The 69,278-nt window shown below is 41.2% G+C and overlaps 7 protein-coding genes and 1 long non-coding RNA gene across 14 annotated transcripts in view; 2 read left to right on the plus strand and 6 right to left on the minus strand.

The window, feature by feature from the left end:
* Positions 1–939: 939 nt before the first annotated feature.
* Positions 940–8,247, minus strand: LOC122341690 (E3 ubiquitin-protein ligase TRIM35-like). The gene is made up of 7 exons (XM_043235231.1): positions 8,128–8,247; positions 3,360–5,200; positions 3,177–3,272; positions 2,725–2,955; positions 2,616–2,638; positions 2,414–2,535; positions 940–1,433 (listed from the first exon to the last, which is right to left on the minus strand). The coding sequence occupies exons 2-7, from the start codon at positions 3,753–3,755 to the stop codon at positions 940–942; spliced, it is 1,362 nt and encodes a 453-aa protein (XP_043091166.1). The 5' UTR covers positions 3,756–5,200; positions 8,128–8,247.
* A 5,043-nt stretch (positions 8,248–13,290) lies between these two features.
* On the plus strand, positions 13,291–22,894 carry si:ch211-106h11.3 (CCN family member 1). The gene is made up of 5 exons (XM_043235918.1): positions 13,291–13,476; positions 15,269–15,482; positions 17,731–18,135; positions 20,627–20,805; positions 21,429–22,894. Exons 1-5 carry the CDS (start codon positions 13,417–13,419, stop codon positions 21,732–21,734), a joined length of 1,164 nt encoding a protein of 387 aa, XP_043091853.1. The 5' UTR covers positions 13,291–13,416; the 3' UTR covers positions 21,735–22,894.
* On the minus strand, positions 18,142–22,432 carry LOC122342126. The gene is made up of 3 exons (XR_006250527.1): positions 22,295–22,432; positions 20,602–20,797; positions 18,142–18,968 (listed from the first exon to the last, which is right to left on the minus strand). It is a non-coding gene; the product is annotated as an uncharacterized LOC122342126 (long non-coding RNA).
* A 1,412-nt stretch (positions 22,895–24,306) lies between the features above and the next one.
* Positions 24,307–30,218, minus strand: ddx39ab (DEAD (Asp-Glu-Ala-Asp) box polypeptide 39Ab). The gene is made up of 10 exons (XM_043235429.1): positions 30,072–30,218; positions 28,965–29,173; positions 28,746–28,873; positions 27,643–27,919; positions 27,443–27,561; positions 26,076–26,207; positions 25,759–25,868; positions 25,056–25,200; positions 24,831–24,978; positions 24,307–24,525 (listed from the first exon to the last, which is right to left on the minus strand). Exons 2-10 carry the CDS (start codon positions 29,170–29,172, stop codon positions 24,509–24,511), a joined length of 1,284 nt encoding a protein of 427 aa, XP_043091364.1. The 5' UTR covers position 29,173; positions 30,072–30,218; the 3' UTR covers positions 24,307–24,508.
* Positions 30,219–30,368: 150 nt separating this feature from the next.
* si:ch211-106h11.1 (volume-regulated anion channel subunit LRRC8D) lies at positions 30,369–37,101 on the minus strand. Of its 3 annotated transcripts, none has more exons than XM_043235428.1 (7): positions 36,631–37,101; positions 36,368–36,521; positions 34,570–35,436; positions 33,973–34,223; positions 32,713–33,090; positions 31,585–32,569; positions 30,369–31,493 (listed from the first exon to the last, which is right to left on the minus strand). In XM_043235428.1, exons 3-7 carry the CDS (start codon positions 35,434–35,436, stop codon positions 31,434–31,436), a joined length of 2,541 nt encoding a protein of 846 aa, XP_043091363.1. In that variant the 5' UTR covers positions 36,368–36,521; positions 36,631–37,101; the 3' UTR covers positions 30,369–31,433. The 3 variants fall into 3 exon arrangements, with proteins under 3 accessions (XP_043091363.1, XP_043091362.1, XP_043091361.1); XM_043235427.1 differs by having other exon boundaries at positions 30,369–31,496; XM_043235426.1 differs by having other exon boundaries at positions 30,369–32,569; positions 36,631–37,100.
* A 5,317-nt stretch (positions 37,102–42,418) lies between these two features.
* On the plus strand, positions 42,419–47,766 carry LOC122333054 (zinc finger protein Gfi-1b-like). Its single transcript, XM_043230556.1, has 7 exons — positions 42,419–42,454; positions 42,544–43,108; positions 44,568–44,829; positions 45,827–45,981; positions 46,305–46,436; positions 46,557–46,722; positions 47,579–47,766. The coding sequence occupies exons 3-7, from the start codon at positions 44,616–44,618 to the stop codon at positions 47,764–47,766; spliced, it is 855 nt and encodes a 284-aa protein (XP_043086491.1). The 5' UTR covers positions 42,419–42,454; positions 42,544–43,108; positions 44,568–44,615.
* Positions 47,767–47,799: 33 nt separating this feature from the next.
* On the minus strand, positions 47,800–59,026 carry engl (endoglin, like). Its single transcript, XM_043230546.1, has 17 exons — positions 58,917–59,026; positions 58,250–58,372; positions 57,095–57,255; positions 56,885–57,022; positions 55,625–55,799; positions 55,371–55,539; positions 54,818–54,962; positions 54,551–54,737; positions 54,272–54,405; positions 53,262–53,411; positions 52,838–52,927; positions 51,710–51,919; positions 50,243–50,773; positions 49,578–49,647; positions 49,426–49,479; positions 48,455–48,550; positions 47,800–48,375 (listed from the first exon to the last, which is right to left on the minus strand). The coding sequence occupies exons 2-17, from the start codon at positions 58,308–58,310 to the stop codon at positions 48,260–48,262; spliced, it is 2,487 nt and encodes an 828-aa protein (XP_043086481.1). The 5' UTR covers positions 58,311–58,372; positions 58,917–59,026; the 3' UTR covers positions 47,800–48,259.
* Positions 59,027–64,598: 5,572 nt separating this feature from the next.
* The window catches only part of pkn1b (protein kinase N1b), a 27,708-nt gene continuing 23,028 nt past the window's right edge, over positions 64,599–69,278 (minus strand). For 4 of the 5 annotated variants that reach the window (XM_043234984.1, XM_043234985.1, XM_043234983.1 and 1 more), the window contains exons 17-22: positions 68,277–68,339; positions 68,067–68,143; positions 66,875–67,017; positions 66,685–66,792; positions 66,518–66,598; positions 64,599–66,149 (exon numbers count right to left, since the gene is read on the minus strand). In XM_043234984.1, coding sequence (XP_043090919.1) covers positions 65,946–66,149; positions 66,518–66,598; positions 66,685–66,792; positions 66,875–67,017; positions 68,067–68,143; positions 68,277–68,339 — 676 coding nt within the window. In that variant the 3' untranslated portion in view covers positions 64,599–65,945. Of the gene's footprint in view, positions 66,150–66,517; positions 66,599–66,684; positions 66,793–66,874; positions 67,018–68,066; positions 68,144–68,276; positions 68,340–69,278 lie in introns of those variants that run through there. The other variant, XR_006250468.1, reaches the window with a different exon arrangement.

Below are 69,278 nucleotides of genomic sequence, written 5' to 3' on the forward strand. Positions count from 1 at the left end.
AGAGACCGACGCCCACATTTCCTGCCGCCCATCACTCAAAGCGACCGCTTGCTTAAAGTCCCTCAGCTGCTTCCAGATAACTCCCCTCCTCCTTCACCCTGCTGTCCACCAGACATCCTGTTCTTCCCTCTCTCTGTTCCTCACATCAGACAGACGAGAGCACTTCAACCCCACTGACTTATATTCAAGTTTCTGCTTTGTCTGTCGAACTTAGTCTGTGATTCGTTCGGAAGCAGCATAAACGTTGCGCAAATATTTAAAGGGACAGTTCGCACCAAAACGAGTGCGTGACTTTTATCTCCTGTTAAACATTAAAGAAGATATTCTGAAGAGTCTGCGATTAAAAAAAGATAAGGCAATGAAAGCCAGATCATAAACACGCGTCCTTTAATCCTGAAAAGACTGAAATCGTACGTTTCTTAAAACGACAACAAAGAAAAACAGCTAAAGAGGTCAGTGTTTTGTGATAGGCGTTAAATACTGAAACGTGATCAAAGCAGGAAGATCCAGACCTAAAGCGGTAACGATTATTGACTATTAGAGTTTTAATCACGTGATATAAAATGCGCGCCCGTCCGGTCTTAAAGTGACAGAGGCATAAATAAACCTGCTGCCACCATCTGTAGAAAATGTTAATAACAAAAGAAAACGAGAAAAATCGCTCACTGCTCTCGACCGAATCACTTTTCTAACAATAATAAAAACCATTTAATGCATGCCGTGTGCAATGTTTTTGTTTTTGCTTTTATTACTTAATTAAATGCAGTACGCCATTCCCGTAGTAAACTTTACTAGGCCTATCTAAAATCAAATATTTTGCTCGTAATTGCTGATAACACGGTTTACGCCTTCGGTACATTTGGGAACGCTTTACTGGGGAAAAAACATCTTTGCGGTAATATTTTTAATGGGCCCGAGACGTGAGTCTTGCCTGACTGGTTAAAGACTCAGCGGTAGGATTCTGACCGAGTTAGACCAACACAAGAAGTACGGAAAGACGGTGTCGGTGAAGGTGGTTGTGAATGTGTGTAGATGTGTGTTAGTTACAGGATCAGAGAACGACAGTGTTCCTCCGTCGTAGTCCAGACACACTCTCACACGATCTAGCTCCTGTTTAACAGGAAAGCAAGTGGAGATGCTCGAGAGTACTGGGACATATGGAGCCTCACAATACTGCACACTCCAGATATCAGTGTCATAGAGGTTTGATGCTCTGGTTACTCCTACACTCCAGTACTGACTGCCTTTAACCTCCACGTCCCAGCTGTGTGTCCCGGAGTTAAAACCCTCTGAGCCCAGGACACACGGATACTCGTCGAATCTCTCTGGATTATCAGGAAGAGGTTCTCTGAATCCCCTCCTTTTCACGCTGGTCAGATCTTCAGACAGGACGAGACGAGGATGAGCCGTGTTTGGATCCAGAGTCACAGGAGCTGAGGAGACACAATCAGCAGATGCTTTCACACGATGATCAAAAGCGATGAACCCAACACAGACTATCTCTCAAATTTTCCTCTGCGTTATTAAAATGGTTACTGTCTGTTGTGTTTGACTTAATTCACAGTGATCCATCATCGTGACGTGTTAAAACATATAAACATTAAGCATTTAATGTTGACACCTTTGCAAAATGGCAGGATTCATAAAAATCTAAGACATTTTCGAAAATCCTAAAGGAATAGTTGACCCAAAAATTTCCTCCAGTAATCTAACTTTCTTCTTTGAGACGAACACAAACATTTTTAATCTTTTCCAAGCTGGCCATTATTTTGAAGCTCCAGATATTGCATATTATATCCATCGAATATATCCTTCTGAAGCAGATCCTCAAATCACTGACTTCCAACAAGAGCTAAAAGTTCTTCCCTGTCTAGCAACTTACAATGAAAGACGTCTTGAAGATGAAATGCTCTCCTGCTGTGCTGATGGTCATGATTAAATAAGCAGTGTCCCTGTTGTAAAAACCAGCATATGCTGGGTTACGTATGTTTTGAAGCTTGGGTGCTGGTTTAAACCGGTCCTTTGCTGGTCTTAAACTGGTCCAGTTTAGGACCAGCTAAAGAGAAGAGAAGAGAAGATAAGATTGATCCCGAAGGAAATTCTTTTAGCAGAGACTGCTTACAGTTATAAAAATGAGTGACATATAAAGAAAAACTATAAACTATATATTAAAGAGACCATCTTAAACCAGCATCCCAGCCTTAAAACATGTATAATCTACTAGGCTTTCTTGTAAGCATTATATATAGTTATCTGGTATAGACCGAAATAACACATCTTAGGAAAATGCATTGTAGGTTGGTGTCTCCTAGTGTGCAGGAGGGAAACGTTCCTCACTCTGACAAATCTGTTTTGGACTCAAGCAGGTGAATAAAAATTATTTCTGTGTGTGTAAGATCTTCTCTAGACTCACTGTTCTGGATGATGTCCTGCATCTTCTTCCAGACTCTGAAGGACAGGTTGCCCAAGTATCGTGGCACATGAATCAAAGCTCCAGAAGGTATCTGTGGATCCAGCTGTGATGAGATCTGGACTCTGGAAGAAGATTCAGGATCAGGACTGAAGTGGATTTGATTCAGAAGCAGAGAGACCAGAAACACCAGCAGATCACTCACCTTTCCATCGAGACCGGAAACTTCTGCAGAACAAACACACCATTTATCATCAACAACTCAATCAATCAATCAATCAATCAATGATCTGAAATCATACAGCAGCAGCAACCTTCAGAAAGCAGACGTCATTGTCTTTCATCATCTCCTCTGTGTCTTTGATTGTGTCTGAAAGAGTTGAGATGTGTCTGTCGATCTCCTCCAGCTTCTCCTTCATCATCTTCTTCTTCTGCTCCTCTTCCTCCCTCAGTGCAGTGATCGTAGCTTCTTCTTCATCTCTGAGAAACTGATGAAGCTTCTCAAACTGCTGTTTAATCTGACTCTCTGTGTGATCAGCTTGAGACTGAAATCAAACCACATTCACTTCAGTCGTCTCAAAGATGCAACTTATTCTAGAGCAGCATAAATGGCTCCTAAATCCTAATAAGCAGAATTTATCACTTTACATCATGCGTGTGATGTCATTAACAATGGCTAACAATGTTTTGTTGAACCAACGTTGTTCCAAATGAATTCATTTTCTCTATCTCACTTGGAAAAAGTGGAAAAAGAATCAAGCCTGACCTTGATGTGTTTAACTGTTTTCTCAAATTCTTCCTTCATTTTTTTATTTTGTTTACGTTTCACTTCTAAGGACTTCAGCGCTGCGTTGAGCTCCTCCTAGAATTTAACGTGAAAAGTCACCTGGCATTTCTGCAGGATATTCATGTATGTAATCGTATGAGAGAGATAGTTGAACACACTCACCTTGTATGATTGAACAACTTCATTAATGGGTCTGAAAGTGTGATTGACGTGTTTCTGTGAGTTAATACACACAACACACACCGGCTGTTTGTCCTCCAGACAGAAGAGCTTGAGTTTCTCACCGTGTAAACTACAGATCTCCTCAGACCCTAAGGAACGCCTCTCATTTTTATCCTTCAGGAACAACTCACACAAGTTTTTTAACGCAAGATTAAGAGGAGGGTGTTGATTTGAGGATCTTCTCCTGCAGACGGGACACTCCGGAGTCTCCTTAGTCCTCCAGAACCGTTGAAGACACTCTTTACACACGCTGTGACTACATGATAAAATGACTGGATCTTGGTAGACTTCATGACACACCGGACAAGAAAAATCATCTTCGGATAGTGAAGCCATTTTCACTCTTTAAGCTTCAGCAGTCTAAACTTTACATTCACTTTCAGAACTATGGTTTCAAAAAACGAAGAGCCCCAAGAATTGCAAAGAACTCCTCAAAGATTCTCTTCAAAAAAAGATTTTTCTTCCTTTTTCATTGATTCTTATTTGCTTTTGTCGATATAGAAGTGAAACAGTAAGTCAGTCTCTTCCTGGTAAGTGTTGTAAGAGGGTGGAGTTTATGATCACCTTTGGGTGTTAAAACAGGTCAAACAACAACATTTCTTCAGGTGCATTCAAATATTCTAGACACGCCCACACACAATTTTGATCAGCAAAGACACTTTATTTGCGGTATGTTTCTGTATTTGGTTGAACTGTGAGTATTTGCAACATGTTTTGTCAAAGTGAACAGAGTTTTACATACTCTCTGTGGCTGAACAGCAACTGCCACATTTTAATTGAAAAAGCAAAGTCCGTTTGTAACTGCATTTTCCATGTTTTATGAGTTGTAATAGCGATAATAATTACCACATTTGCTGTTGCACGCTCTCTGCAATTCTTTTGCATTTAAAGATCCAAAATAATAATACTTCAAGTCTTTACTACATGGAGATTGCTGATCCTTCACTGTTGTAACAATCACAATAGGGCTTCAGTGTCACATGCTTGAGAAAAAAGAAGCACCACCAAATGCTAAATCTTAGCCAATCTGGTCGCTGGGGTTCCTGGGGAGCACACCAAATCCTATCCTTCATCTGTTGCATCTGGCCACACTTTTGTTCCCTGCATTGTTTCGTGTATCCATCTAAATACCATCCTTCCCCACATGGTATGACCAGAGCAGCCGTACCCAGTCTTAAATCCGATTGATCAAACGTCTAACACAGCTTATTATTAGTCTACAGATTGACCCAAAAAAATATTATGCAAAAGGCAATTATTCTTTAGCTCTGCTGGAAATTATTGCATAGAATTTGTCATATAAACACAACTCACAAGTAAAACTAACTGAAAATCGTTGATTATTTTCATCATGAGCAAAATGGATTTCGGCTTTGTCCATTATTTGCATGCCATAAGAAGACTAAACTGTCATAAGGGAAAAGACCTAATCTGCGCTATGATTTGTTGACTCAGTAAAGTTGATCAGAAGGTATTTTTATTATATAATATCTGTAATAATTTAATAATATCTTCATGTCTACTAAGATATCAGATCCTAAGAACCCCCCCTTGCTGTGGTTTGATGCCGTAGTTACTCCAAGATGGACACTCTTTAACCTCCACGTCCCAGCTGTGTGTCCCTGAGTTAAAACCCTCTGAATCCAGAACACAGTGATAGCCACAAACTCTCTCTGGATTATCAGGAACCCGTTGAGACTTCTTACAGCATCTCACGCTGGTCAGATCATCAGACACGAGGAGAAATATATTCGCAGTGTTTGGATCCAGTATCACAGGAGCTGATGAGACACAATCAACAGCTGCTTTTATTCTGATGCTCATATAATGATTGAGTGAAAAGACACAGATTATCCTGAATTATGATTACATTGATCACACATCAGACCTTTTCCTCACTGTGTATAATTATTTACAAGGTAGGAATAAACAATGCTGCAGCAGCAAACGATTGAGAAAGCAGCAGAAAAGGAAAACTTACAAACCCTAAAATGTCAAACTCAAAGAGATATTCTTCATAAAAGTCAAGTCTCATCTATGCCCCCCTGAAATGGCTTGTTTAAAACACATCAAGATGTGGTAATATCTGCATAATGCAGCCCAAATGGTCACGCAGAGAAAGAAGGTGGTTTAGTAACTGCAGCAGAGTTATTGCAGCCATGTCAGGAGTGATAGGTCTTTTAACTTGCGCTCCTGAATTTATCAGGATTTGATTGAAATTTTAGTCCAGCTCCATGTTCAAATGATTGTTAAAGTTGAACAATATTATCAATTAAAAACTGATCACAGATGTTGATTGTATATTAATTCAGATATCTGATTATTCTGAAAATCTCTCAGGCCAAATCACTCGACCAACTGTAAATACACAGCACAAACCTGTCAGTTATGGATAATGCTGGCTACACAGGATGATTAGAAACATTAAAAGGCAGTACCATGTATTATTGAGCGTTCTTATCTGTCCTTCAACATAACTGGTAAAGCAAAGTTTGCCGAGTTTTGATATGTCTAGAGAAGGGGACCATGGTTTTAAATCTCTACAGACCGCTTCTATCTTCTTTTCCTGGGGCCAGATAAGGCCCCTCCTGACCTGGTAACCCAGGTACTTCGCTTCTGACAGCGCTAGGCGGCATTTGCGGTGGTTGGCGGTAAGCCCAGCCCTCCGGAGCTCTGACAGCACTCTCTGCAGGCGGTCCTCCCATGCCTCGTAGTGGACAACCACTTTGTTGAGGTAAGCAGCTGCGTAGGCTTGATGAGGCTGCAGGACGATGTCCATCATGTGCTGAGACATAGCGGGAGCCATGTGGAGGCTGAAGGGAAGGGTCCGGTATTGCAGTGTGGCCACTGGGGGTAGAGATAGCAGTTTTTGGGTTAGCAGAATCAGACAGATGTACCTGCCAATATCCCTTGGTGAGGTCCAGTGTGGAGATATACCTGGCCCTTCCCAGTCGTTCCAAGAGTTTGTCCACTTGAGGCATGGGGTATCCGTCAAAGTTGGAGGCCTCATTTAGCCGACGAAGGTCATTGCAGAGTAAACAGAGTGGGTGAGTCCAAATGGTGCTCCCGATCGGTCACACACTGCTGTCTGAGGGCCAAGATAAAAGCCGTTAATGTCAAGTCTCATGGAGTCGATGCTCGTCTCCTGGCGTGCCTTGTGTGGCTGATATAGCCAGCTCTTGAGGAGTTGCAGGTGTCACCGATCAGCCTGTAGTAGGTGTGGCCAGGTGCTCCTCGTCAGTAACCAGGGCGACGCTGATGGTCCTTTGTCTCACTATCAAGAGACCTTCCCACACCTTCCCACACCTTTCTATCACCACAGATAATCCATAGCCAGCTCTTGAGGAGTTGCAGGTGTCACCGATCAGCCTGTAATAGGTGTGGCCAGGTGCTCCTCGTCAGTAACCAGGGCGACGCTGATGGTCCTTTGTCACACTATCAAGAGACCTTCCCACACCTTTCTATCACCACAGATCATCCATGCCCTGGATTAACTATTCTAAAGAGTCAGGCGTCCATGTAAACAACTTTATGCCATGGCTGATGGGGCAGCTGAACAAGAAGTTGGACATCACTGTCATCTGAATATCTCCCTACCACCCATGGTCTGGTGGAGAGATTCAAGCAAACTGTCAAGAACATGCAGCAGAAGTTCACTGCAGACACAGGACGAGACTGGGACATATGGCTACTCTTTGTTCTCTTCCCTTAAAAAGAGGTAGCCTAATTATCAACTGGATTCTCACCATTCAAGTTCTTCTACAGATGGCAGGTACAAGGACCTGCTGAAGAAAGGCTGTGAACATGAACCTGCATCCAAGACAGAGAAGAAAGGCTGTGAACATGAACCTGCATCCAAGACAGAGAAGAAAGGCATCGTAAAGTATGTGCTAGAGATGCAAGACTGTAAGGCCCGGATACATCATGGTGAGGAAGGTGAAGGTGGAAGAGAAAGAGGATTCAGAGGATGCAAAGTGACAGCCATCTGTGGTGAGTCTATGTCACTTAGAAGTCTCTTAAGAGGAAAGAGTTGCAGCACCATCTGAACTAGTGTTCTGCTTTGCTCTGTCAGAAGTCTGGACGGACTGAGCTGACCCAACAAACAATCCTCATCACCCCAATGTCCTGAACTGGTGCTTGAGAGGCTGGTGGAACCCTAAAAGAGGAGATGGAGAAGCTAGGAGTGATCAGGCCTTCAACAAGCAACTGGAGCAGCCCAATGGTGATGATCCCCAAGAAAGACGAATCCCTGCGTCCAGGCCCTATACCTCATTTCAAACACTGCTAAGACTATTTCACTTCACAGTCATTTTTTTTGGCCTTCACGGTGCATTGGCTACACTGCAGAGACTGATGGACAAATCCACCAAGGCTGTGAAGACTGGTCATGATGTGGAGTGGCTGATTATGACATCAAGGGTTGGTCGCACCAAAGACTCTTATACTGTGCACATCCACATTTGCGCATACAATTAAAGAATAGTCTGATAGTGAGAGTCAGAACAATCTGTTTTTCTCAGGTACTTATTTTACTTAAAAGAGTTAGTACTACCCAATGTGCTTTTAATAATATATATGGCTCTGTGATTGTTTGTTATCTTTTCTTAATCATCTGTGATATCTAGTAATATAATCTGTGTCATGTAAAACCTACCTGTCCACCTATGTGTGATTTCCAGTGTATGTGTAAGATCTTCTCCAGACTCACTGTATTGGACGATGTCCTGCATCTTCTTCCAGACTCTGAAGGACAGGTTGCCCAAGTATCGTGGCACATAAATCGTCTTCTATTGGCTTCTCTGCTTCATCGATTGTGAGTGAAAGAGCTGAGATGTGTCAGCTTTTCCTTCATCATCTTCATCTTCTTCTTCTGCTCCTCTTCCTCCCTCAGTGCAGTGATTGTAACTTCTTCTTCATCTCTGAGAAACTGATGAAGCTTCTCAAACTACTGTTTGATCTGACACTCTGTGTGTTCAGCTTGAAAATAAAATCAAACCACATTCACTTCAGTCATTAATACCTGAGATAAGCTCGGAAGTAAAAGCAAATCGGAGTATTCCCGGAGCATAGCTGCTTTTGGCCAACAAGTAATCTATTTTCTGATATTTTTCAAATGTATATTTTTGTAGCTTGAAAAAAAATCTTATTTAAAACTTTGTATGTCTGTGAAATAAAAAGGAAAGGAAAAGAAAAAATGTCCAGTGCTTGAAAGTACTACTTGGATGCGTAATTTAAAATGTCTTTCAAGGTGAAAATAAACCAACTTGCTAATAAACTTCTAAATACCTTACCTCAATGTGTTTTCTCAAAGTCTTTTTTGATGCCTTCATTTTCTTGTAGATTCATAGCTGCATAATACAAGTCTTCTTCAAGTTTATCCTGGAATTATAGAAAATAAAAACACATGAAAACAGCTCTTACTGATATGATGTTGCGGTGAAATGTGTTTATCTAATTATTTATTTGCCGCATTCAAATTTTAAACTGATTTGAAATTAAAACCAAACACATAATGTTTAAAATGACTGGAACCAATTGGGCATGCTTTGTGAAAACATACTTGTCTCCATAATTGATTCCCCAAATCTGTTGAAACGTTAAAGAAATAGATTCTACTAATCCTGATTATTGCATTTTATTGCCAGATCTACTAAAAAGGGCAAATTAGCGCGAGATTGGCCTACTACAAACCTAAATCCACTGATGGCAGTGGAAAGGGCTGCGGTTGATTTTCTGAAAATTTCATAGTCATTTCCATAAAACCAATGCATTCTACCAAGAGCAGTGCAACCTAACATAGACCACGCCTTTTTTCCAGACGTTAAAAATCGCACAAAACGACTAGCGCAAACCTTAGTAGGTTTCTCAATTGGTTTAACTCTCTGCCCATTCATGTTGTGTCTGGAAAGATCACCGTTTCATTGCTATTTTTTCACTTACCACTAAAAGCGGGTTGCTGCACGGCATGCTTACAGTAAACCTGTTTTGCCTTACCTTATATAACGAAGCCACTTCACTGATGGGTCTGAATGTGCGATCGAGTTCCTGTGAATCTCTGCACACTGAACACACCGGCTGTTTGTCCACCAGACAGATGAGCTCAAATGCCTCGCCGTGTAAACTGCAGACCTCCTCAGACAATACAGAAGCAAGTTCTTCAGCGAATACTAGATTTGGTGAATCCATTTTCACAGTTTACTTGCTGAAGGGCGGTTTCGAGAATGAGCTGCTGCCTGTTCAGAAACAAACTTCTCAACAACTCTTCATGAAAGCTTGTCACGTTTGGAGTGACAGAAATAAGCCCCTCTCCTCCTGGTCATTGTTGTAAGAAGGTGGAGCTGCTGTTTACCTTTGGGCGTGTTAAACAGGTCAGAGAGGAGCATCGGGATTTCTTCACGTGAAAGCTTAACGCATTCATAATCAAAATGATCGGGTCACTTCATTTGGGTCTGAAGAAACCATTTTGTGAAAGATCAGATCTTTCACAAAATGATTTCTTCAGACCCAAATGAAGACCTCACACGTAAGAGTGGGATTTGGAGATGAGAAAAAAACTACTGAAGTAATACCAGAACTTCATGAGGAGAAATTAGTAATGTCAATAACTAGTCTACTTGTAAGAGTAAAAAAATATTCAATGAAAATAGCAGCAGAGCAAACAGGATAATGATGACGGTTTGTTGTCAGCCAAAGAAAGGTGGGTTAGGCACTAGTAGAATACACAGGGTATGTGAAAAAAGGCCATACGGACAAGAAATGTTGTGTAATGTTTGGAGATAAGAGCCTCACACCAACAGAGAAGCAGCATAAATAAATGGATTTGATGGACAGTGAATGAAGTCAGTGAGAAGGACTGAAATCCCCAAGAGGCTGATTTTAAGAAACAGGAGAAACGTAAAAAATGCTGATTTTAATGTTAGAGCTTGAGGCTTTGCTCTACTGAACAGACATGAAAAATCAAGATTCAGGCCACAAGATGTCACCATTTGGTCAGCAATGCGTCGACCGCCAACGCATGAGCCTCACTTTGGATTAAATAATTTAAAAAAGAATTACGTGTAATAAAATAGAACGACAGAGGAGCCGTTCAGATTGAATTTGGACAACAACTCCATTCACTTTTCTATGTGTCATGCAAAAGAGCGCAAAGGGCAGAACGCAACGTAAACGAGGTGGAACGGAAAAACGAGTTCAGTACGAACGGATGTCAGCACGACGACAACAGCGACGACCACCTTGAGCAAGAAAGCAACAGCACGCCCGACGTTCTAAGCGGTTGACCAATCACAACACCGCAACTCGTCAAGCCGACCAATCAGAGCGCATTGCGCTTTTCGGGAGACGACGCCTCATAGAAACGGGAGCCGAACGGAGCTGCAAGCCAATCAAAGATCATCTCGTTATTATCGACAGATGCGAGGTTCTGTAGTTGCCATAGAAATACTAGGCATCTCAGCATTATCCCAGATATAGGTGGTACACCTGGGCTAGGTCTACAAAATGTCTGTAATACACCAGATCGATTAAAGACGTCTAATAGCTTGTACTGTAGGCGTATTCAAGATGAGCAAACACCCTCAAAACACGTCTTGCCGACATCAAACACGTTCACAGTTCACAATGCCAAATTAGTGCCGCTCGAGAAAGCTATAAAAACATGTTTAATATTTCTCTTTGCATTTATTTATTTGCGTGTTTATTTTTTCGCACGTTTCTTAATTGTTATTATTGTGTAATTAACAAAATATATTTATTTAAAAAGTTTGTTGTGACTGTTCGTTCTGCAGGTGGCGCTGTGGCGCGGCGGGCGCGCGGGAACACACGCCTTCAGTTCTGAGGTCTGTTTACGCCTGCCAAACAAACACAGGTGCGGAAATAACAGGGATTTCTGGGATTTTTGCGGGCTACCGGTGGAAAGACGGGAAGGAGGCAGAACAAGGCGGCTCTCTGTGACACAATCAGCTGTAGTGTGTGTGTGTGTGTGTGTGTGTGTGTGTGTGTGTGTGTGTGAGGGAGTGAGTGATCGGTCACTACCGAGGGTGTGGCGGATCAAAACATAAATAAATAATTAAAATGAGTGGTGATTCTGGTCACCATGACTTAACTAATAGCGATATTTCATTGCAATGTTAGTTTTTTGATATGGTGCCTAATGCACGCACGAGTAGGCCTGCTTTTGTGTGCGTTATTTACGCTTCGAGTAGAATTAAAAAAGTGTGAAATGCGCTATTAGAAGAGCGTATAAAGAGCTGGGAAAGCATAATGAACACGCAGGTTAAATCTAGAATAACACGGCGGATGTGTTTTTACAAAAACAGCGTTTTGCTCTCCTCCATCGAGGTCGCAAAACACCTCAAAACACTGCTTTTAATGGTTGAAAACGTTTCCCGTCGCATCCTCTAACAGCATGGCAGGCATTCAGACCTTCTCGCGGGTCACGTGACCGCCTCTGTTTCCGGCGGTGTCAGGTGTGTGTTTGGGGAGTCAACACAGCGGTTCCTGTTCTGGGTTAAAAATAACCCAGAGACTAAAATTCCTCTCTCTCTCTCTCTCTCTTTATCTCGGTTGGTCTCGGGCCGGAGTGGAGCGTGTTACACAACCTCCAAAAGAAAGGCTCCTCAGTGGCCCTCTGCGGTCAGGAGAAGCCCTCTTCGCATTAACCAAAATATTTGGCTTGGTAGGAATCTGGAGATGTGATTTCAGACGTGTGATAAACCTCTGAGGTATTTCACCTGGGACTCTCAGACGGTCAGTGTCTTGGCTCTTTAAAGCTCCGGCGCGCAGATGTTTTCGTGAGCAATAAACGTCTCTGAAAATGAAACGAGAAGAACAAAAACAAGCTGTTTCTACTGCTTTTCCAGAGAGAAGAGTTGCATTAAGAAAATACACTTATATGACTCTGAAATGAAGTATTTGTGAGTTGTAATCGCTGGGTGTGTTTGGTGTGCTTCATCTCCTCAGGAGCCTGAATGTGTTCGCTTCTGTCTCTCTGTGTCTGTAAAGCTCTGCTCAGTCTTTCCTTAGACCTCCGGCCTCCATCTCTCACTGTTTTTTCCACAGACGTGTTTTTTGACGCTAGGCCGTTTGATCTGGTCCTCACACTCCTCCACCCACACCTTTTTTCTTTCCACATCCCTCCATCCGTCCTCCATGTGCAGCGTGCCGAGCTTTTCCACTCCCGAGGAAACAACTGAAAAAGTACATCAGAGTTTTACTTTTGTCGTGATATGTGTATATGTGTGTGTGTGTGTGTGTGTGTGTGTGCATGACGTTTATTTGCACGACATTTTCAAAAATCATGTTTTTGTTGTGCCGGTTAGCTGTCAAAAACATTGCATTTTCAACCTAATCAACATAACCCAACTGCAATTTGAGATTAATTGGAAAGCACAATGATTTTCGACTTCTCTGTTTGTGTGTGTGTGTGTGTGTGTGTGAGAGAGAGACCGTTGAATTCATATGATCTATCTCTCCATCAGTCTTTTCATGCAGGAAATCTCTTGCTTGTTTTTTGTGGCTGCGGCTCTATTAATGCTGCAAACATCACACAGCTGAGTGTATTTATCTAGCCTCGCACAAAGCACACAGCGGACAGAGCCATGCGTGTGAAAGAGACTTTAAAGCATCCGTAATATTTTTATTAAAACACGAGTCAATAAACAGCAGACAGCGGCTCCTCTCTGGAATGAAGCCGTTTTTATGAATGACTGCATTCATCGCCGGCCACGCCCCCGAGCGTTCAGAACCCCGCCTCGCCCGACAGGCCACGCCCTCTTTGGAATCCTAGGCGCGCGGCGGTGCTCTGATTGGCCGAGGGGGCGGGGCTTCGGACAAAATCACGGTCCCCCCGTATAAAGACTCACAGCGGCATGAAAACAAGCGTTAGAAACTCCAGTGCCCGAATCATTCACACGATCACACCGGAATAAACGCGCCTTTCTGGATTATTAACGCTGAGATCCTGCACTGCTCATTTTCTGTGGACACTGAGGGGTGTATGAGGAAGATGAGGGATTTAATGTGTGTGGTGGTGTTTGTGTTGATCGTCTGCACGACGGTAAGTCATAATAAACCTATTAAAAACAGACGCAAACATACCAGTCGTTATTACGTTATAATTATGCATAAATAACTGTGCAAAGCAAAACAAAAAATAATCTCCAGCACAAAACGATCCTGTAATTAGGACAATTTTTATTGGTCAACTACCCATGATATATATAGAGTATATATAGAGTGTGATCGTCCTCGTGGCTTCTGCTGTTCGGAAATAGACGAGCGCGGGCTCAAAATAACCACAGCACCACACTCCGGTCCCCATCTCGCTCCGTCCGCTCGGCTGGCCCCAGAACCGCTCGGGGAGGGTCCGAGTTATGCTTTGATCTCAGATCCACATATGGGTCCCGAGCGGCTCGGGCTCGCCTCCTCTGAGTCTGAGATGCCTGGCGCGGCGGTCATTCTCTGAGGGGCCGGCGGGGTATTTCACACAGCGATGGAGAGGCCGGGGGGAACAGGTGCGGCACTATCGGAAACCATCCCATGGAAATTGGCTTTAATGGAAAAGCCCTTTGGAATGGAGAAACGCTACTTTCCCAGTGAGAACTTACATTGTGGAAAACGTTCTCGTAACGTTGCCCCAACGTTATCCGAACATTCACTCAACGTTATCTCGTCTTTAAAAACGTTATACAATCATAAAATAAAGCAGCACATGAATGTCATACCTCATTTTTTTTCCCTTGTTCTTTTTTGGAATGTTCAGAGAACTTCCAAAAAGTAACGTTCCTTTAACGTTTGTGGAATTTTCACGTAACATTTTCAAAAAATGTAACAATGTATCAAAATGTGACCTAAGGATGCTGTTAATTGTAACCATTTTATCATAAATTTTCATTTAATTTTTTTTTTTTAGATACGTCACGCATTTTTGGACGTTCTCTATATTTAAAAAAATGGCAAAAATGAAAATAATTTAGTCATGGTAATAGCAATGTGCAAAAATATAAAGCTTATCCAAAATAAAAATAAAAAGTATTCCTTAAATATATAAATGATTTTGTCTTTATACACACACACATATATATTGTACACACACACTGTATACTACATAAAAAAACAACTATTTTGTTTAGCTTCGTACCAAATCCGGATGTAAGTTCATATTTCTTATTACACATTTTTAGTTTTGCCATTTTCGAACGTTATGTGTGACCCTGGACCACAAAACATCATCTGAATAAATGAGCTTTCCAAAATGCAACCGTTTCAAAATCTGGAATCTGAGAATGAAAAGATCTAAATATTGAAAAAAAAAAAAGAGAAAATTGCATTTACAGCTGTCCAAATTAAGATATTAGCCATACATATTACTAAGCAAAAATTAAGTTTTAATAAATATTTACAGTAGGGAATTTACAAAAGATTTTATGGGACATATATCCAAATATCCAAAAGATTTGTGTCAAAAAAAAACAAATGGATCATTTTGACCCATATATATATATATATATTTATTTATTTTATTTTTATTTTTTTGGCCGTTGCTACAAATATACCCGTGCTGCTTAAGACACGTAGTGAAATGTCAGATGAACATCCACTTAAAATGTCTATGAACAGCGTAGAATATTTTTTGTTCTGAAGGACATTAAAGACCAGACAACGTTGAAGAGCACTGTGAGAAACTGTTCAGTATTTATAAATAATGTCAATAAGTGCAGCCAATAAAACAAACTGGGCTACATAGAACGAGATGACAGATTTCTTTCTTCTTGGGTGAAGTATCCCTAAACGCTCTTAAGCGGTGTTCATCAGTCAGACTGAGCCGTGTGTGTGTGTCCGGCCTGCAGGTGCGAGCGAGGTGTCCGAAGCCGTGTGCGTGTCCCGCGGAGCGAGCCGTGTGCCCGCCGGGCGTCAGCGCCGTGCCCGACGCCTGCGGCTGCTGTAAGGTGTGTGCCGCCCAGCTGAACGACGACTGCCATGAAGACAAGCCCTGTGACCATCACAAGGGCCTGGAGTGTAACTACGGCAACGACGTGGCCAGTATCCACGGAATCTGCCGAGGTGAGGCAACCAAAAGCTTTGATGTTTGGAATCTCTAAAGATTTAAATTCATTTGCAATAGTGTGTGTGTGTGTGTGTGTATATATAACATAAGATAAAAATGATTTTTGTTACATTTATTTTTATTAGGATATATCATTTGCATATACTACAATATATGCAGTTTAATACGTATTAAATTAATAATGCAAATTTAAATATTTACTTCACGCACATGAAAATACATTTATAATGATTTTGCATTAGCGTTATCACAAAATATGATAGCGATGATGATGCAAATGGATTTAATTAGATAACAAGAAACAAAACATTTAAATCAAAAACAATACATTTAAATACGTTTTTATTAACCTACATATATAACAAGATATATTAATGCAAAATTAATTTAAACGTGTATTTTTTGTTTGGCTACTGGAAATTTCACCCCCCAAGAAACCTTGTAAAATGTCCATTTTAATATAGGATATATTGTCAAAAATATAATCAAAACGCTCTATACAATTATCGTGCACACATGTTGAAAAGTTTTGATTAATTCAAGTAACTTTCCATCACTAAATAATAATGAACTGAATGACAGAGGACTGATGTAGTTTGCTCATCCTGGGCTTCAGGGCTAACAGTTATTAAGACACACACGTTCATTTCCTCACATACAGAGGATATTTTGTGCACTGGGCTGGTTTCTATATTAAGTCAGTTATTTGAGTTGGACTACAGGGGGGTTTTAAGGGGCGTCTCGCACACCCAAAGACTATCTGACGCTCAACGACATTGTAAACAAGTCAAAATTCCACTCTGCCCTAAACATAGAGCCTCTCTCATAAAAGCAAAGGATAGAGTGTCAATCTCCGTTTAACCCCTTACTGTCACTCGGTGCAGGTCATCTTCTGGATAGGAACGCAAAGAAACTATTTGGAAGACGTCAAAATTAACGGTAGTTCATCTAAGGAATGCTAAGACATTTTTACTGGAAAGCCGCTAGCGTTTAACGATGGCATTACAATTAAAACGCAAATGAAACGACGTCACTTTCAGCAGCGGCAGCTCTTAAAAAAAATGGCAGCCAAATAACCTGACGTGATGTCTGTTAAACAAAGCTCCAAAAAACAAGAGGAAATCAATCACTTTTGTAGCTTGAAGGATCCGTCTGTATTTCATTTCAAATTAAATGTTTATTCTAAAAATGTTATGATGTTTTCTGACCTTAGATGCATTTGAATCTGGGGACTCCGACACAATAATAGGATGCTTAAAAAAAACTAAACAAACGACAATGTATAAAACGCTCTACAAGTTCACCTAAATTAGAAGTTGGTATTTTTCTAAGTCTAAAAAAAGTGTTCAAATTGAAAGCCTTCACTTATAAAGTAATGCTGACTTGCTACGGTCCATGGTTAAATGCTGGGGGAAAAAAAACAATTCTCTAGAGACATCAATAGTTTATTTGTGATACTCTCCTTGAGTCAAAATAAGATGCCAATACATAAATATCAAAAATATAGCACATGTTGGAAAACATTCACTGGAAAACCGAATGTGAAATTATTGCAATATAAAAGTGCATTTAAAAAATGTTGGGATGTAAATGTATAAATAATGAAGTGCCTAAATAATGAACGTTCTATTAACTTTACTTGAAGAACATTCTGAGAACACTCACTGTAAACCGGTACACCATTTTACACACTAAAAAAACACAACATTCATTTATTAACACTTCTGTAACTTTTTTTTTTGGTAAACATGATCCAAAATCAATATTTGAGCAAGTGCATGATGCTGAAAGCTATCTATCCCCTTACTTTATTCCCCTTCACAACACTAATCTTGCAACAATGTTTTTAAGTGGTACGATTAGGTTTTCGCTGGAAATTCGAGCTTGGCACCGCGTTATTATGCCATGTTTGTGAACATAAGCAAGGCAAGTATATATAGGTAATTCATGGTGCTTTACATAAAAGGAAATAAAATACTCAAAAAACAGTTACCACAGCAATAAATCTGATGATTTTAAATGATTTCAAAATTGAATAAAAATTTTAATAAAACAACGCTTATTGAAAAAAAAAAACAATATTCGCGTGTAGCCTTTATTTGCATTTATTTGCAAATATCCCGAAGACAATCCTTGAAACATTCGATTCCACAAGTAGCTGCAATTCCAAGCTTCCAACCAGACTAGCTTTCGCCTGATTTTAACATTAATCGCCTCCGCTGAGTCTTTCCCTTGTCTTTTCAGCCAAACTGGAAGGCCGCTCTTGTGAATACAACGGCCGCATGTATCAGAATGGAGAAAACTTCCGCGCGGGCTGCAAACACCAGTGCACCTGCATCGACGGGGCGGTGGGCTGCGTGCCCCTGTGCCCCACTGATATCCCTCTGGCGTCGGCCTCCTGTCCCGCACCCCGACTGGTCAAAATCCCCGGCCAGTGCTGCCTCAGCGTGGACTGTCACAGCGAGTCCTCCGTCCTCCCGCCGGTGTTCAGACGGCCGCAGCCGCCTCCGTATCTGTTCCCCGACCTCCACGCCTACAAGAAACCCCGACCGAAGCCGTACCCCCGCAAGCCCAAAGACGCCCTGAGCAACGAGCTCATAGAGCTGGAGAAAAAGTGGGAGAAACCACGCAGCCGAAAGCATTTGCCAGGTGAGGGCGCTGTTCTGTGTGTCCCCACAGCGTTTGGTAACTACGACTCAACGCGTCTCAAAACATGCAAATATTGGGAAAAGGTTCGGTTTTTCGGTCATTTAAACTTTCGTATATTCTAGATATTCTAGATTCACTGGACGTGATTAGCGCTTACGGCTCACGAAAGTCAAAAGAACAGCATCTCGAAAATGTTGTCTGAGTTTCATTAAATGGCCATTTCTAGAGTTTACAGTCTGGGTATCTCTCGCTCTTTAAAAACCCCAATAATGGGGAAGACTGCTGACTTGGCAAGGGTCCCCGGAGACAATCACTGACGTCCTCCACCAACAGGGCAAGTCACTGCTGAAAAGAGAGTGTTCGCAGAGTGCTGTATCAAAGCATAGTAAATGCAAAGTTGACTGAAAGGAAGAAATTGGGAAGGAAAAGGTGTTGAGCTCAAGCTCGAGAACGCTGCATCAAGAGTCTTCAGGAAAAGGGCTGCCAAGACACTTCTGAGACAGAAACCACACCAGAATCATCTTACCTGAGGAGAAACATGTCTGGACTGTTACACGGTGGTCCGGGGCGCTCTTTTCAGGTAAAAGTAAATTTTGCATTTTGTTTGGAAATCAAGGTCTGGAGTCCAGAGGAAGTGTGGAGAGGAACAGAATCCAAGCTGCTTGACGTCCAGGGTGAGGTTTCTGAAGTTGGTGATGGATAACGTCTGCTGGTGTTGCTACATAGTGTTTTATCGTTGTTGCCGTCTACATGGAGATTTTGGAGCCCTTTATGCTTCCATCTGCTGACAAGCTTTATGGAGATGCTAATTTCCCTCAGACAACGAGCCTGACCTGAGAGAAAGACAAAGAACAGATCCGGCAATCCAGACGAGCTGAAGCCTCAGCAGAGCTAGAGTTTGTGCTGAAGGAGAAAAGAACATACTTTAACGAACTTGAACTTCTCTGTTTTGTAAATCTTTCGTCCGGGAGCAGGATTGGGCACCACTGATTTTAGGAAATGTTTCTAATATTTTGAGATACCGGACTTTTGACTTTCATGAGTCGTAAGCTCTAATCGTCAAAATGGTAACAAAGCAAAACAAAACAAAACTTTTTTATAAATTAAAAAAAAAATTATGTTTTACTTTTACATGCAATGAATCTAGAACATATGAACAATTTTTTTTTTTCATGCAATGAATTATTTATTGGATGCAAAGCAGCATGACAGTTTTGAGTAACTTGTAAATGCAAGCCTATTTAAAAGGCCATTCGTTTAAGGAAAAATCTGTATTTTTTTAACTTGTTTGAGATATTGGGCTATTTTGCTTCCACTATATGTCCTCTTTCAGACTACAGGGGTTTTTGCATCATTGATATGATTTAAGGCAAGTTCACACCAAGAACATATAATAACTATATTTGTGTCGAACAATATCGTCTGTTTATTATAAGCTCAAGGGCATTCTCAAGCATGTGAAAGCAGGATTGATTCTGTATGGTTGTCAGTGTTTTTATCGTTCATATAGTTATGGTGTGCACGCTGCTATTCTTTAATACTGAGAAGGATTTTTAGATCTATCTTTATAGTTATCTTTATCGTTATTGTGCGTGGTGTGAACGGGCCTTTACACAACATTTTATTCCAAAAACATAGTGAAACATGTGTCTGAAAGTATGTTCTAAAAAGTGATAAAATTGCATAAAAAGACCCTCTAAAGAGTACTGCCTCACTGGCTATCTATACACACATTTTCAGAAAACGTGCAAAACAATTTAAGATTTCAGATGCAAAAGCCTCTAAGCGCCATTTTAAATTTTCCTCAATTTTTATCAGGCTTCTGTTACTCACTAGCAATAAATAGGCTGTTTTTATTGCCATTTAAATTAAAACAACTGAACATAAACTTAGTAGCCAGATAAAACCTACCTGAGATCAACCAGGGCTGTGATTATATATCTATTAGCAACATTTTCTCCATATATACTTGGCGCCAAACGTGGATACATTGCAATACTCCAAGTTAAACTACATGAAAATGAAGCCTTAAAAAATTGTTTTAGATTGCACTTCAAGGTACAAAAGTGTGTTTTCCACGGCTTCAGCTTAACTATAATAACCTTGGCTCAGGCTGTGATATCGCCACCATCAATGACGTCTGTTTAGCGCGTTTACATAAATCAACAATTAAAAATAGTGCAGCAGAGTGCGAGAATGTGCCCTGTGTGAACGCCCCCTTTGGCTGCCTTTGGGTTTCGGTTCAATTAACAATCGCTCCCAATGTGAGCTGTGGCGTTCCTCCCGCGTGCGTTTCTGTGTGGGGGCCTGTGTTTAGAAGCCCGCTGCTTCTTTTCCAGAAGATCCTTGTGAACCAGCCCCACACACGGTGCCTCTGTCAGGCAGCTGTTTCCCTGCGCGCCGTAATCACTTTCTCTGTGCGTCAGTGTTCCCTGTTGGCTGAATGGTGCCTGTGTGCCGACTTACCCCAATCTCTCTCACTTCTTCCTAGCATGGAAGCAAGCCGGACGGCAATGTGTTGCACAGACGACAAGCTGGACGCCTTGTTCGCGCAGCTGCGGGATGGGCGTTTCATCTCGGGTCACCAATGAGAACGCGCAGTGCAAGCTGCTGAAGGAAACCAGACTCTGCAGCGTCCGTCCCTGTAGTTCTGTGGCTGTGCCTATAAAGGTAAACATGCCTGAGATTACCTGCAAAATAACCACAAGGTCTGATCGGTTCATGTTGAGAAATCATACTTGCTTCACCAAAAAGACCCGCTTCTAAACTACATGTTTATGTTGGTGCACCAGCGCCAAACAGGTACTAACCAATATGAAAGTCCGTAAATCTAAACCATGCAACCATCGTTTGGCTTTTTAGTCCAGTTTCACAATGGAAATGCTGCTCTTGCAGTCTGTTTTTAACATTATATATAGCCTTGCTTATTCTTGAATATTATTAGATATTAGGAATGGTACATTATAAATGCAATGTTTACACTCATAGTACAAATGTCTAAGCTGTGTAGGGAGCATGTCGATTGGAACACAGCTCACTTCTAACGAGCTGATGATCTGAATCAGGTGTTTTAACATAGAAAGATGCGCAAAATATAGAGAGCGGGGGTATGCGAGGCCTGGTATTGAAAATAGCCAACACTTTCTTGAAAATGAATGGCCACTACACTAACGATTTCCATTTTTAGTTTAAAATGACGTCGCATAGGCCCCTCGGCCCACTTACATTTTCGCCGCACGCTTGTTTTCCGTTGCAAATGCGAGTGTAACCTGCTTTTTATTTTCGTTCAACAGAAGGGGAGGAAATGCTCTCGCACCCAAAAGTCTCCAGAGCCTCTTCGCCTGCGCTACGCTGGCTGCCGCAGCACCCGCCTCTACCGACCAAACTACTGTGGGACGTGCCTGGACGGGCGATGCTGCTCGCCCCGCCGCACTCGGACGGCCCCCGTGCTCTTCGCCTGCCCCGATGGAGAGCACTTCGAGAGGGCCGTCATGTTCGTGCAGTCCTGTAAATGCAACGACGAATGTGGCCACCTGAACGATGCGGCGCTCCCGCCCCAACGCTGGCTGTACGGCGACATGCACAAGTTTCTTGATTAACGCCTCGTTTGTCCAAAGACCCGCCCCCACATCTTTCCCCATTCAATAGAGTAGCGTTTCGAAGTGTAACTCTGAGTAGACGCCAGGCCGAGGCCTTATTATAACGCAAATCCATGTGGAAAAAAGGGCAATTTTGGGTTTCCAATCCCTTGTGCCGAGAGCCTTAGTATAGATGTGCTTACCGCCAGGATCCAGGATGGGATGAATCCCAGTTGTGAATATATACAATGGATTTTCTGATTGACTGCTCCTTACCACGAACAGTAATGCATTCTGAGGCACCTGTATCTCAATAAGACTTAAACAGGTTTGAAGGAAAAACTTGCCTCAGCGGGACGCTGGTTAGATGCCTAAATGTGGTGGAACTGACTCTCAGCTTCACAAGCTGGTCTTTACTTCTTCTTTAGCGAATGCTTTGCCTCGATGTTCAAAGAACAGCCGGCAAACACGAAGGAAACTCAATGGGAAGTCGTTTTAAGCTACCCAAGGTTTGACTCAGCTGCTTGTGGACTCGATGCTGAGATTGATGGTTTCGTGAGCCCATGACTCCATCAACTCACCGAGGGATATTTGCCAAGTGCCGCCGCTCCCTGGCGTCAAAATGTCGGCTCCTCTGCTCCCGGCTAATTACAATCCTCTTCTTTGGGGGCAGAAAGAAACCCAGTAACCCTTTGGTTTGCAATAAAAATATGTTTAAAACACCAGCATCTGATGTAAACATGTAATTTGAAAGTAATGGGTGGGATGGTTCCTTCAAACGCTGGTCTGTAATCTACCACGTGATGGCAGAGCCTCGTGCAAATGGCACTGGTGTCTGTGTGTTTTATAATGCTGCAGTCTCTATTTCTGCCTGGCATTGGTGCATGAACCAACGGAGGTGACGTCGCACCATCTGCCCTGAAGAATGAGAGTTTGAACAGGCTTTGAGACAAAAAAAACTACATTTTGAAGGAAGAAAGCATGCGGTCACTAAATAATTGTGCTACTTTTTTTTTTTATTTAAGCTCCATCTCAAATGAGTAAAATGGCATACATTTTACATTTCAAATGCCATGTTTATAAAAGCATTTTTTTTTATGTCGTGGAAAGGCTGAATAAACTGTCAATTACATGCTGCATGTAAACTTAATGGAAATAAACCCCTTTCTGTTGTTTTGTGTTAAATAACTGTAATAATCTGACGCTAATCAAATCATTAGCATAGGTTCCCTTATGTTGGACAGTTGTACCAAGGTTATTCAAAGACGGAGGCGCGAACTTAGAGTTCAGGAAATTGTCACAAGTGCCTAGATAATTTTTAATTTTACATTTTTTAATTTCATCATGCCAGGTACTTTGGTAATTAAAGGAACACTCCCATTTTTTTTTTTAGAAATAGGCTCATGGTCCAACTCTCCCAGAGATAAGTTGAGTTTTACTGTTTTTGAATCCATTCAGCCGATCTCCAGGTGAGCAATAACACTTTTAACATAGATCATTGAGTCCAATTAGACGAGTAGCATCGCGTTCAAAAATGACCAGAGTGTTTTGATGTTTTTCCTAATTAAAACAACTCTTCTGTAGTCAGGTACTAAGACCGGCGGAAAATGAAAAGTTGTGGTTTTCTAGGCTGATATCATTGCACATGCTTGCTGCGATGTTATGGCAGCAAACTTTGATTATTACGCCGGAATAAGAGTATAGTTCCTCAACTTTCCATTTCCTGCCAGTCTTTGTACACGATAGAAGTACAGAAGCTTTAAATAGGAAAAACATCAAAACTCTCTGGTCATTTTTGAACGCGACGCTACTGGTCTAATTGGATTCATTGATCTATGCTAAGCTATGCTAAAAGTGCTATCGCCAGACCCGGAGATCGACTGAATGGATTCAAAAACAGTAACTTTTAAAAGTTAATTTAAGCAAAGAAATATTACCTCTGAGCACCTCATAGAGGGTTTTCTTTCCATCTGGCTTGAAAACAGAGACAATCTTATGGTCCCAATGTGCGTTTGTGAGATTCTTCACCCGTTTCTTTAATTACCAATCAAGCATTATTAAAATCTGATTTAACCATAGCCGATGTCTCAGGAAGTGAGACATGTTAGCAACCAGCTAACATGCGATTAAACTTCATAAATACAGCAAAACGAAAACATTTACTTGGATTTGAGTCTGATGGTTTTGTATAAGTTCCTCTCACTTGCTTTAACCTCATAACACAAGACAACCACTCAGCGTTCAAATAAACTGGCTTTTAAAAACGATTTGCTGCAGGTGTGTGATCATTGCCTTATACTGAAGTACTTCCTAACAGCTGTAACCTTATTAACGGACTAGTCATTTAGCTTACATCAAGTTCAAGCGCAATAAGCCAGTACTTGCATTTAACTAAGCAACATTAACAGAAATTTTCCTAAAGTCCTAGAATTATGTTGGTTTGACATCAGTAATCAGCAACAAGTCTCAAGTTTAACAAAACATCATTAAGGATTTGAGTAAAGCACTACACTAATAGCATTCGGAAACCCATTACAAACCACTTTCATACAGTGGCACTTCTGAGAAGACAGACACACAGCAAGTCAAGGTGTAGTATATAAAAAGTTTTAATTTCATTAAAACCCAAAACAGAACATGATTTTAGGACAAAAATCAAAACAGACAACTCGCCCGGTCCTCCGAGTGAAGCAGTAAAAACAATTGTGGGTTTGAGGTAAAAAGGAGGCTTTAAAAACGGAGGTTCTGTGCCCTGCCGTGATCCAACAGCTGCGACTCTGGAAACATCAACACCTTCATCTGGACTGTTCAACTGCACAGAGAAAAAAAAAAAATGTCACTTCAAATGCTAATTTTCCTCATGAAAACATCTGGCAAGAAACCAATGAGAATCAAGTTTAGGAGGACAATACAGCGGCACAATAACTCTGAGACAGCCAATGCTAATAACCTCAAAATATCCAATTAACTAGCTTCACTTCAACGACCACATTAGCATCAGACAACATTATGGTCATTAATTCAATCACACTCAGGTTACATTAAATTTGGAATCAGATTATCAGAGTTCATTTCTTCACGCTCAAAGGGTATATTAAGACGAGACTCAAGACTCACTGTAAGTGGAAATGTCAATCTCCTCTGGTAACTCTGCCACATTGACCTCGAATCGGTCCTGCACGTCGTTCAGGATCTTTGCGTCGGTCTCATCTGACACAAACGTGACGGCCAAACCCTTGGTGCCAAAGCGACCCGCACGAGCCACCTGAGAACGGGACGAGACCGTGAGAGACATGCCACTTCAGAGATCTAAAACATTTGGGAGACTACACTGATACGTACCCTGTGGAGATAGGTGTCGGAGTCCTCTGGCATATCGTAGTTGAAGACGATGTTGACCCTCTCGATATCCATTCCTCGACCAAAGAGGTTTGTGGCCACTAGGATCCTCCTCTGAAAGTCTTTAAACTGCTGATACCGAGACAACCTGTGGACAGAGACGAGACTCAGCAACGCATATTACATGCTCAATGATTAAATGTTGTAAAGCTGCAAAATGAGATAAATGCAACAAGCTATACCGGAGAGCTAAACGAATGCATAAAGTACAAAAAACACCATATTTATAAAAAGCAAGTTAATTGCATTATGCATTACGTAAGAATTTAAAATGGCATCCAATGTAACGCATTGTGACAAATCTGGGTTTCCCTAAGCTGACCAAGAAACGGTAATGTTGCTTACAGTACATTTGTCATGTTTTAAAAAGGTAGCACTTTTCAGGCGTTGATGACGTCAAGAGGTTTTAAGAGCATTTTGCATAACATTTTTGGCACACAAAATACACTTGCATGTCATGAAACTCTTAATTGAAAACCAATAATTAAAAGAAAAAAACCCCAGCTACTTTAACACTAGGGAGGCATTGACTTAAAACCAAACCAGTGTAAAACTAGACATGATGTCTTGGAGCCTTTTCTGTGTCCCAACTCGTCAACGGTCACCATTTCAACACATAACAGGATACTCAGTGTCAAGTACACACCTCTCTTCCTGTGCCATTCCTCTGTGGATGGCGATGGCGGGGAAGTTCTGCTCCACCAGTAACTGTGAAAGCGCCACACAACGCTGAACAGACTTCACAAATATCACCACCTGCAGGACAACAGCAGAAGCACTCAAGAACAGGAAACGTGCATCCGAGCCCAAGAATTTCTGATTAACCATTTTAACATGAAAGGCTGAGAAAATATAAGTGCATAAATCTTTAAAAATGACGACGAAACCGGAGCAAACGGGGGTCAGGATTCATCTATAAAACATTTGCAAGTGGCTCTGGAAACACAGATGTGCTGAACTCGCCTGGTTGAACTCCAGCACGTCGAGCAGGTCGAAGAGCTTGCGGTTCTTCTCGCTGTCCTTCAGTTTACAGTAATACTGCTGCAGACCGTGAAGAGTCAGCTTCGTCTCGTCGTCCACAAACACCTCCATCGGCTGAAAACAGACAGCACACGTCAGACAGGACGCTCTGTGTGCTTTAGAGCAAAGGTCGTTACACGCTTGATTCTGAAATCCACAACGTAAACCCCATGACCTCACAGTCATTCATAATTGGGACTGGGTTTAATTTTCAGCTTCTTTGCAAGGGTATATTAGACGTTTCAGAAGGTCTGAGTAGGACTGCATTATATGCATCACTATATCGCATGCACTATATATCTTGTCAGTAAAGCCAGTTCTTTGGTGGTAAATCTTGGCACTTAATATAATGCAGTCCTAACTCAGAGCCAACCGTACAAGCAGACGCCACAATCCCGAATGCCTCCTTCCAGCTCAATTGGACAGACAGAACATTTTTTTGTCCCTCTTTAATTGGAGAAAAGAAAACAATCCTCCTCACTGTGCGCGTTGTAGACTTTTGCGACAAAAACATTGGACTCAGTATGCAAGGTTTCTGTGCATGAAGTTCTAGGATGACGAATCTGGAAAAAGCAAGTGGACCTTGAGCTCCATGAAAATCATCATCAGGACTAATATGGACGCATACTTAATTTAAATCGCACTGTTTTGAACTAAAAACAATATACTATTTTTGCCGGTATTTAAAATGGTTTTAATCAATATTTCGTATTAATTTTTAGTGAAATGGTTTAGTTACTTGAACTGAGAAAATATTATCCAAAAAATGTTGAACAGTGTTGGAATTTTTTGTATTGACTTCAATGAAAAAAATGTTACATTTGGATTTAAATGTTTTTTATAGTAAATGTTGGAGTTGTGTCTGTTCAGTTTCAGCTTCCATCTGTTATAGCATTTCTTGTTCTAGGTCATGACATGCTTCTATCTTGGACTTCAGAGAAGCTGAAGGAATGAAGATTCTGACGCACAAAAAGGTATGTAGCTAGTGATAACGACGAACGCGCTTGAAACCCTTGTTTGCCATTTGCTTTTTCTTATCTTGTCCTGTCCTCTATAAATAAAGCAACTTGTGATCTGCGCTTCGGAGGCAAAAGAGAGAAACCTGCTTTTTCCCCCGACAGCGCAGTCCTTAGAAGCAAAAAGCCAAAGAACTTGTTTTATTTCGCTTGAGTTGATCCTTCCTGGTAAAGAGTTGTTTGGGTGAAATGGTCTCAACAGTAAGTACAACTTAAACCTCACAAAACTGATGTAGGTTTACAGAACCTTGCTTTTAATTCTTGAACTAAAAACTACACCAAAACGACACTCACGTCCTGCATGAACTTGCGGCAGACGGGCCGAATCTCTTTGCTGAGGGTGGCGCTGAACATCATGCACTGCTTCTCATGAGGGGTCAGTCTGAAGATGTCCTGAACGTCACGTCTCATATCTAAAGAGAAACACGACTTTTAAAAACCACACACACTCTCAGCTCAGCACAGTTCAGAGCGGACTCGGGCAGGACGCTCACCCAGCTGCTCCAGCATCTTGTCGCACTCGTCCAGAACGAAGTGCTTGACGTTCTTCAGGTTGAGGGTTTTGTTCCGGACCAGGGCGAGGATTCGGCCCGGCGTTCCCACCACGATGTGAGGGCAGCTCTTCTTCAGGACATCCTCGTCCTTCTTTATGGACATGCCGCCGAAGAACACGGCCACCTTCACCGTGGGCATGTACTTGGAGAAGCGCTCGTACTCCTTGCTGATCTGAAACGCCAGCTCGCGCGTGTGACACATGACCAGCACCGACACCTGAAGAACATCAACAACTTCATCTTCTGGGAGAGCGAGGGGCACATGTTCTCGACAAAACCGTTCTCAGCACCACTACGATTTAAATATCCTTTGCCATTTTCTCATTCAAAACGCTTTAAAGATCTCTTCAAGATTTAAGGTTTTAATATTGAAATTTTTATGTAACAGACAGTCATGAATCTTCTGCAACCAAGACATTTGATGACTCTTCAATAACATTAAACCCGTTTCAGTCACATTCCATGCAGATAAACATCGTTTTTGTTGGATTTTAATTTGAAATGGCATTTAAACGCAACAAGAGTTCAGTTCGTTCATTTATACAATCAACACATGCACAAGTACACCAACCTTCAATAACTTAGTTCCTGGTTGATTAAAGAAAAAGCTTCAAATTGCTGAAATATTAAAACATTCCCAGCTCTCCGGGATTAACATAAATTTGTGATCATTGCATGAAGTTTTGACTTAACTAAAGAATATTTTAATTAGGGGCAATTACAATATTTACTTAAGTTTAATATTTATTAGTTTAAGGTTTTTTTACACTTAATATATATTCAAATAAATAAATACAGGCTTTGTAGCGCCACCCTGGTTTCCAAGATATCTGCATTAAAAAAAAAACCTCTCAATCGACCACTATATTTAATTATTTTGAAATATTTCAAAAACTTTTACACTTACTAAATTAATTACCAATTAAATTACTAGCATCGCTTAGCTCACAACTTCCAGTTTAAACAAACTGAGTTCAGTAACTCCAAACTAATAACGCACGGCACCTGTAACGGTTTCAAAACAAGGCAAAACTGATACCAACCTGTCCGTCCACCGGCTCGATCTGCTGCAGGGTGGCGAGCACAAACACGGCCGTCTTTCCCATACCGGACTTGGCCTGGCACAGGATATCCATGCCGAGAATGGCCTGCGGGATGCACTCGTGCTGCACACACACACACACACACACACACACACACACGGTTAGCTCAAGATGCTAAAAATCAACAAACAACCCACGTGACTGGAGCCAGCATCTTACCTTCAGACGGATGCTCGAAGCCGCAGTCCACGATGGCCCTCAGCAGCTCCGGCTTGAGCAGGAAGTCCCTGAAGCCCGAGCTGTGGATGGACACGTACGAGCCCTTCACCTCCTTCTTGCCCACCGGAGCGGCGCTCTCCGGGGCTCCTTGAGGCTCGTCGTCCTCTTCGTAATCCAGCAGCTCGTTGTCAACATCGTTCTCAGCCATTCTGGAGAGAAAAGCGAGAAAGTGATTAAAATCACCGGTCCACTGAGAAAACGCTCCTTTAAACGGGTCACAGTCTAACAATGCAAGCTGCAATAAAAATTGCATGCTTGTTTTATATACATTTTAATACGTACGTGTCAATGTGCCTGTCGTTTTTACATTTCAGTCAATAAACGCTCAACTTCTCACCCACATTTTGATTTCTTTTATTCTCCCAAAACTTAAAAGTAGACGCTTGGCTTTGTGTTAATGCTTCACGTATATAAAAACCTTTTTGACGCACAAGTTTGAACAAATTACAAAAAGCAATGCACGAGAAACACGGTAACAGCACGGTATCTTTTGTTGCTAGGCAGCTAGTTCGGTGAACGAATCGGTTTATATGGGCCTCGACCACCAATATCCAAAAGAAGCTCTCAAAAATCAACGTAACGAACGTCTAAAGTACTTTTTCCTGCGTAAACATGCGAAATTCCGTCATGCCAAAAAACGCGTTAAAAGAGAGAACGGAGAAATTGGTTTAATTGTAAGAAACGCGCGGCGGACAATGGACCGGCGTTTAGCGATTTTCATACGTTAACGTTACACGAGAAAACGACCGAAAAAATTAAACCGCACGCGGGCTTACGTTTCGCACGATTTATCACCCCGACAATGCGGTAACATAATACTAAAAAAATATATCCGCTACACATAACTTAACAAATAACAAACGCGCTCACACGCGCTTTCGCTTCGGTTAGCTAGCATTGCTAACGCGCTCAATGACACAACGCCTCGATCTCATATGAAGCTCGCCCGTTGGATACCCTTACAAGGTTATATACAATACAAACACGTTATGAGGAAACGTATCCATTTCTAAAATAAATAAAAATAAAAAACTACATTATAGTTACCTTCAGGTGACGGTGCGCGAGGAATACGGACACACGAACGCAGCTGTTGCCTCAAACCGCACGCGCCAGGCCGCAGTTTATACTACCGCGCGGAAATCCAGCCTCCTGAAGAACGCGCGCTCTGATTGGCGGAGCGTACGCGGCCGTTGGTTTAACGCAGGCTCCCGTTGGCTCACGAGCGTGCCAATTTAAATGTGGCAGTATCGTGATTGGACGTTGGTACTGGCACTTGGGGGCGTTGAAATCGCGCTCGCGTTGGGCGCGACTGAGCTTGGCGGGACTTTTGTAAGTGACAGAAATGTTTATTTACATTTTGGTATGATTTAGGTTTAAAACTCAGGGTAATATCATGACTGACATGTTGCTTCATATCAAGGAAAATAATCAAATCAAATATTATGGCGGAAAAATACCATAACTACACTATGACCTCAGATATTATTTCAGATTAATTTGTTGTGGTAAACGAATATTGTAAACTAAAGTTTTCTTTCTATTTGTCTAGTTATTACATTAATAAAATAGACTGATTAGGTAACAGAATAAACAAAGTTAGATAATTGTGTTAAGTAATTCATGTATATGCAACCATTTCAGCATAAGCTTTAGATCTCGAGGTTTTAGACCAAACGTTTGAGCAGTACTGTATATGAAACCAAAAAAATGCTATGTTATGGTTTTTATTATTTAGTTAGTGTAATTATACATCTCATCTTACACATAGAGTGTGCAAAACTATCTCACGTTTCATATTAATGGTGGATTATAACTGTCAGTCCTACTTTTTAAACAAAGACCTACTAATTAATTGTACGTCTAGAATATTTTGGAGCAAAGACTAAATTTTGTCTCATTATTGTGGAGGTGGAAAAAATTTTACCGATAAAGTTCATGAAAATATAAGATCCACTGCACTACATGTAAAACTTTTTTAAATAAAATCAATTTTACAAAAAATATACTTCAAAACAACATACGGCGATCCATATTAGGACTGTAAAGGACATGCAGAAAGCAACCAAACATGCATAGTTTGCATTCTGTCATAAATGGAGATTCTGTCAGTATGTTTTTAGGTTTAAAAGTTTTTTAGAAAAAAAATTATAATGGATGTTATGTTTTTGAACTTTAAGCACAAAAAGTAGTCGAAAAGTTTAGTCACCAAATATGAAAGTTAGCTTTTCAAAAATGAGAGGTTTAGAATGTCTTAATTGGGCTAGTGACAGTTACCTGGTTAAATATAGAAACATGTTTCTAATTTATCTTATGAGTGTATTCTTATGAGGTACATTTAAAGTCTTGGGAAATAACTGGCTTTTCCAGACTAGTTTTAGTAATATTAGTTAGATATTCTTCACAAGTTCAGTCTGAAGCTGATGTTTTATATCCGAGATTCCAGTGCAGAGTGGAAGCTCCACTGAGCTGCTGAAAAGGTAGGAAAGCAGTCAGAATTAGGTCGTGAAGGTGGTTCAGAAGACGGGCAAGAGCTGGGCTGCTGTAGGACATCCCTGACCTGCCGAGGTAGGGTGTGCAGCAGCCAGGTTTCCACTTGCAAACCGCCTCCACGAAGCCCAAAACAACACCCCAGCTCGACCGGCAGTTGCTCTAGGCTGTTTCCACGTACATCCAGACGCGAAAGCTGAGGCAGGCCGCCAAAACCAGTGGGCAAAGACCCTAGAGAGTTATTCGCAACATTCAAGTTGCGAAGCTCTATGCACGTTTCAAACAGTTCCTTGGGGAGACGTTCAAGCCTGTTGCCACTTAGGTCTAGTTCGCTAAGAAGCTTCAAGGCTCCGATTTCAGCTGGCAGCTCTTCCAAAAGGTTTCCTGCCAAAAGCAGGCGTCGCAGCTTATGCAGTGTAAAGAGTGCCAAAGGTAGGTTTTGCATCTGATTGTGTGCCAAATCCAAGAGCTCCAGTGAGCGCAGCACTCCTACGCTGACCGGAAGAGCCAGAACGCGGTTATGTGCCAGTCGTAGGCAGGACAGACGCCTCAAATGCTGCAATCCTAACAGCTCTTCTAGAGTACGCAGACTGTTGTGTTGCATGTCCAAACTGCGTAGGCCTGTGAGCGCGAGCAGCGCTGATGGCAGCCTCTCCAACTGGCATCCTTGCAGTTGCACTTCAGCCAGTCCGGTCAAACGCCTCAGTCCTGTAAGTACCATTAACCTGGTGCCCTCGTTATATATCTCCAGTTTTAGCAGACTCCCTGCCAATTCGCTCAGCTCCCCTGGAACTTTCTGCAGCATGCCGCGCAGCACCAAGATGCGGAGATGACGCAGTTGTCGAAGGCTGCCAAGGCCCCATCCACGCCCCATGCCACCCTCATTGCTCAACCTCCCAGTGAGGTGCAGCTCTTGCAGGCCTCGAAGGGAATAAACCCAAACTGGGATCTCTGCAGCTTGGGTGAAGGTTAGATGCAAAGTCTCCAGATGTTCTTGAAGGTGCTGCAGTGCAGCCGGCTCCACTAATGCAGTGCAGTGGTAAAGGTGCATCTCTCTAATGAGAAGAGAATGCTGATTAAAATGTGTCATATCTAAGAATGTTATACTCTCTGTACACGAGAGTCTGTGTTTGACTGCAGAATCATGTGCAATTCAATTATCGGCAAAATTAGGTGCAACTGAGGTTAAAACACATACCTGAGTGCGGTCATGTTAGATATTTGTGCTGTCAGTTTGGCATCTCCGATAAGTTCTAACTTCAACACCTCTAGCTGGCTGAAGGTGAACAGGGCCCCTGGGAGACGAGGAAGGGCCACGAGCTGCAGCAGAGAGCGTCCCTGCTGATCTAACGTGATCATTGATCGCAAGCGATCAGCTCCCCAACGGCGCTCCAGACTTTCTTCTAGAAGTCGAGTCTCACTGACCGGTGAGAGGAAGACAGACAGGCGCTGGGCCAGTAGAGGGTCGTACTGGTCGGCCATGTGCAAGAGGAAGGCAAGGTCATTATGAAGTACAGGTACATCTAGCATGGATCCTTTCTCACGTAGACTCTGGAAAGAGTACTGCCTCAAAGACCTAAGCAGATTCAATCATTTTCAGAACAGATTTCTTTCAGTTTACAGAACGCATTAATTTCCATTCATTTTCTTCATAGGGACACATAGTTTAGATTGATTAATTTATGGTATAGGCAAAGGCGGGGCAATTATGGGCCTTGAGGGCTGCTGTCCTGAGTTTCACACTCACCCTAATTAAACACACCTCAGCAAGCTAATTAATATTTTGTAGTAGAAAGCTACAGGTAGGTGGTTTTGATTAGAGTTGGAGCCCAGGACTGAAGTTGCCCAGCCTTGAAGCAGGCAGTTGTTGAATCTATCCTTTTACAGCTTATTTAAAAAAAAAACATAGCTGAATTCATTGTGAAAAGAGAAAATTTCACAAGTCTGTTGCATGCAAATTGCACCAAAGAGCTCTATATCTGTATGTGCCAACTCCCATAAAGCTCTGCAAATTAAATAATCAAGTGTTATTTTACAGTGATTTAGAAAAATGTTTGTAAATATAATGAACCATTAATTTTTTAAATGTATTTATTTTATTTAAAAAATTCAGTTCAGTCTTGTGCCTTTGTCTTCTTTGGCTTTTGTCCAATTTCCTAATACGCTTTTGATTTAAATAAAGTTTATAATGTGTTGATTCACCTCGGAAACGGTTGGTTTGGTTCATGCCTTAAAATGCTTGTAAAAGATGTTTAAAATCCCTATGCAGAAAAAGGAATGGGAATAATTTTAATGTCCCCGAAAAGGTGGCCCGGCGCTAACTATTTCTATTTAGTTCTTAGTTCTTGGAACACAAACAGACATGTTAGTCCAGTCACCAGAATCTCTAGACACTCGCACAAGGAGAAAGACTACAGACTACATGGACATAGTCGTCTCGCGTCATGGGGCACCATACTTGTGGAAGATCCAGGACAGGGCATAGATGGCCAGCAGACCAAACAGGAAGAGCAGCAAGACGTAGGCCTGCATTAGCTTGCGTAGGACAGAGGACAGTGAGTGACTGCACTGGAAGACACTGTAGCCGGTCAGAGCAGAAGAGCGAGGTTGGCAAATGTGACTAAAAGAGATTGAGCCCAGGAGAGGAGTGGTGTAGCTAACAATCAGAATAAACTTCAGAACCTTGAACACCGTTTGAGCAGTGTACACCTACAGGAACAAACGCAGCATTTGTAAATTATTATTTTAAAAACTTTACATCCTCTAAACTGCAAGGGCAATTGTCACCATGGTTTAAAGAGACTGAATGAGAATTTGCTTGAATGAGAACTGGCTTGCAGGTTAAGGCCAACGTATACCAGTTATCAAAGTAGATTAGTTTTCACCCGTATGTGAGGGTCCGAATAGTGTGCATATGATGCAGACTGTTTTGATCATCAAAACAGTACATGTGTACAGTGCATGCACGATCTGATCTTTTTGACAAGCAGGTGGCATGTGCACATTAACTTGTTTTTGTGTTAATCAGAAGGTGTAAGCATGCTTTGGGCATTACCTTATAGATAACATCTGAACTCTCGCAGTGAGCACGAAACCTGCGCACTCTCTCGAACAGAGCTCTGGCCTGCTCTCTGTCGCTGCGGTCTAACGTGGCTCCCTGTCTGGAAGTGTCTGGGACAACTTGGACAGGCAGAACCGGCTCTATGAGTGACATAGCAGAATGCGTTGAGCAATGGGACAACGTCGAGGGACACGGAGATGGTTGCGTTGTAGTGGACACACTATCAGTCCCCGCCAATAGGGGGCTGTCCGTCCCCGAATCCAGACTTGACTTTCGTGTTTTGTACGAAGTTGTTACCTGAACTTTGGGTTGCACAACTTGTTCTGTCTCAGAGAAGCGTGTGTCCAGTCTGGCTGTAAGAGAGAGGGCCCTTGTTGTCCAGGGCGATTCGCAACATTTGGCGAGAAGTGATAGGAAGTGCTCGACGCGAGCAGACGTGAGCGGGAAGTGGAACCAGAAGCAACCACTGGCCAGGAGAACTAACGTATGGAGCAGGGTCACATATGGCAAAAACCGTGAGTACCAGGGCAATGCCTCGTGATAGCAAACCTGGCTGATGTAGATGTACTGCTGGAAGTCAAGGTTGGTACGTCGCCCCTTCACAGAAATCTTGGGTGACTCTGGGTTGCTATTAAAAATTGAATCAGACACAGGCTCCATGGGAGAGCTGTAGTTGATGGAAGAAGAGTGCACTGGGACGCACACGACTCCGTCCCGTGACAGCTGGAGCGTCCCGGCAAGGATGGACACCATCAGCATGAGCACCAGAAGGTAGTCCATGAAGACCTCCCACCACGGCTTCAGCAACTTATAACTACCCTGACGCTCACCGCCGGACCACAGCTCGGACAACGTGAACATCTACAGTCAGAGAGAGGAAGACATCTTTGTAAACACCTTTCAAATCAATTTAACAATTCTAACAAATTAATAATTTAAGGCTTAGATCAAGATACATTTACTTGACATTTATTTCATGCCTGTTGAGTTGGACTGTCATGCTAAACAGTTTAGAAAAATCGATTTGAATTCATGAAGTATTTCTATGCCAAATACGAACATGGTAAAGGGTGAGAAAAATGTCTTCAAAAAAGTGTGTTTGGTTGTGAACTTGTGCTGAAAATTTGTTAAGTCTTCTTTTAGGTAACAATTTATTTAGACATTCTACTAACGACACTAAGTAACTTTGCAGTAACTACATGTCAACTAGCAGTCATTAGAGTATTAGTAGACTGTCTGCGTAATATCTAACTTTTTATTTTGATGGGTCCACAACATACAACATACTGACTATGAGAAACTTTGCGAGTATGTGTCAAATTACTCTACTAACCCTAAACTAAGTTTACTGACAAAGTTTATTTACAAAGTTACTTATAGTTAGAGTAATGTCTAAAGTGGACAAAAAAAAAAAGTGTATGTACTGTATATGATAACACTAAAGAGTCTTTGGAGATATGAAGGATGTAATGCTACTCTGTGTGTTACATCGCCTTTGAATGTGCATAAGTGGGACTTTTTCACTCATTTTATCATCTATCTCGTGTATTTAATCAATTATTTAACTCACCAAACACCCCTAAAAACCAGATACTTGCTATAAGAAGCGTTGCTGTTGCTTTATTTAAAGTTTGCAGCTTCCTGTTTAAACATGTTCTATTAATGCGATTAAAACTAGTCTTGATTTTACACGTTGTGATGTGACAGTCAGGCGAGCGCTTAAATAACGCATGACTTAAAACCCAAAAACTGCAGACGGTCTACACGCAACAATAAAGATAAATGTACTTACTGCGATGTACTGTAACTCTAAAGCTCAACCTTCATGCTTTGGTTTTCTTGCACTCGAGTCCGGCGCAGGCTGGTTTTCTCAACAATACGCGTCCAGCCTCACCAACTTCGACACAGAGGGGCCCCAGAAGCTGCTTTGAGGTTTCCATGACGACCTGCGCACAATAGCCGCATTCACATCATAAAACGCCAGCGAGCTGCTGCTGGATTTGTAAGAAATACGCAGTATGAAACTCATACGTAGTAGTATTTTTATATACTCACAAAGTTGGTCAGATCTTTGAGAAAGACCACTGTCCTCTCAGTGCTGAACAGCAGACGGCGCTACTTAGTTTGAATGATGAAGCGTGTTTGCGCTTGAAAATGATTTAGAGACGTTTGCATGGAAACTATATGTTTACGTCAAATACATTTCCTAGACGTTGCACTCACGAAGTTTACTTTACGAGTAAACCGTTGCATTCTGATTGCTTTAATGTATTTTTGTCGGTTTCTTTTACGTTTCACTTTCTTAAATTTACCTGAAGTTGAACTTACGATCAAAGTGAAGTGTTGCGTTTTGTTTCGTTTTTTTTTTTTTAAACTCGGCTTTATAAATAAACCGTGCCACTGCACAGCGTCAGAATGCACTCGCCAAGTAAAAAAAAAAGTGTGAAAACAATGTTAGTTGCGTAGGAAACCCCCGTTTCTCGCCAGGTCGCACATTTAAAGTCTGGGGATTTACGACAAGCCCACACATCAGATTGAGACATGCTTAAAGATTTGTGAAAACTAAAAGGATTTTTTTGAAAATATTCAAACTGAGCTGGAGGATGACAACCACTAATGATTTAAAGAGGAGACGTGCAATGTTGGATGAAGCTCCTGATCTCATGAGTCAGGTCACCTTGATTTATGCGGCGTTTTTAATGATACGGATTGCATCGAAGCGGCTTTACAGCTTTAAATATGAAAATCGTGTGTCAATAATGTAAAAGGACAGTTGAAATATACAGTAAAAGACTGTTACTGGGTGGGTGCTGCAGAACATGGTTTCACAAGAAAAAATATTAGATTTAAAGAGCTCACATGAACAATGAAAACCCTGCTGTCAATTGCTATATACCTTTTTGTGTATATCTTAATAATAAAGCCTCATTAATCTCTTCTGCTAGAGGTTATGATGTTGAATCTTAAAGTGATAGTTCAATAGTTCAAAAATTAAAATCAATCAATCAATAATTAAATGGCTTATTTTGTAGAACACACACACAAATGAATAAATGTTTGAATAAATCAACAAATGTTCCAAAACAGGTTTCATTGACTGATAAAGAGATGCAAATATATACTTGGTATATGTATTTGGTAATATACAGCGATGTGAAAAAGTGTTGGCCCCTGTCCTTATTTATTTATTTATTTATTTATTAATCATTTTTAAAACATTTTTTAGCAGGTCCCCCATTACATCCGTTCATGACCTCAAGCTGAAGTGAACTTGGGTTCTGCAGCAGGACAATGACCCAAAACACACCAGCAAGACCCCCAGAGAAACGAAACGAAGACTTCGGAGCGACGTAGTCAAAGAGCATTGGAGGGTTTTCAGGCTCGGAAACAGACCAGTGTGGCCGAGTTACAGAAATTCTGCAAAGATGATATTTATATCTGTTTAATGATCTGAAACATTAAAGTGAATGCAGTAGTTTTTCTTATGTTGTGTGTGTATATATATATATATATATAGAGAGAGAGAGAGAGCGAGAGAGAGAGAGAGTTTAGTTATTATAATACATAATATTAAAATAAAAGAGAAGTTTTGGCTTGACAACTACCTGGAATAAAACGTTTTATTTACTTTTATCTAAGCAAACTCTTTTCAGTATTTGGACATTGGCTCTCAGAATCATTCAGCACAGATTCATGAAGTGTATGATCGGTCCTGCACATTAATGTATATGTATTTCTGTGAGAATTCGTGCTCTTTTTGAGCCCCACGTATTCATGCGTCAGAAAAAGCGTCCATCTCTCTCTCTCTCTCTCGGACGTGTGGTTTCACACCTTTTGACTCAATCTTGTCCTCTCAAAGTTTAGGGTGTGTTTGTGTGAACCGACACACACCCTCCTCCAGTCCTGCTCCTGCCGGGGCTTTTAGAAGAAGCTTCTCTATAAATAGAGCAGGCCTGTGGCTTTCAGCGCAAAAACCGGCCTGAGATTCACAGCTTTTATATAGCAATATAAATGATTTATTTAGAAATTTTAATTCTTCAAGACGGTTGAAAGAGCATAAGATCGCAATCAGACAAATCAAGCTTCACTATGAAAAAAAAGGTGTAGAATTTACCACTAATTGGTTTTGAAATGTTCCTGTTCATTCATTTCTCTGACATTTAAAACATTTAGACAGGAGTCTTTCTAACTCTATTCTTTTTTTGTACACACACACACACACATATTAATTAATTTTACTAATATAAAATATGCATTATACTTTTGATCTCTAAACCTAAAATCAAACCTATCATTGAAGTAAAACAATTGAAAATGGGGAGAAATAAAAGTTTTTCTCCAATATACGTTGACCACAATTATCGGCGCTACTATAGTTAAATATCTCTGTAATATATTCCCATTCCCATTCGCAAAAGCGAGCACTTCAGGGTGATTGTGAACATGAACTTATCCAGCCATGGCTTCTTGTTTTACATAAATATAAATAGGAGGGAAAACATCCATCACGACGAGAAAAAAGAAAGTGTGCAGCAAAAGCTCCACAAATGAGTAAAGTGGCTTTGAGAGAAGAGCTATCACCATTTCCACTGTCAGGGCAATAATTAAGAAATTCAACATAAAACGTTAAGCCTGGAAGAGGACGTGTTTCTATATCACCCTGATGCACGTTGAGAAGAAGAGTTAGCGGCTAAAGGCTCTCCAAGGACCACAGTGTCACCTCTTCACGTGATCTACCGATTATCGTCCATGAAAACCCATAGATAAGACGCTGGATGTGCGTGAAGCTGACGTTCAAAAGCACCAGTTTCCATCTCCCAACATATTAGCATTGTTTTGAAGTCATGACATGACTCTTTATTCATAAAAAATTTGCGTGAAAAGAACTCAAAAGCGTCAGGGTTTTACTGCCTCCATTCTTTTGGAAACTGCACTGATGTACCTATCGGTACGTATTTCAAGACTCGCTAAAAAAGTGCACCAAGCTGCGTTGATGCCATTGGACCAGGTAGTTTTGTTCATGTAATGTAATTTCCTAAAGCCCAATGACCCCGTTACACAACACTGATCAAAAGCAGCGTGAAGTGGAAAGGTCACGCTCTTTTTAACCTGCGTCACATTTCCATCTTTTCGATCGCAGAGACAGAGAGTCTGCTTTACTCTGGGATGATGTCATCGGCCCCGTGCCCATAGTGAAACTGTGAGTGTCTTGAGTACCTTCGAGCAGAGCGATTCACACACCTCCACACACACCCACTCCGGTGCACTCGACGGTGAGCAGAAAGACCGGCCTACGGAGAGCGAGATGGCGTGAAGTTACCCCGGGCCCCGGGGCGCCCGAAATGGCATCCCGGCTGAATGTCATGTGGGGGGATTTCTCACGTCCGCTTCGATCTGTAATCTAGCGTAATCATCTTATCGGTTTAGATCGTCTTTCACTGCATTCACAGAGACGGTGACTGATGTCACGCATTTGATTGTTTTTGCTACGCAGCCAATGTTTCATATAGCCTACCGTATGTGAAAGTGGGCAACGAAAGCCTGCATCAGATCAAAAGGTCTGTATCTGCGTGTCTCAGACGCTCCAGGTCTGTTCTTAGTTACGCCTCGGTGCGTTTGAATACGGTGGTTTTAGTCCGGTTTAAGTTCACAAATGTGTCCTATCAGAGAAACCACAGGTGGAGAATCACATTAACGATCAACCACAAACCACACTGTCTTCAAGTGCAACATCCATTGTTTAAAACCAGCAACCATATCCCCGTCACATGCTTGGCATGTTCGTGAAGTGGGTTTGTGCTTCTTTCTTCACAAAAAACGATAACGGCAGATGCCGCTTTAAAGTGTGACTTTTTCAGGCCGCCATCATCTGTTCTTCAAACACAGGCCGCATATCTGTTTTTAAAAGATGGACATAATGAAACGAAGATTTGCCACCCCCCAAAAAAAACCAGAAGGTGGGTCGTGAGAAAGTGACACGTTTATTTGTCATTCTTCCTCTTTGTTTTCTCACTGCAGCCGCAAAGTTGTAGCAAATGCGGTGCAGAGATATTCAGATGATAGCGTTTGGTTAAACATGATTTGAACTTAAGCTGCGGTCACGTCATGCACAATTTCGGCGTACAGTTTTCAGCGAAAGTGCACGTACGTACCGACGAAAGCTAGAATTAAAACGTTATTAGCAATAACTGGGCTGAGCTACATTACCAAGAAACAGCCGACCACTTTAAAGTCCACGTAGAAGAAATCGTTTTGAAAAGTTTTGCCGTGTTTTTATCGTTCATAAAACGCAAAAAATGATCCAAATGCGATTCCAAATCTAATGTTCAATGTTTTTATCTTGTAGCATGGATGCACCGTTTAGTCGTCTTTCACAAAGGTCACCTTCATCGTTTTTTCGCGGGGGCGAATACCAGTCCGAATACAGGGTTCAAGTTAATCACATGGATTTAAAGTGAGACATTTCTTAAATAAATTACAATACACAGCTGACTTCATGGCGTGCACACGCTTTAAACCAAGTTTAATAACGCGGCGTATTCTACGCAGGTGTTTTTAAATCATTCAAAAGATTGCCGTACTTTGTGTTTTTTCTTTTCCTGACCCGCACAGCTGGTGAATCTCACTCAGATGAAGCTGAACTAGATGAATGTCAATCCCCCGAGCCACAAACCCAAGACACTCGAGATGCTTATCGCGAACCCCTTCCCTCGTCGTGTCAGGAGCGTCGCTCCGCGGTGAGAGCGGCGGAGGGGCTGCGAGTCTGCAGACGGAGCAGGTGGGCTTGTGGGTAAAAACGAGCAGGAGCTCTAGGGGGTGACGAAGGGCCCGGTGGGCTCTTTTGTTCGCCTTGATCTCTTCGTTTTTCTGCGTTGTCTTCTTTGCATCTTTCTAGGAACTCGAGAACGAAGCGCTGCGCTCGCTTTCTTGAAAGTGGCTTTGGTAGCAAAGTGTCTGCAAGCGAAAACGAACGTAAAGGTGAGGTCAGAGAGCACGTTTACATTGCTCCCTTCCCTCTTTGCAAAGTAATGAACACCTAGCACATAGTAGGCATATCTTTTAACCTCTTTTTTGAAGAGGTGTCACACCTCTGTAGCACATTTCGTTCAAACCGGTTGCTAAATAGCATCATATAAAAAGCGTAAAGCATAAAAATTGCCAGTTGATGCAAAGAATGATACAGTAACAACCAAAACACTTCTATTTATACGAATAACACTAAAATGATCTCCTAACGTTATCTCTTCAGCTTTGTAATTAGTTGCCTTCGCTTGTTCTGCCCAATTGCAAAGGCTTTGTCCCTCGGCATGCTGGGTAATCTCCCTCAGCACTCTGCACACACCAAAATCACAAACCAAACCAGATGAGAAATCACACAGCGGGTCGGTGTGGGTGCAGCGTTCACGTCTCTGTGGTCTCGTGAACTCCCGAAGCCTTCATTCAACCCTCCGTTTCTCACAGCCTTTCTCACAACCTGTTTGATCGCAAGCCCAGAGAGGAGTTTCGAGCCACTGATGCTCGTATGAAGGTGTGGAGCCTTTAGAAGATCTCCCACAAGACCACTGCATCATCAGAGGTTGGTTTTCATTTTTATGGACCTTCATCAGTTTTGCTTCTTTAAATGACCCCAATGGGCCAATGATTAGAGTAAGAGCTATGTGTCCGATAAGGTGTTTGCATTCGCAAAAAGTGATTTCCTTCGTATTTTAATCTAGTTTTTCTACGCAAATATAAATGAAAACATATTACAATATTGGCACTGTTTCGCTCTCATATTGTCATGTTGGTTTTTTTTCAGCACTTTGTCACCAGCATTACTCTAAAAGTCTTCTTTGTGTTAAACAGATGAAAGAAACTCATGCGGGTTTGGAACAACTCGGTGAGTAAATGGTAACCTTTTCTGTTTTGGATGCACTATCCCTGCCAGTAGATTCAGAAAAAGGACGCTAACATTGCTTTCATTTTCAGCATAAAAATCAGTTCATTTCGACGAATGTCTTCAATCATTCATCTCCGAGAAAGAACGATGTAATTATTGCATTGTTGAGGTTGAGATCACTTACTTAACCTACACGTTTCCTCCAGACTTTGATATCTGAAGATTTCAAACATCTCAAAGGTTCTGAATGCCAACGTTTGAGAATGTTCTTAAAAGATGAGCTTCAGTAGAACAATGTTTGATTCTAACTTTGAGATGGCCTCGCCAGAATATTCAAAAGACATTTCCTGTTAGCTGCTGGTGACTCATTTATTGCTCCCGATGAACTGTGGGAGAAACGTTCGATGCTTCGAAACGCGATTCACATACATCTTGAGAATTCGAGAGATTTATTTATGCGCTTTGGACTGAAAGTGGCGCCGGTTGGCACACGGACGGCGGTGATGCCCGAAGGAGCAGATTTACCAGCCGTCCTGATTCGAGTCTGGTGAGGACACATCAGAAAACTCTCGAACTTCCTGTAGCAGCTTTAGAACTGGATCGCAACTCTCACAACCAGACGCATCTGCATCGCCCGCCGCCGGACCTCCGAGGGTGAGTGCGACACCAACACAGCTATTAATATAAATACTACACACAAATATATATATATATATAAAAAGAGAAGAGCAATTATACAATAGCTGAGTGCATCTGAATTGTTTTCCTTCACTTTTCTTATTTAGTTTTGATGTATTTACGGTAAGAAATTGACTATTTAATATTTTCATGGCACGTGATCTTTACTTAATTTCCTAAAGAATTTTTGCATAATAGAAAAGTAGATCATTTTGTCCCATACAATGTATTTTTGGAGATTGCTACAAATATACCCCAGCTTACTGGTTTAAGTTCAGTTTAGTTTAGCGTCCGCTTCTTTTTTGTTTTTACACCTGTTTGGAGAAAATTGGTCGAAATTGCAGTGCGTTTTGGTTTTTTACCATCAATAGCTTTAATAGAAGTTAACAAGTAAAGTCTCATGATGTGGGGGTTCACGAGACGTTTGGAGACGCAGGTGAGCTGCTGCAGGTGTTGATGCTGCTTCACGTCTCTAAACCTCAGATTCTGTCGTTTTAACTGAATTCGGGCTCGAACAGCTGCGGCGCCATCGACCGCACGCTAAACATTCAATCTGTTTTGCTAGATTATCGTTTGAGCAAAACTGCCGTCGTATCGGGGTCAAAAATTTATTATTTCTTTTTTAGTATTTTAGTATATATTCTTACCATAATCGGAATTGTTCATTTTTCTTCTGATGTTGGAGAATTTACGAAAATATCGCACAGGTACATTTCGCATTACGAATTTGATTACAGTTTAACTCCCAATTTAATCTTTTCTTATTTTCTGCTGAATAAAATTAATACCGTCCTCATTTATAAGCTTGTGTGGAAAATTAGTGACAAAACTGATTATAATAATTATATTTTGTTTAATAGTATGATATTAATATATAGACATATACAAATTATTATAAAATAAATTCTAATAAATATCACATTATTTAAAATATACAAATAATGTTTTGTTTTTTTTCCTACTGTTGTATATGAATGTTATATCCTGTTATAAATAAATATCCTGTTTTGGATAAATATATATTTAAATATGTTAATGTTTTTATTTATTAAATGTTAATTTAAGTATATTTACATTTACATTTTGTTATTTAGAAGACACTTTAAAGCAAAGCAAGGTCAGGGTTACATATTTATTTTTTTGTATACGACATAAAACTAAAATGAGGACATAGAAAAAGAGAAAAAAGCTTTAGGGTTAGAGGCCTTTTAAAATTTTAAATTCAATACAATTTTTATTATTTAATTTAATTATACTTTTTTTTGGACTTTCTTTTTTATAATATTACTTGTGTTTTATAGCATTTAGCTTTATTTTTTCATTTATCTTCTAATATGGATATTCAAAGTGTTATTGATACTAGTTATCATGAATAAATGCATCGTAGCGTTCACTGAACTCGTTTACAATGATTATTGTTGCGCTTTCATTTCAGATCGTAACCCGACCTCGTCTGTCGTGGCTTCAGTCCTCCGCTTCTGAAATGCCACGATCTTTTCTAGTGAAAAGCAAGAGGGCGGGGCATCACTCCACACGCTCCGCCCACTCTCAGCACGGACGTCATGACGGACGGGCGTCCAGCTGTCACTCCACGGCTCTGGAGCTGCTGCCCGGCTCATCCACCGACAGCAGTCGAGCCCAGAACAGCCCCGAGGGAGCCGGAGGTGAACCTCGACCCTGGCCCTCATCCACTGCAGGTACATGAAGAACAGTTCAACGCCGGCAGTGACAGGAAGGGTGTGGCAGATTGAGCATGATATGCAATAAATGCATTACTTTCTCACACAAATGAAGATATTTTGAAGAAAGTAACCAGCCTGTTTTGGGTCACCATTGACTTCCATAGTAGGGAAAACAATACCATGGAAGCCAATGGTGGCCAAAAACAACCGGTTACTTTTTACAAAATATCTTCATTTGTGACAAGAGCAGTAACAATTCTTAATCTAGCGTAGTGCAACATTTTAGATTAACGTCCAAATAAATGTTTCCGTTGTTGTGCTCACATTTCCAGAGCATAAACTTAAAACAAATGTTCTACTAACATTGGAGCAACATTTGCTCATAACACGGAGAACCCTGCCAGAACGTTCTGAGAACAATCCATGTTAGCTGGGAATATTTATGAATGTTTAATAATAACAACCAAAACCGTTTCAACTGCCTTGTGCTGTGCCGTTCAGTTTTAAGAATATATTTCCCATGATGCTTTGTGGAGAGCTGTAACGTCCCCTTTCAAACCAAGGGCAACATAACCTTTTAAAACGTTTCAAAATACGTCCTAAATTACGCAAAGTAATGATATCACTGGAATCACTTTCAGCAGTTTTTCCAGCTAACGGTTTGACAGCCAATCAGAACCCACCAAGCTTTAACGAACGTTAAATTTTAAGCCTGAGACAAAATGGCAGTGCACTTATGAATATAAGGCCCGATTTTCTGTTTATTTGGCTTACTATATATGCAAAAATTGATTTGATATGCACACCAATAAAGTGCGCGAACTCAAAAAAGTACATTTTTGCATATAAATAGCACACAGAATACAACTGCTATTGATGCTCTCAGTCATAGGACCACGGGCTGTTGGTGTAAATGAGCCTCAATGAAGAGCGATTCAGTATGCGTGCCCCAAAAATGTTTTTGCACGCCGAGATGAAGAGACAGGACGTCTTGTTTGGTGTGTTCTGGCAGGCGAGCAGTCTGGAGGTTGTCCGTTTTCTACCCTGTCCTGCTCTGCTGCGGTGGAGAGACAGAGCGAGCTGGAGCGACTGATTCAGGCTTTACTCAGCCACCATCAGCTGAGCAACGTCCAGACGCCGCTGTGTGGATGTCCACTCTGTGAGAAGGTGAGGAACCGCCGTGTCTGTCCTTCGCCGAACAGCACAGAACAAGAATCGCAACTAGGCTACTTTTCTAATGGTTTAAATACTTGGACAGTTCAGATTTGACAACGCTTTAGTCCTGAACCGAACACCTGTCAGATTTTCACACTTTCCCGACTGTGGGTTTCGTGTGGGTTTCAAACATTTCACGCTTCATGCGTGACGACGCGCACTTTTAAAGCCCCAGACATGATCACGCTATAGTTACATAACACATCAAAACAATGTAAAACACTGTTATTTCCACTTATGATATGGTGTTTATGATATTGCTATGTCTTCTGTAGCTCCTGTCCTCTGCTGTGGGTTTGACATCGCACTTGTGCAAGTCACATGTCAACAGGGCTGCTCTCCCATTGGCCGGATCCTCGGGCCACGCCCAACAGCCTTATGGGTACAAAAATACAGGAGTACTCAGGGTAAATACCCTACCTAAGGTTTATTACATCTGACTAATCATTTAATGACTTCACATTAAACAAACTCTTGGCAGTCTCATCAAATAGCGATGAAGGATGTAATCCAGATGTGTGTTTCAGGAGCGGAGCTTTGTCTGTAAGGTTTGTGGGAAGGTGTTTAAGAGGTCGTCGACTCTCTCCACACACCTGCTCATTCACTCGGACACGCGGCCGTTCCCGTGTCCCTACTGCGGAAAGAGATTCCACCAGAAGTCTGATATGAAGAAACATACGTTCATACACACAGGTAAAACAAACAATGGCATTCTTAATTTAAAAATTAAAAGGCAGAACGCAGTCCTAATGAGTCCTAATCTCTGGAAAATACAATATAGAGAGATTGACTATGCTGGTCAGAAGAGAGAAAGATGTTGCCGAATTTGGTCAAATTTGTCTTTGTGTTAAAAATGTGCACAAAGCCACATTAACTAGTTGCATTTAACAAATTTAACAGCTATCACTAAAAATATCTCGCGCTGACATAACTTAAAATAAGTCATTGTTCTGTGTGAAGATGCATTTTGTAAAAGTTGCTTAAATGTTTTAATTTAACTAATGACTAGTCCTGGTTTAAGCTAGATCCTGTTCGTGAAACCATATACCACCGATTGCACAGAATAGCTGTTTCTGAGCTGTTTCAACTGAAAGAAACCTGCACTGACTGATCTTAAAAGGTTTTAAACTTTCTTTTGTCTCAAGACGCACACCGGTAATGCTTTTATCTAAGGCATGCTCATAAAAATGGCCTAATCCTGGCTTAGGCTAAGCCCTGTCTTTGCAACCGGGCCTAAGTGTTTTAGAACTTCCCTGTTTGGTCTCTACCAGCGTCTGATGCTTTTCAAAGCCGAGACACGTGTGAATCACCGCTGCAAATCGGCACGTGACATATTAATAAATTGTCATGGTCAAAAACGCACCAGTTTGGGATGCAAATATCGTCATTGTTCTAGTCCTATCTGTAGCCCGTGCACAGAAATGAACTACCGAGTTGAAAAAGAAGGTGGTGTTGCAAAAGTGAAACCGCAGGTACTTGCGTTTAAGCTTACTTGTGTTCTTTAAGGCGTCTTTGTAGCGTCTAACGTGCGACCGCTGTCGTCCCTCAGGTGAGAAGCCTCATGTGTGCGTGGTGTGTGGTAAAGCGTTCAGTCAGAGCTCCAATCTGATCACTCACAGCAGAAAGCACAGCAGCTACCAGCCGTTCAGCTGCTCGCACTGTCCCCTCAGCTTCCAGAGGAGACTGGACCTGCAGCGCCACCTACAGAGCCACAGCGGACTCTACCACGGGACCTGAGAGACACCCTGCACACTGCCGTACAGGGGACTCCTTATAATTCACCCAAAAAGCCCAGTATGCGATGTTTCCGACAGATGCTTGCACCCGAACAAACTTGTTTGCTTATGTATATCTAACTCGATTGTATTTTGAAGCATGTTAACACACACAGCAGGTTACATGGCAGAATTATAGCTTCCAGGCTCGTTGTGATTGGCCGTCAGAACATTTAATGAACGGTAATCACTCTATGTAAATGATCTGACGTTTAATAATAAACACGCAATGCAACAGTAGTCTCTTGGTCAAAGTGCAAGTATGTCTGTAATGTCAAGTTCTGCAAGCTTGGAATTGCTAAAAGCCGAAGGCCTATGTGCTACAACGCAGAATATTTAAAAGGCGTAAAAAAAGCAGCAAGTGAAATACGTCAGTAAGCACCTCAAAACAGCGGTACACGCAAAAAGCACATGGAGTTTGTTCGTGTGTGTCATGTTTTGATTTCGACAGTGGTTTAGTCCTCCTCGTGGAAACAGCTGGTTTGCTCCATCGGCGTCGGTGGGTTTCTGGATCCGATGTCCTGTAGAGTGCTCTCTATAATACCGTCTCGCTGGCTCGTATCACGCCTCCCTGACAACCAACAGGCGTGTTTTAAGTTAGTAACCAGCTGCCACGAAGAAAGCAAAATGCTGTTTGCGCGTGTTTGTACCTGTATGACTGTAAACACACCACAGCGCCCCCATCAGACACAAACCCATCACAAACGCAAAGAACACGACCACGAACACTGGACCCTCTTCCGTTTCTGAAACACAAACCAGATAACCTTAATTTGACGTCCGCGAGGCAATTATCGTTGTGAAATGCCCAGCTCGATACTGCAGATAGCACATCTGCAAGATGTCTGTTAAAGATCTCTTGATCTGGAAAGCATCTCCTGTCTACAAACATCTGGCAGACGTCTTGCAGATGTCAGGTTTACATACACTGTAAATCATAAACATCTTAAAGACATCTAATAGACGTCTATTGGACATCTAAAAGGATACATCCAATAGACGCATTGCATATGAGCAAACAACCTAAATAATACGTCTTGCAGATGTAAATGAAGACGTCAAATAGACGTCTTCTAGATGTACGTGTGCTATTTCTTTTTGCTCCAAAAATAGTTTTTTTATGTACTTTACCCTGATATGAACATCACAGAGACTTCTGTTTGACGTCTGCATTTATATCTGCAAGATGTCTGATTTTTAGAGCGTTTGCAATACGGGCCGCTTTCATTCAGATTTCAAAAATATGTTTATTAGATGTTTATTGTAGCCTATAGGATGCATGTAAAGCTGACATCTTATAGATTAGACCGCATCTCCTGTCTAATGTCTGACAGACATCTTTTAGATTAGATTAGTTTTACATATATTCTAAATCATAAACATATTAAAGACATTTAACAAGACGTCTATTTGACATCAAATAGACATCTCTAAGATGTACGTGTGCTATCAGGGTGTGCGCTTTCTGGGTCCCTGATAGCACACGTACGTCACGGAGACGTCGGTTAGTCATCTGCAAGACATTCACAAGACTTTTTTTATTTGCTCTTCTGCAATACGTCTTAACAAGTGAATGGTAAGTAAACAGTGAACCAAAAGTGACTTGAGGGGTAAAACACACCGCTGTGCGCAGGAGTCTGCTTCGACATCTCAGCCGGCTTCTGAGCGAGTTTGCCTGAGAAACGCACACATAGACACAAAAACCAATTAAAGTGTTAAAGTATTGAAAAACGTTTGTGTGCATGAGAGTTGAGAACGAGGACGTGCACAAACCAGCAGGGGGAGCCAAAAACCCAGCAGGATACGTGACCAACGCCGGCCGAGAGAGATTTCTGTCCTCACACTGAATGATAGAAAGACAGACAGGTGTGAATTAATTAGCAGATATTGACATGTGATGAGTAAATTATGTCATGTTGAGATCTCAGTGTTCATTAGTCCTAAAGATAAATTGATTCCAGTTGCATTACATTCTTTTAGTACTATTGATAATTGAAGCTATGCGCAATTTTGCAACTTCTGGTACAAGACGAGAACACATTTTGGTTTTTGAAATCTGTATTATGAAACAATTGGATGTGGATGACATAATATAAATAGCTAATACAACCAAACTGAGGGAATAACTCATAACTCATGGGTTTGTGAGTCATAAGAGAACTGGTTAATAAGAGTCATTGGTTCATGAATCAAACTACACTGATGATGTGCAGTCAGGAAGAACAATGCAACAGAATCACAGATTGTCTGGTTTTATTGATTTTAATAATTGCACTTTCAATAAAACATTCACAGTTGGGTTCTAAAGGTGTTTTCATGGATATGTCCACCTTTCTTTCCCTTTGTTAGCTTTGAAACAGTGAATCATTTTGCAAAACAATTGATTTGACTGATTCAAAGTTTCAAAAAGTACATTTTCCCACATTACAGTTCATTACCTGTTGAGAAGCGGTTGCGCGTGTGAGAGCAGGAATCAGAGGCCCATCTCTGCAGATCCCAGCGGCGGCCCCCGAGGGCCCCTCTTCTGATGCACACAGACGCAGACGGCAGTGCAGGAACTGGATGGAGTTATTAAAGACGGGGCGCAGGACGAAACTGAACCTCAGCGTGTTTGCGCTCTCGCGATCGTCCTCCTGTCTCTTCTGTCTGCGTTCCTCAAGTCTCCTCGGTCCGAGTCTGTCGGGTCTTGTCTTGTCTTTATTCTGTCGCGCCATGTGTCTCCAGCGAAAGAGCGGCTGCGACAGTGTTCTGTCATCTTTCCTGTCTGTCTTCTCCTCTTCCTCGTCTTCATCATGTCCTGTGCTGTCTGTGGATTCCCGGGTTTCTCTGTGGCTCAGTTTGAAGGACGGGTCAGATGGGCAGGAGTCTGTGATGACGGACCAGCCGCTGTGAGCTTGCGGATCTGAGAGAGGAGAGACGAAACATGACTGGAGCTCCACGGCCTCCGCAACACCAGAAGCCACCGAGATCTGAACGAGAGAAACAGAAAGAAATGACGTTGAATCAACCACTCAAATCATTCCAGCAACCATTCAGAACAGCCCAGCAATCGTATTAGAACAACCCAGTAACCACATAGCAACGGCCTAGCAACCACTCAGAAAACCCCAGCAACCACATAGCAACAGCGTAGCAAACAATCAGAACACCCCAGCAATCACATAGCAACAGCTTAGCAACCACATAGCAACAGCATAGCACGCAATCAGAAAACCCCAGCAATCACATAGCAACAGCCCAGCAAACACCTAGAAGAACCCAGCAACCACATAGCAACGACCAAGCAACCACTCAGAATACCCCTTCAAACACATAGTAAAAGCCCTGCAATCACATAGCAACAGCCCAACAACCTTAAAGCGACAGCCTAGCAACCGCGTAGCAAACCCTCAGAACACCCAAGCAATAAAAAGCAACAGCATAGCAACCACATAGCAACCGCCTTGCAATATGCTAAAAGCCACCCTAGCAAGTTCTTTAGAAATAAGAAAAATGTAGCACTACTACTCATATTTTTAGTTGCAGATTTTAACTTTACTATTCTTAATTATGCATGTTTAATTTATATATATATAAATCTTTGTTGAGGTGTAGGTTTCTTGTAAACTATGACTCTATTATTCTATTATGAAATATCTATTATTTGTGGGTACTAATTTTGTTTTCATTCACATCATACACTGCTAAGCTGTAAGTGTAGCTTGTAGTTCCACTTTTTTGTGCACACGTTCACTTGTGGCCTTCACTGACACGCACTACTGAAACCTCCACATGGCGACAGGAGTCTCCTGTCCTTGGGCTCTTTTAATCATGTTATGGAGTCCACCGCCGTGCTATCATCCTCTCTGACCTTCAGGAGACGCCAGAGAGGACACGAGCGAACAAACGCCACTGATAGCGCTGACCTGCACGTAGACGCGGTCGTACGCGGTGATCACGCAGGGCCCCACGGCTCTCTTCTCGTAGGCCTCGGTGACGAACAGCTGCATGGACAGGACCGGAGCGGCGGGGCCTCTCGGCACCCAGGGGCTGAAGCGCAGCGCCTCCTCAGGCCTGGAGGATGGAGTCACGCCGGTCGGACTCACAGGAGGGATCAGAGACGATTCACAGCTGATCTGAACAGACGTGATGAGAAACAAACCGTTTGGGGTCACTACGATTTCTTTTTAAATCGAAATATATTAATACTTTTATCTGGCGAGAATGCATTAAATGCAATTAAACGAAGACATTTATAAAACTGCAAGATGATATTTAAAATAAACGCTGTGCTTGGGAACTTTCTGTTCATTAAAGAATCCTAAAATGAAATTCAACATTGATAATAACTTGAAAGGTTTCTTGAGCAGCAGAAAGGATTTCTGAAGGATCTCATGACCCTGTTTCAGGTAACACAATAGGAGTTTGTCTAGTGCTGTCAAACAATTAATCATGATTAACAGCATCCAAAATAAGGGTTTTTAAAGGTTTACGTAATATATGTGTGTACACTGTGTATATCTATTATGTATATACGAATACAAACACATGCATGTCTACATTTAAGAAAAATGTGTTATGTTTCTATATTATTTTTATATTCAATGTAAAATATTAGAATATAAATGTACGTGCATGTAAATACTTTTAAAACATATGTGAGCGTAGTAAAGAAAACATTTATTTCAGATGCGATGATTAACCGTCACTACTTTTTTCAAATTAGGTAAAGCAAGAAAAACGCGACTGTCCCATTGACTGCCAACTAATAAAAAATATGAAACACTTTGTCTAAATATTTCATATGCAATTAGAGATTCAATCTGAACTTAACGAAGCAATACTTTTTATACTATTTTGGCAAAGGACCTTGACAGCGTTCATTACTTGGTAATCTCTCCCAGAACACCCCAGGACCCACGCAGCCTAGCAAGACTAGCACTCCAGCAATAAGAGACTTCATTTGAATCATTAAATATAGTTTCAGATCAGTCAGATATCCATTACAGTTCAGATGCTCCCTGAAGCACACGTTGAGGGTCTGAAACACTCACATGAATGGCTATCAGGCTCGTCTCGTCCAACACCTCCCCGCTTGTCTCGTTGTTCAAACCCTCGGATGGTTTCTGTTTCCACAGGAACACCTTCAAAATAATTAGAAGATATAGCAATAGGAAATGAACCGCTCTTCCTCCATGTCTTTTGAAGACGCTCCAAACCTCTGCTGGATCTGGTTCAGCGCGACCCGGGTGTTTTAGGTGTGTGGTTACACACAGTAATAAGATGACGTTGTGACCCAGGTCAGCTTTCTTTACTGTATTTCAGAAATTAACAGTTTTGTACTATCTGGATATTAAAAGATCAGCGGTCACTACGAACCCGTGCTGTATTGAAAATATCAGCTTTTCGTGCTGAAAACAATCATACGACAGTCGCATCGGCTTTTTATAATTCTGTTTAATAATGTGTCTCTCTCACTGTGTTTGTATAATGAACTCTTCCCTTCACTCCGTCCATTTCTCCCTCCGTCTGGCAGGAAATGACTGGGAAAACCAACAGGAAATGGCTTCCGTTAAATTCACCTCGGCAGCTGTGATCTCGCAGGGTCACTGCCGACACTGGAAAAATCTGTGTACATACACAACAATATTGTGAAATATTAAAAGAACTGTTTTGAAATCAAGCTAATATGCTAATTATCAATGTTCAAAACAGCTGTGCTGCTTCATTTTATTTATTTATTCTTTTGGTATTCTTTTGTCCTTTATGATTAATAGGAAGTAAAAAAAATATTAATATTTTTTATTTCTTTAGTTAGTTAAGTTAGTTCTTTAATTATGAACTAATTGTAAAGCAATAAACTAATTAGGCATTTAATTGCAACATTTATTTTTATTTACCTTACCTTTAAATGCTCTAATCTAATTACACTAAATAACAAATAAACTAAAATAGCAATTAATAATAATACAAAAGTACTAAATATTAGCACGCAATTACAAAAACTTTAATCAAAATTTAAAATCAGGCAGAAAATATATAAAATATAAATGAATTTTTTTAAATTAGAAAAACAACTTTAGCTGTGAACCATAAACTGATTTAGAGTCACTTGTATCTTTAATAAATGTTTCATGTATATATAAAATGATATGAAGATAGTTCCAGTCCTTGATTCTGATTGGTTGAGCCAAGTTCGAAGCTGAAACATACACCTTTGTTTGCATTTGTGTGTTGCTAGGCAACCACTTTGTAGCAACCACAACCGTTTCTGAGGAGCTGCATTGTTTTTATTAATATCATTACACGTTATTTTATTTTGCGAAAGCTTGCTATGTATATGGAATAACCGTTTTATGAAAAAGCCTGTGAAGCCGTGGTTCGGCAGGAATATTCACTGTAAACTACAGCTTCCTGGGGCTCACTGCTTTAATTTAGCCAGATAAGCAGTAAGGAAGCAATAGTATTGCAATGTGTCTATCGGTTACCTGTAGCATCTGTGTATCCACGGTAACAGCAAGAGCTCCGCCCTCACAGCGGCTGCTGAGCGCCTCTCTGCTCCTTCCTGTCATGATGTCATCGTGCCGCCCGTCTGAAGACCTCAGTTCGGTGTCTGACCCTCCTGAACCACAGACACGGCTCCGTCACAAACCTTCGCTGTCTACATAGACCACACCCTAACCTAATCTACCGAATGCTTTTTAATAAATAGTTAGTGAAAGTGCATCGATAAATAGATAAAAAGTCAGTTTTCCAATCTTTTCCACCTTCCGTCAGCCTGACGACGAAGCGATTGGCCAGATCAGCCTCGGTGTACGACGTCAGCTCGGGAAAGCCGTTCTTATCGGCCCATTCCAGAAGGTCGGGGGTGCCGAGGAGGTCAGAGGTCACGGTGCTGGTCATGCTGAGGCTGGGAGCTTGGGTTCGGTACGGCGGACTCACGCTGTTGGACGACTGAGCAAGAGAGAGCACCTGATCATAGCCAAGTAAGCGTTTTCGCCAAAAAGCGTGCACGCGTCGGAAATGTAACTTACATAGACCCTGACATGACCTTTGACCTCTGGAGCCACCAGAGCCCAGTTGACCGGAACGGCGCTGCTGAGGATCAGGACGATCCTGTGATAGCCTGAACCAGCCACTGGAGGCAGCAGAGAGACAGACACCTCCACCTGCAGCGAGCTGAGACAGAGAGAGACACTTTGACGTTCATTACATATAAAGCTAATTTTGTTACTCAAATCATGAAATTTATTTATCTATTTGGTCGATTTTTATACTTTTTCATTTATTATACAAGCACGAAAAGGGCTCTAAGGCTAGGATGCTTTATTCCTTTTCCATTATATTATAAAAAAAAGCCTTGCTACATGTAATGCGTTAAGCTAACCGAGACTTGAGACTTTGATTGCTTCCATTGCAAAATGTTTTACATGTACATTTTTCTGCAGTATTTTTATGTAACAACGACACAACTTTATGCACATGCTATGCTCATGCAAAGACGTTAAGGAAATAGTTCACTCTTGAATCTGTGGTCGGTCTATATGAACCTCTGCTTCTCGTCTCAGTTTAAGATGTTCCACTCACCCGCACAGGCCTGATCCCGAGGACCAGAGACGGATGACGTGGACCTCTGTCTCCGCGGGCCGGTCTGACGGGACGCAGCCGTGAACCTCCTGCTCCTGAAGCTCTGAGGCCAGATAGTTCTGGGACAGAAACGGAGACCGCAGGCGGCACTCGCTCGGCATGCTTGCATCTGGATTCCAGACGGAACGAAGACGGAATGAAGCATGCGCCAAATTTCAAACAATTTAAGTAAAAGCACGGCTGTGTGTTTTCACCCTCTCCCAGACGGAGGTAGACACGGTTTGCCTGAACGGTGTGCGTGAGCGACGAGACGGTGGCGTGGCGCTGGAGGATCCAGCGCAGCAGGACTCGAGGCCGCCGGGGCAGAGAAGGAACATGGGTCACGCGGATGGACAAGCTCCAAGAGACGGCCGTGGAGTTGGGAGACACCTGGGAGAGCAGGTGTACCTCTAGATTTAACGTTTCTCTAATTAAAGCAACTGTACCGAAGTAAAACCAGTTTTTAACATCATAAAGCCAAGGCTTTTGGCAGCAAAACATGCATGCGTAGAGCTATAACCTGTACTGAACACAGTTAAAGGGATACTCCATCCCTAAAACGAAAATTGTCATTAATCGCTTACCCCCATAACGTTCCAAACCCGTCAAAGCCTTGTTCTTCTTTTGAACACAATCTAAGACATTTTGGATGAAAACTGCCATATAATAAACACTTTCAAGGCGCAGAGAAGTACGAAAGACATCGTCAGAATAGTCCATCTGCCATCGGTGGTTCAACCGTAACGCAATGTAGCGCCATTTTGGAGAACATCCTCAGTATGCAAACTATGTATACTCTTCTGTCAGCCGCTATATGTTTTCTACGTGTATTTACGTTTTGATTTGCAAATGGCGCATTACTGCTTTGCGACTGACGCAGAAGAACATACGTATTTCGTGTGCAGCAATACTCTCCAAAATGGCACTTAAATGACGCTACGGTGAAGTTACGGTGCCGAATTGTGGAATAAAGCCATTATTTTTGTTTTATTTCATGTAAACGAAATTGTCGTCGCTTCATAACACTACGGTTGAACCAACGATGGCAGATGGAGCATTCAGAGCATGTCTTGGCAGTGTGGTGTGGAGCAAGTGAATAATGACAAAATGTTTATTTTGGGGCGGAGTAACCCTTAAACCTATAGGCCTATATTTACCTGTAGGGGCCAAAAATACACAAAACTACATACAAGTCTATAACCAGATGAAAAAAAATCAAGTTTAAAATAGATTATGAAAAGTAAATGAAACACAAAGCGTCAAAATAAGTGAAAACAGTGGATGGACCTTTCCACTGGAAGAAGCATCTTTATTGATGACTAGTATTTTGACCAGGGGCTAAAAATGATTTTTTTTAAATGCATTTATTTTTAATTTGTTTTTTGAACTTGCATTTTGACGGCACCCATTCACTGCAGAGCACTGATTTCTGAGAAAGTGATATAATGCTACATTTCTCCAGCAGCATCACACACCTGCACCAGCACGTTGATGTTGTGCGGCAGTCCCTCGTTTTCCAACACCCAGTGCACGGCATGCTGGGAACTCAGCACCAGAATCACCGGCCGGTTGACGGGCTGAGAGACGGCCAGGGGTCTTAACACCACCGTTACCTGCGGACAGGACGGCCAAATGTGACGTTTGGACACCGACCGGAAAAGTACGAGTGGACGAATGCCTCATACTTGTTTGTTAGAAGCTTTGCCCACAGAAATCACATGGGTCTCTTTAGCTCCGCCCTCTCTGGCCGCACAGCCCGGTCCCGCCTCAAAGCGCTCCAGTTGAGCCCGAACTGGATGCAGCGCCCCCACAGGCCACATGGAGCACTGCAGCTCTCTGCTGGACACTGAAACACACGCAGACGACTCAAAGAGGCGAAACACATGAAGATGTCACGAAGACGAGATGCTGTCCAAGTTATTGGAAAAAAACCTTAAAACGAAACAGCGTTTGCTTTGCATTGAACTTTATTTTTAACGAAGATCCGGACCACAACAGTAAGAACTCGGTTCACTTCATTTTACCATGGATTTTGTTGATAAACAAGGCTAAATTAAATGCGGGATTTTCAGCAAAATTTAAACTTAAAGACAATGCTGTGCAGACTATATCGGATTTGTAACTGTATTTATTGCTCGCCATTGCTTTTTACTATATTTTTTATTCATGCATTTTTGACCTTAACCACTGCAGCATCCATCTTTGAGGAATATCAGCGGTGACTAGTATCCAGTCATAGCAGCGGGTGTTTACTCCACACCTCCAACATCAAACGCATGATGAGGGTTAAAAACAGCACAGAAAACGTTCTAAATTATGTTCGTTTTGTTGTGGAGATCTTGACCACGTTATAAGTGGTCCTCAGAGAATGGTTAAAACATTTTCAGAACAACGTGTCAGTATTTTCTTTCACCGAATCCAAAGAATTTGCAACCATTGATAATATCAATGCTATTCCAGTATCCACTATTATAGTTGAGCTTCTTTAATAATACTATGACTTTTGTGTCACGTTTCTGATGTGCAGTTCTCAATACAGTATTACTACTGATTACTGCACCGTGCTACGTCGCAATACTCCAAAACACACACGTGCTAATACGTACTAAACGTAACAGCTTACGTCCAACTCAGAGACGCGAACGCAACTCACACTTCGGTCACACACAGATCATTCGCATTCACCCCAAATCACCACACGTCTGCTCAAGCTTTCACATGCAGCCTTGAGAAATGCGCCTGGCTGCTCTCTCCTTCACCTGCAACCCGCCGAAACCCGCGGCCTCGTAATCCTTTGTATTCCGGGGCGACCCCCTTGGACACTTTCGAGTGAGTTTTACCTGCAGTTCGGACCACAGTCAACAGGAGGAAGAGTAGAGCACCGCCCGTCCAGGGCATCATCCTTCAGCACTTCACAGATCTCAGACAGAACTCGGTCTTACGCCAGCATGCTAACAGATCAACTGAGGGATGTGAAAGCGACAAGAGACACAGAGACAAGACACAACGGAATTAAGCCAGAACCTACGTCTTAAACTATTTATATCAAATCACAAGCTCAAAACATTCATAAAATAAAGCATTTTCAGTGTAACTGCTAACACCGTCCCTATATCTTGTGGCCACAACATGTTCCGCGTACTAATTTTACCCATTCATTTATTAAATAGTCTAATTAAAAAGTGAATGAAGAGTTCATATCAATTAAGTTCTAAAATCTGCATTTTTATCACTCTCTTATAAACGTATATAAATTTATACGTTTTTTCCATCGCCATTAAAATGGAATGACTGAACATAAAACACAGGAGCCAGATAAAAGTGCTTATTTTATTAAAAAAAATGTCAGAGCATTTAGACTATTTAGCGTCTTAATTCTTCAGTGCCAAGCACAACTGGTCAACGAACATCACTTCAGCAAAATATACTGATTAAACCTTAATTTAATGTAACGTTATAAATGATCGTTTGCACTGTTTATATATATTTAGTTCCTCCAAAACTCACCTGCAGCTAGATGAAGTCCCTGAAGCGCCCGAGACCCCCAGCAGATGAGAGGACGGCAGGACCGGGCTCTGAATGGACGGCGCAGGAGAGTTTGTATAGGTTGATCCGTGTCTTCTGATGGGGTGAGAAAAGTTCGGGTCAGCTGATGTAGTTCAGAGGGGGGCGGGGCCGAGCGCTGGAGGCGGGAAGCTTCCCGCGCGCCGAACTGAGGGAGAGAAAGATGAAGACGTTAGCGTCGAAAAACAGGTAAATAAAGACACGTCGCGATTACACGAACATTTAAGCAAATCTATGTTGCTAAGTGAGAGAAAAGCCATTTTGTCGGACAAAAAGTACTGTGGTTGCAACGTAATAGTGATTTAGTAACATGTCGTTGAGATTTTTTTTTTGATTGGTACCGTACCATATCCAATAATCATGGTACCTTAGGTATTCCGTTTGTTGTAGTTAAAATAAAGTTCTCTGTTTGAACTGAGAGAGAGAGAAGGATTGAGAAAAAAACAAAACCAAAAAAAGTGGTTTATAAGGACACGAACTTGTTCAATGACTTGGACAGATGTAGGCTAATTATAATTTGAAGGTGGTTTGGGGCACTGCCAGTGTCCCCATAATTCAAAAGCATAAAAACAGGCTAAATAGTGTTTTTTTTGAAACTCTAAAAATGACTGTAGTTTCATTAAAGGGGTAGGTTTATGTGTAGGGTTGGTGTAGAACAATGGTAAATACAGTTTGTACAGTATAAAAACCATTACGCCTGTGGAGAGTCCAACATATATGTGTGTGTGTGTGCATATGTATGTATATATGGACAGGGCAACTTAGAAATTATAACTGAAAGTTTAATATATAGTGGTATAATGTATTAGTGCCCAATACTACTCCTGGCGATCAAGTGTCCTGCAAAGTTTAGCTCCAGCTCTAATCAAACATGATTAAGGTTCACTTGAAAATTAAAAGCAGGTGTATTTTATTAGAGTTAGAGCTAAACTTACATTTTTTTTGGTATAGGTACAATTAATGCCCTTGTTTAAACTGAGGGAGAAAAGATTGAGGTGGATCTGGAAAAGCCTCAATGCAATTACATGTGAGTTTTTATGATGGTAAAGTTATATAGGAGATATTGTAGATGATAGTTATGCATTACCACGGTAACATCCAAAACACCACGGTAATACCATGTTTTTTTTTATCTACCAATGATTATTTAACTGATTGTTCCTGTTAATTGTGCACACAGTCATCAATAAACAACAAAATCAGATTCTTTAATTAGGTCACAGTGATATGTACTTCGAAGTGGTCATCATAATTCGGCTAAAAATGGTTCAATTATCCTGGTTGGTTGCTGAGAGTAAGAAATAACATACTTCATCCAGCAATGGACTTTTCTAATTAGACTAGTGTTTCAGTTATTGTTTTCTTTTTGGTCAAAGCGACACATTTCATTGGATTAGATGTTGTTTGTTTCCCAGAAGAGCAGATGAGGGCTGGGTACCACAAAAGCTTCCTAAAGTGAACCTTTTACAAAATTTCATGCTACTGCCTGTTCTTGTCTCCACGGCAACGGTATATAACCGAAAACCCTATATTAGCAGTAACTCGGTGTTAAGAGTGTGGGTTCGACAGCTGATTTCCAGAAAGCACATATAGCCTGAATAGCATGTTGGGTAAAAGCGTTTGCCAAAATAAATATAATTACGACCAACTATGTCCTTCATATAAAGATTTATTTTAATATGGTTAAAATTAAACTCCAAAATCTGTATTCACAGAACGGACTTATTTAGATATTTACGCATCTTTTACAAAAATGCACTGGAGGTAAAGGTTACAGGTGTGTCAAGAGAAAGACTGGTCTGCACCAAATGACCTTCAGAAAAATGACACCAATATAAAATCAACGTCAAAGAATATTTACATGCTAACATTGTTTTAACACACTGTAAAAATACACCAAACAACCTTACTATCCGGAAGAACAATCATTTTAGTTATCATTTCCACAGTACTTTGTGAGCCAAACAGATGGTAAAGTTTTAATAATATGGGGTTGATCGCAGGAACATATTAAAAGAATCAAGGCAAAGTAAGAAGCTTGGTTAAAATTGTTTTAAATAAGCCGCTTCGACAATAACGAGAAAGTGCCGCCAGAAAAGGAAATTCAATGTTATCCCACCGAGTCACTGAAAGTTATTAAACAATACTGAATATAGAGTCAGAAATAGATAAGAGATGCATGTATAAGAAATAATGGCTTTTCTAACAGAAAAAGTTGAAAGGGTAAAGTTATGTGGAGAATGTCTTCTTTGTTTTCAGTTACTTATGGGCATTGGTGTTCATTTTAAACTAATGTAAACAAACAATAGTTAACATTTGGGTATTTAACATCTGTCTATATCTGTATTTTCCATCTCTCTCTCTCTAGCATTTTTCATGTGTTTGCATGAAAGGAAAACTGTCGATTTCATGGAAAAGCACCACAGACGTCATGAACATCTAAGGTACTGTCAGCGTTGTACGTGTTTTCTGATATCTCATCCACACGGTTTCTGTAATCAATCATTGAAGGAATCAATCAATCAATCAATCAATCAGCAATTTCTTGTTCTGTATGGACACAGCAATTGCTTGTCATTGGAAACTCATTGTTGGAATCCTAAAACAGCCGATTTCAGTCATATTCATGAACTGCATAATATAATTGAACAATTGTCAATGCATAGTACTGACAATTGGTCAACCCATGGTATTTTAGAATATGAAGCCAAGAAATAATTAGTATCGGTTTCCCATCAACAATTTGAGCAGCGGTCCTTAAGGATCATGGTCACAGTTTCTCGTCATAGTCAACTATCTGAGGGAAGCTGATTGCCGGTTGACTTTGGAGGACTCTGTCTACGAGATGAAAACAAAAATGATGTAAACACACAAAAAGAGACATACTGAGAAAAAGGGCAAACAACTTTATCAGATATGACAGAGTGGCCAGTTTTTGGAGTCAGTTAAAAACAAAACAAATATGGCCGTTATCTTCACCTTGAGCAAAAAAAAAAATCACAGGAACAGTGAGCTTCTGTCTGCAGACGAACAGATTATTCTACTGTTAACAGACACACAAGACAAACATCTCAAACTGTCAGATGTTCAAACACACATTGTTTAAAAAAGCATCAAGGAATCACTATTTTTCAATGTTCACAAGAACATTATTACTATAGTTAAAGGAATAGTTCACCCAAAAATACCATAAACTTCTCATACCGTAGCCATCTTAAGTGTATATGACTTTCTTCTTTCAGACAAACACATGTCTCTCATGGCTCTTCCAAGCTTGGTAAAGCTGGTGGATAGTGCCCATGATTTTGAAGCTCTATAATTTGGATATATCTTCAAGTACTGCACCGGAAAACTAACCTATACACCTCCAGGGGGGTTATGGGTTTTTCTAACAGAAATATTTATATTTTTCGAATTGTAACCCATCGATCTGATTCAGAGGACATGTGATAACCTCTGGAGGCATATACGTCTAGAAGTTTAGCAACATTGTTGCTACTTAACCAGCACTGGCAGCTCGATCATCTGAGAAGATGAGTGCAGTATTTTGTTATGGTTTCTGTAAAGACTCTCGGAGGTCAACTGTATGGAAAGATAATAAATCTGCAGACTTTTTAATGCGAGAAGACCAGAACGCACCTGAGCCTTCCCAACAAATCAGAGCCGCACGACCCCGTGCAGAGCGAGGCGGGAATCTGAGCCATCTGCCGCAATCACCGAGAGATGCTTAAAAACATCACTTTAGACTGTTCTGATGTCATTCAATTAACTCTCGTCTGATGTTTTGGCTGGCAGGATCATTTGGACCGCGCGTTTTCAGTCTGTCTGAGAGGCCTCTTACATCACGAACCAGGAAAAGAGTGGAAAGATAAAATGTTTTCTACTCTCGTTTTACGTTCGCATTCTTTACCGGGGGTTTTGAAGGACCTGCTTCACATGACCTCCGCTGTTCACAGAAGTAGTTTTTTAAAATTTCTTTTTTATATTACTGATCATCTAAAGAAAAAAAAATCTTAAAAGCAAGATTTCTCAAGAAGCCATAAGATGGTAAAACGGTAAGCCTTGTTGTCTGGGGAAAAAGACCAAAGTTAGGTGAGGTAATGCTTAAAACGAGTTTTAACATATCTTTTAAACAAATGTGTTCTGTAGTTGTTGTTTTTGCTAAAACAATTACTATTCATAAATTAAAACTTGATTGTTTTAAGACATTAAAATGTCCTAATTTAAAATAAATTGTGGATAATATATCGGTGTGGTTGTAGAGAGAAGCTCTAAACGAGAATATAACCACAACAGTTTTTAATCTTTTACAAATCAACAATATAACGGCAGGCAGAACAAAAACCACACGTCTAAACGACGAGATCGGACAAACTGAACTGGCATTAAATACACAAAGTAAATGACATAATTAACAAGACACACCTGAAGACAATGAGACGATTAACTGAAAGTAGGGCACAGAGCTCTTGGGACATGAAAACAACAACAAAAGAGTCCATTATTTATTGCATTATTAAGCAATCATTGATTAGCATTGTGACTGACTGGTGATTAAATGAAATAAGCTTTGAGAGTTTACTGCCGCTTTCCTGCTTCCTATTAAGTGTTAGCATTAATCACGATGCGTTAGCGGTTGCACTACAAATGCGACATGACCGAATGCATGGCTGCTGTGTAAGTGTAGGTAGCTTGAGTGCTCCAATCCAAATGTTCCTTCCCTGCATGCTTTATATTTAGCGTGATAATATCAGGCGTAAAAAGGGGCCATCGCACCATAGCAAAATACTTTACCGCAACTGAAATGAATTCACCGTAGGCCACTTTTGATAAAAATGCACGTCGTGTTACTGGAGTGTAGTGTGTTGTGGTTTGCTTGGAAAAGCCAAGGTATGGAGCAGATAAACAATGACTGAATTAGTCCATGAGGGAGAATAAGATAGGAGTGTAGTTTGTTCACAGAACAACATGACCTCCCATTTTATAGCTCCATCTCGGTCTCCATGGATACTTTCTCCTTCTTTCCTCTGGGGAATAATGAGACATTATCTCAAAGTGCTTCATGTTCTAAGCAAGTTCCTTGCAGTACTTGCTGGTTAATTTGCTGACATAACGGATAGTCCTGCCACTTTCACTCTGCCATTTTGGTAATAAATTAGAGTTGATGGAGAAAATAATTTGATGTGAACGCGTATGTGTTGGGATGTTTGTCCCAAATACAATCTTACCTTTGAAGTTTGTAATAGTGCTTTAAAATGATTAAACATGATTAATAGCATCCAAAATAAATGTGTGTACTGTATATGTTTATTATGCATGTAAAAATACACACCCATGCATGTTTATGTTGAAGATAAAGATGTTTATAGTTTAATATACTATGTATGAATATAAATATATACACATAAATACGTTTAAATCCTTTTAAAATACGTTACACACACACGTACATAAATGTTTATTTTGGATGCGATTGTGTGACAGCACTAGTTTGAAGACATCTTTCTGTTCTGCTCCTACAATTTGACCACCCATTTTCCACAATTTGATAAAAAAGAAAAGATATCACCCTTCTCTTTAATTTCACTAAAGAGAGCACAAAAAATACGACTTCCTTTGCCCCGAAAGAGTTGAGTTGTTTAATATAGTAATAATCAGGCATAGCATTTCCATAATTAGTCAAGTTTCAGTGAGAAAGAAAAACAGAATGTCTAAAAAATACAAATCTATAGGTTGGTGTTCCCTTTCACACATGCTCATAACACAGTGAACACATTCAAACTCACAGATCCCAAAACAACCAACACCTGACACGACAGTGTTTCCATTCATCTCAAACCTTCTGCCGCCCTCGTCTGGTTAAATGAGTGTATTACAGAAGTAAACAGTCTGGATTGGATTGTGTGTGATACATGGATGCACTGGTCACAAAAAATGGCAGACAGACAGGAAAAGGTAATTTAACCTGGGTCAGTCCAATGAAACTTTGCTCTTCTATTCAATAAGTTGAGTACTGAAGTGATGCGTTTTTTTGTAGGCCGGCGACCCATAAGTTTGTATCACCCCGGTTCCTTCCACAAAAACCCAGTAGGATGTTTTCATTAGTTCTTGGATTATTGTAGAAAATGAGCTCTGTAACCAACAAAATTGTACATATTTCGCTCATTATGATACTCTAACAACTTATGTGAATTTTGAAGCCGAAGCCACTAGAAGTAAACAGCTATGAAAAGTAGGCTATGAATAAACTACACCACTACAATTTGAAACAACTATTTCAGTCATTATTTAAAACGCTTGCGAGGGCACAATTATAAATGGTACGACCTTGTGCACTGCTGAACAGGAAATGTCCCCAACAACTTCTGCGGTATCATTTAGACACTCGTTAACAAATGCTTTTTTCGAGTCAAGGGGGTATTATTGATGCACTTTATGCTGTGAAAATACGCTGAGCTTGGGTTAACCCCAGACCTTCGGACATTTAACCAAAAGTCCGCTCAAAAACAAGCAAAAAACGTTTTTTTCACAGTGATGGAACCAGACGGGTGCACTGGCCTACAAAAATTAGTCATTCCTGCAGCACTCTTTTCACAAGATTAATGACTTCATTAGCATCAGTTGCTAAGGATAACATCATGAATGAGGCTGACTGACCATTTGAAAAATACTGCCTCTTTGCAAACAGGGCAAGAAAGCATCTTAGTTGCCAGCTTTCAGAGCTTCACGTTATATGCCTTCACGAATCTCTTTATGTTTGATGTACCTCCTACAGTCAGATGGAGTCCAGACACTCTTATGGGCTCAGTACTCTTACTCTCTTTATGGTTTTCATGTTGAACAAACTCATGTTCCATTGGCAGGAAGCCTCTGAGGAATCGTTAGTCCTCATGCCAAGCAGCCTTCATAGGGACTAGGAATGCGAGAACCACATCTCCCATACCTAGCAGCGTCAGTATGTGCACTCGTGTCCTAGCAGAAGTCAGAGACATAGTCAAAGTCCCTGAAGTAGTCCTGGTCTTTCCGTGAAAGGGTCCGGCGTTCTCGAGGAGGCGTCAACGCCGGAGCTTCGTTCGTAAACTCGGCGTCAAAGTTACTGACGTCTTCTTTTCCCTTCACTGCGGGAACGAAGGGAGGAGGGACTCTCCTCTGCAAAAGCGCATCCCAGTCCATAGTCTAGAGAGCGAGAGAAGATGATTGAGTCACATCATCACTAAGATTCAAACTTTGGCATTACTGTATGGACAAAGAAAACGAATTATGAGATGTGAAGAAAAATGCGGATGTTTTCTAGAAAGTCTGAAAGTATGTCAAACATTCTTGGGGGACTCCAATACTTTTGTGAGAAAAAAAGTAAAGTTTTGGCCAAACGCAATACTTTTGTGGGAGAACGCAAATGTTCTGTAATCAAACACAAAGTTACCCTGAAATATAATTTTGCTAGAGAACACAAAATGTATTGAAATGTAATATTTCTTCCCGTCTCATTTTGTTTTATCATCCCGCCCTCTATTTAGGGACTCATTGCGGCAAGTAAATCATACTCTAAAGAAGGGTTGTTTCTTGATGTCCTCTGCGTCTTTCTCGCTGGAGCCTAGTCGTCTCTCAGGATTACGCCTCAGCAGCTACCAATAAGAAACAAGGAAATGCCTTTCGGTTAGCAAACACGGCCAATCAGAGAACAGCTTTGGGAAAAAAATAAGAGTCTTACCCGTCTCATGATACCAATGGCCTCGGTAGAGAGGAATCTTGGGTAACGTACTTCATCGTTTACAATGCTGTCGAACACCTCCTCCTCATCGTCACCTGGGAACGGTGACTGGACACACATTATGTATCAGATTTATTCCTCAGAAAAGGCTTCCTATTTTAACACTTTGCATCTGGAAAATTATGCGCACCTCTCCAACCAGCATCTCGTAAATGAGCACACCAAGACCCCACCAGTCCACAGCTCTGGTGTAGGACGTGTCTGTCAGAACCTCGGGAGCAAGAAACTCCGGAGTCCCACAAAATGTACTGGTTCTGTCGCCATGACCCATTCCTACAGGACAGAATATAAATACAAGGCATTGAAAAAACAAAAAGGAAATTATGCACGTATGTGTACTCCAGTTCTACTTGTCTGGCTCACTCTCACATTTCTGGCATGGGAGGTGGACATGCTAACTAGGGCGCTAAAGGCTTTAGCCTCTAGGGCTAGTAGCTAATGTACCTCGAGATCCGAGTAGTTGGGTTTACCTGTGCAGCTCTTATCAGCTGGCCTCCGTTACACCAATGCAACCCCTCCAATTCTACTCAACTCACTCTGAGCAGAATTTGAACTGGCATGGGAGTCGGGCACACAAATAAACACACTAAGACCACATCCTCTAGGGTTAGTTAATGCATCTCTTGAAAATTCTGGGAGCTGGGTTTACCTGTGCAGCTTAAATTAGCCAGCCACTGTTATACTCACTCATTCCCATCCGGGTCACGGCACCACTGTAACCCATCCACAGCTCTCCGTTACATATATAATGCAGTGCATTTGACATTACCTTTCACTTCCAGTGTAGTAAATGACTTTTTTTTTCCCTTCAATACATTTTCCTGTGATTTTTGGCTTTATGTCGGCTGAAAAAATTGCACTAAAATTCGAAATAATCGTTTTTATATCTAACCATTACTTTTAAAATGTTCTTTTCAACAAAGAATGCTATATGAAACAGCCTAACGTCAAAGGATCAGAAATGTTTCTTGAGCAGTAAATCAGGATATTTTCTGAAGGATTAGTAAAGTAGTAATGATGCTGAAAACACAGCTTTGCATCAGGAAAAAATTACATTTTAACATATATTGTAATTTAAACAATTACACAATTACATAAATTGCAATAAAATTTCTGTTTTTGGACAAATAAATGCAGCTTTGCATGAAAGACTTCTTTCAAAAACATAAAAATCGTACTGACCCCAAAGCCCTTAATGGTGGAGTTATTAAAAATGATATGCAGTTAGCAGCGTATTCGGTCATTCACTCTGAACAAACATAATGTTCTTTCTCCCATCCACTCCATCAATATCATTACGAAAGGTACAGTCTGTGACTCACCCTCTTTACAAAGACCAAAGTCTGCGATCTTCACATAACCTTCTGTGTCCAGCAGCAGGTTATCCAGCTTCAGATCTCTGACACACACACACACACACACACACACACACACACACACACACACACACACACACAACCAGAGATGCATGACTAAACTATTACTTTTACTAACTTGAGTCCATGAAAAGAGCCAAATTTGTGTTTACTCACCGATACACAATCTTATTATCATGAAGAAACTGAAGCCCCAAAACCACACATGCAGAATAAAACCTGCATCACACACACACACACACATATATATGAATACAGTAAAATACCGTATATACGTACGAATACAGAAATAAGTGCACTACACAAAAAACCTGTTCAGTGGTAAATTTTCATAAAATCATGACATCTTTCTAATTATTTGGTAACACTTTACAATAAGGTGTCAGGTTTGGTGCCTCTGTGGTGTCTTTAGATGCGTTCCAGTGGTTCCCCGCGAGAGGAACCCCGTCCACGTTCTCCCGGTAGAAATCGCCGGGCCTTAAAATCGTTCTAAATCGTCCCCCACCCCTCCAAACGGTGCCCCCGTCTGTGTATATACAGTCTGATATGATGCTAGTTTTCTCAAACGAAACGGTAAAATTACGATAAAGCGACTCACAGCATCTCTGGAGATGAAGTTCATGTGTGCCGTCATGCAGTGTGTGCTTCAGTATTTGTGTAGTTCATAGTTCGTATCACGATTCGAATTAGGAGGCAGAACTTCTTTTATTCATCCAAAACAATGAAGAATTGCATGGCATCGCAGTAAATTCTCTCTGCAATCCTGTCCAAGTTTCGTGGAAACGTAGGACCCTACAAATGGAACCAGAACGGTATCTGGTACATAAAAATACGGTGCTCAACCCTAGTAGTGAGCTACATGAACAAACATTGAACAATGCATTTATTAGAGTATTTATCTCTTTTTGTTAACAATAGTTCAAAAAATACAGTAATTCATGTTAGCTCACTGTGTATCAACTAATGCTAACAAACACAACCTTGAATTTGACCAAATGCTGGAATTAGCGTTCTTTTAATTAGATTAATAAATGAAGCGCTGTTCATTCTTACTTCAGGTTAACTAATACATCTTACTGTAAAGTGTTACCGTTTGTATTTTGGAAGTTTCAGAAAACCCGTAATACAGAACTATGGGAAGTAAGCTGGAATCTTTAA

The sequence above is a fragment of the Puntigrus tetrazona genome, chromosome 3, assembly GCF_018831695.1.
Source record: "Puntigrus tetrazona isolate hp1 chromosome 3, ASM1883169v1, whole genome shotgun sequence".
Taxonomy (NCBI): Eukaryota; Metazoa; Chordata; class Actinopteri; order Cypriniformes; family Cyprinidae; genus Puntigrus; species Puntigrus tetrazona.

Bases quoted from the DNA above. Each gene is read 5' to 3' on its own strand.
- si:ch211-106h11.1 (XM_043235426.1), bottom strand. From the start codon at position 35,436: ATGTTCACGTTGTCCGAGCTGTGGTCCGGCGGTGAGCGTCAGGGTAGT. The intron at 34,224-34,569 runs GTAATGCCCAAA...TTGTTCCTGTAG, and splicing joins GTTCAGATGTTATCTATAAG to GTGTACACTGCTCAAACGGT. The intron at 32,570-32,712 runs GTATGTGTTTTA...TCTTCTCATTAG, and splicing joins TCTAACATGACCGCACTCAG to AGAGATGCACCTTTACCACT.
- ddx39ab (XM_043235429.1), bottom strand. From the start codon at position 29,172: ATGGCTGAGAACGATGTTGACAACGAGCTGCTGGATTACGAAGAGGAC. The intron at 27,920-28,745 runs GTTGGTATCAGT...GATGTTCTTCAG, and splicing joins TCGAGCCGGTGGACGGACAG to GTGTCGGTGCTGGTCATGTG. The intron at 24,979-25,055 runs GTACGTATCAGT...TCCCGTTCTCAG, and splicing joins CCGACACCTATCTCCACAGG to GTGGCTCGTGCGGGTCGCTT.
- si:ch211-106h11.3 (XM_043235918.1), top strand. From the start codon at position 13,417: ATGAGGAAGATGAGGGATTTAATGTGTGTGGTGGTGTTTGTGTTGATC. The intron at 15,483-17,730 runs GTGAGGCAACCA...TTGTCTTTTCAG, and splicing joins TATCCACGGAATCTGCCGAG to CCAAACTGGAAGGCCGCTCT. The intron at 20,806-21,428 runs GTAAACATGCCT...TTCGTTCAACAG, and splicing joins CTGTGGCTGTGCCTATAAAG to AAGGGGAGGAAATGCTCTCG.
- LOC122341690 (XM_043235231.1), bottom strand. From the start codon at position 3,755: ATGGCTTCACTATCCGAAGATGATTTTTCTTGTCCGGTGTGTCATGAA. The intron at 2,956-3,176 runs GTCAGGCTTGAT...GTTTGATTTCAG, and splicing joins AAACAGTTAAACACATCAAG to TCTCAAGCTGATCACACAGA. The intron at 2,639-2,724 runs GTTGCTGCTGCT...TTTGTTCTGCAG, and splicing joins ATGACGTCTGCTTTCTGAAG to AAGTTTCCGGTCTCGATGGA.
- engl (XM_043230546.1), bottom strand. From the start codon at position 58,310: ATGATGCCCTGGACGGGCGGTGCTCTACTCTTCCTCCTGTTGACTGTG. The intron at 54,738-54,817 runs GTAAGTTACATT...TCTCTTGCTCAG, and splicing joins AAGGTCATGTCAGGGTCTAT to TCGTCCAACAGCGTGAGTCC. The intron at 53,412-54,271 runs GTAACCGATAGA...GTATGTACACAG, and splicing joins TGGATACACAGATGCTACAG to ATTTTTCCAGTGTCGGCAGT.
- LOC122333054 (XM_043230556.1), top strand. From the start codon at position 44,616: ATGCCACGATCTTTTCTAGTGAAAAGCAAGAGGGCGGGGCATCACTCC. The intron at 45,982-46,304 runs GTGAGGAACCGC...TGTCTTCTGTAG, and splicing joins GATGTCCACTCTGTGAGAAG to CTCCTGTCCTCTGCTGTGGG. The intron at 46,723-47,578 runs GTAAAACAAACA...GTCGTCCCTCAG, and splicing joins ACATACGTTCATACACACAG to GTGAGAAGCCTCATGTGTGC.